The 72,089-nt window shown below is 32.4% G+C and overlaps 4 protein-coding genes and 1 pseudogene across 5 annotated transcripts; 2 read left to right on the top strand and 3 right to left on the bottom strand.

Annotated features, from left to right (window-relative positions):
- The first annotated feature begins 24,825 nt into the window (after nucleotides 1-24,825).
- Nucleotides 24,826-30,712, top strand: LOC100788223 (beta-1,4-xylosyltransferase IRX14). 2 transcript variants are annotated; one of them, XM_006600871.4, is made up of 4 exons: nucleotides 24,826-25,940; nucleotides 26,206-26,754; nucleotides 29,995-30,033; nucleotides 30,118-30,712. In XM_006600871.4, exons 1-4 carry the CDS (start codon nucleotides 25,216-25,218, stop codon nucleotides 30,347-30,349), a joined length of 1,545 nt encoding a protein of 514 aa, XP_006600934.1. In that variant the 5' UTR covers nucleotides 24,826-25,215; the 3' UTR covers nucleotides 30,350-30,712. The 2 variants fall into 2 exon arrangements, with proteins under 2 accessions (XP_006600934.1, XP_003550043.1); XM_003549995.5 differs by lacking the exon at nucleotides 29,995-30,033.
- Nucleotides 30,713-36,883: 6,171 nt separating this feature from the next.
- LOC100787154 (cysteine proteinase COT44) lies at nucleotides 36,884-39,400 on the top strand. The gene is made up of 4 exons (XM_003549993.5): nucleotides 36,884-37,528; nucleotides 38,190-38,425; nucleotides 38,547-38,687; nucleotides 38,947-39,400. The coding sequence occupies exons 1-4, from the start codon at nucleotides 37,075-37,077 to the stop codon at nucleotides 39,214-39,216; spliced, it is 1,101 nt and encodes a 366-aa protein (XP_003550041.1). The 5' UTR covers nucleotides 36,884-37,074; the 3' UTR covers nucleotides 39,217-39,400.
- Nucleotides 39,401-39,755: 355 nt separating this feature from the next.
- On the bottom strand, nucleotides 39,756-40,795 carry LOC121173867 (chloroplast envelope membrane protein-like; annotated as a pseudogene).
- Nucleotides 40,796-41,350: 555 nt separating this feature from the next.
- Nucleotides 41,351-44,455, bottom strand: LOC100787683 (protein RER1A). The gene is made up of 4 exons (XM_003549994.5): nucleotides 43,943-44,455; nucleotides 41,871-42,051; nucleotides 41,671-41,739; nucleotides 41,351-41,592 (listed from the first exon to the last, which is right to left on the bottom strand). Exons 1-3 carry the CDS (start codon nucleotides 44,293-44,295, stop codon nucleotides 41,680-41,682), a joined length of 594 nt encoding a protein of 197 aa, XP_003550042.1. The 5' UTR covers nucleotides 44,296-44,455; the 3' UTR covers nucleotides 41,351-41,592; nucleotides 41,671-41,679.
- Nucleotides 44,456-63,700: 19,245 nt separating this feature from the next.
- Nucleotides 63,701-67,957, bottom strand: LOC100785565 (small RNA degrading nuclease 3). Its single transcript, XM_003549990.5, has 12 exons — nucleotides 67,801-67,957; nucleotides 67,146-67,328; nucleotides 66,982-67,065; nucleotides 66,554-66,622; nucleotides 66,323-66,463; nucleotides 66,072-66,188; nucleotides 65,928-65,997; nucleotides 65,693-65,793; nucleotides 65,264-65,404; nucleotides 65,061-65,168; nucleotides 64,770-64,874; nucleotides 63,701-64,436 (listed from the first exon to the last, which is right to left on the bottom strand). Exons 1-12 carry the CDS (start codon nucleotides 67,831-67,833, stop codon nucleotides 64,059-64,061), a joined length of 1,530 nt encoding a protein of 509 aa, XP_003550038.1. The 5' UTR covers nucleotides 67,834-67,957; the 3' UTR covers nucleotides 63,701-64,058.
- Nucleotides 67,958-72,089: the final 4,132 nt, after the last annotated feature.

Here is a 72,089-nt window from a genome sequence, read left to right as displayed (position 1 = left end):
GCAGTTGTGTGTTGAATGAGTTTGCTAGATAAACATAAGAACAAATTACAATAATCTGCCTTAAGATTTACTCTAATTACACATGCATCCCCTCCTCTTTTTTGCCTTACACAAAACCCCTTAACTTTTTCATTTTCATTACAATGACACCCCCTCTTTCATAAACAGCGTTAGCTTTATTTGTATTTATGATCATGTGATAGGCACATGTTTTTTTTAAGAAAATTATCCTAAAAATGCCCCATGCCTTTTGTTAACTTTTTTCCAGCAAACATGAAACTCCCAAATCCTAATCATGCCATTTCCATTGATTGAGCTTCTTGTGATTTAGGATCCAACACAAGTGCATAAGTGTTGCTTAAAGCAAAATAATTTGAATTGGAAATTTCTTACAATACAATCTGGCCTAAAAAAATTCAAAACCAAAAGCAAGAAAATTCCAAGAACCAATGAAAGAAAAACAAAATATATCTCAGGATTTCAAGTGCCCCTGAACGATAATGAGGGGAAAAGAAGTAATTGAAGATCTTAAAATGAGGAAAATTAAAGGAGAATATATAATATAAAAATTGATGTAGTAATTGGAGTTAAGTTTACAATGAATATGTGAAATGGAAATGCTTCCCAAGGAAAACAAATGAACCACAGTTGGTAACTTATTTGGAATCAAAATATATCTTTTGAACATGACTAGGTGGGAATGAATTAACTAGGTGGGAATGAATAAACATGACTCAAGAACAATATGACCCCTCCATGAGACAAAACATTACCCCTTCAAATGTTGCATGAACAGTTGGGTTACAAGTGCGAGGTGAAGTCCTACATCGGGTAGAAGTGGAAAGGTTGAGCACCATATAAGTGAGGAGAAGACCTATAAACCTGAGCCTTAAGGTTTTGGGTTAGAGTGTGGAGTCAGGTCTCCTTATGTGGTGGCTCGTGGTCCATAAGTGTACCCCTTGAATCTCCTTAACAATTGGTATCAGAGCCGATGGTTCAAGTTGGTGACCGGCTCAGACGAGTATGCAAGTACTGCAGGTGAAGCGGGGTGGCCAAAATGGCTAGCGGGCCGGGCAAGTACCGCAGGTGGCCATGACTATACTCGTGGAGGGGGAGACTACCATGTGGAAGAGACTCCCACTTGAGGGGGAGATGTGTTGGGTTACAAGTGTGAGGTGAAGTCCCACATCGACTAGAAGTGGAAAGGTTGAGCACCATATAAGTGGGAAGAAGACCCATAAACCTGAGCCTTAAGGTTTTGGGTTATAGTGTGGTGTCAGGTCTCCTTATGTGGTGGCTCGTGGTCCACAAGTGTACCCCTCGAATCTCCCCAACAATTGGTATAAGAGCCGATGGTTCAAGTTAGTGACCGACTCAGACGAGTATGCAAGTACCGCAGGTGGCCAGAATGGCTAGCGACACAGCGTGCCCTGCAGGTGAACGGGGTGGCCAAAATGGCTAGCGGGCAGGGCAAGTACCGCAGGTGGCCATGGCTATACTCGTGGATGATAAAGACTTCCGCTCGAGGGGGAGACTACCATGTGGAAGAGACTCACACTTGAGGGGGAGATGTGTTGGGTTACAAGTGTGAGGTGAAGTCCCACATCGGGTAGAAGTGGAAAGGTTGAGCACCATATAAGTGAGGAAAAGACCCATAAACCTGAGTCTTAAGGTTTTGGGTTAGAGTGTGGAGTCAGGTCTCCTTATGTGGTGGCTCGTGGTCCACAAGTGTACCCCTCGAATCTCCCCAACATGAACTATCAACCCAAAATCGAACCTGTGTCAGAGGTACTGCAAACTAGTCAACAAACCCAAACTTGGGGGGAAAAACCCAGATCTAAAAAATCAGTTTGTAGTTATGGTGCATGGCAACTTTGAAGTCAAAGCCACAAGCAAAGATGATGAATGTGTGGTCTCGACAGTCCTCTTGTTGTGTGTGGCCTCCATGCACTCTATGAACTAGGGCACGCTAGAGAAGTCAAGGTAGTCACAACCCACAGTGGCGCATGCAACCATGATGGGCTTGCTGTGGAGGCGGAATAGGCCCACACAATTAACTGAGGGAGGAAGGAAGAGATGAATCATGCGAGAAGGGTGAGGGAACGAGGTTAGGCTAAAGGATAATTTTGTCATTTATTGAAATAGTCACTTAACACCATCAATTGAGGGGTATCAAAGAAAGGATTTCAAAAAGAGGAAATGTAGAGTAAACCTCGGGAGAAATTGTTGTAATTTACTTTATATATTAATTATGAACTTTTTTTTGTGAATATGGACTTATGGTGCAATGTAGTGATCAACTTGGCACATCACATTATGGTCATAACTCATAAGCATGACGTAACATCAAGCTTTATGCCCTAAGTTGGGCAAAAATTCCTTTCTTTGCAAGTATATGTTGCTCTAATGGTTGTTCATGATATTTTTTTTGAGTCAGCATTGATTGCTCATGATATTGACATATTAATTGATATTATTTGAATTCTTATTTTTTAAAGACTTTTTTTTATTGAAAGTAAGATATATAATGAATATGCTTTCAGAATCAATTAGTATATCAAAGATTCATAATCCAAATAATCATGTTGGTAAAGATTAATAGAATCATGTATGATATGACTCATTCAAAACATCATTATAAACTTAGACTACGACTTTGGTAAAGATGAACATAATCATGATATGATGTATAACATGGATAAGGCAAGTAAAAATTAAGAAATTGTTGATAGTAATCATATATATATATATATATATATATATATATATATATATATATATATATATATATATATATATATATATATATATATATATATATATATATATATATATCATACAAAGAACCGAAACTATTATAAATTTAGCAAGTTGGCTGAGAAATATGCACAGACAATAGCTTCCGAATGAGATAGAGTGGGATTAATCAAAATATGAGTGATCAGACATTAGAGAGTAGCAGTATGAGAGTGTTGTTAAAGTACACCTTACTTCTAATTATAATTAATAAGTAATTATAGTGGGTTGCGGTAATGGAACAATTTAAAGGCCACTTAACATTTAACATATCATGTGCATAATAAGATTGACCTGTGATAGCTCAGAAAAATAAATTTGAGGTGTGATAACTTCATCATGAAAGTAATAGAAAAGATATTGATTCATTAGCCTTGATTTAACTTAATTGTAGCTGGCAGCTAGAAAAAAATTGATATGGTTTAGGCATATCTTGCTCCATTAGCTATATGTTGTTGCAAAATGTGATACGATCTACACTATAAAAAAATTGATTTATAAATATTCATAGATTCAAAATAATACAATCAGAAGTATCTAGAATAAGTACAAAAATATTGTGATTATTCACCTTTCTTTTAACCAAAAAATTGCTTCATGCCTCAATCTATTTTAGACAATTATTTCAATGTCAGTAATAATAATAATAATAGATAGCATAATATATAAAAAAGTCTCACCAAGAATTATGTTTAGGTTTTTACCAAAGATTTTGAAACACTTCCTTGAAAACCATATTAGTAGTTTTGCATTGTGGTTTTTCATCAATTTCATGTATCAAAATCTTCAATCCTTTTTTACTTTGCACTCTTGAAAATGCAACATAAAGTTGGTCATGACTAAATACTGGTTTAGGTAGATATAATCCAATTGATTGAACAGATTGCCCTTGTGATTTATTGATTGTCATTGCAAAAGAGACAACTAATGGAAATTGCCTTCTGACAAGTTTAAAGGGCCATGGTGATTAGGAAGGTGATAAAGACATTCGTGGAATGTACATTGGATTTCCCATGTTCTTCCCAAATATGATCCTAGCTTCAATCACATAATTAGCTAGTTGTGTGACTAACAATCATGTCCCATTGCACAACCCTTTTGCTTGATATAAATTCCTTAACAACATAATAGGAGTCCTAAGCTTCAACTTGATCTTATGATTAGGCAATCCAAATGTTTTCAGTCCATGCAAAAATTCTGGAGTTATTGCTTGAAGAGCTATTGTGTCACATGAATCTGTCAAGTCTATAGTATCTTAACTCAAATATTCTTTTTCAGTGCCATGAATCATTTTCAGGACATACTCATTGATATGATCAACAATCTCAATTGTTGATGCTAAAATAGCTCTAGATTGCAAAAAAAAAAAAAAACCTTCATTTTTGTATTCTTGCATCAGATTTGGGTAAGTGTTGTTGACAATTGCATCAATAGGATCATCAAATTCTATTATGAGAAATCCATAAGGGATTTCAATTTCAACATAGTCGTCATTTGCTCCACCAACTTGTCCATTTCCAACAGCTAGCAACCATTCCGAAAATTGTTGAAGCTCCTCAACACTTGTGTTAGATTGATTGCTTTGTAAGCGCATGTTTTTTGTTAATGTCAAAACTTGGAAATTTTCCCAAAGGTAGGAAGAATTAATTGTAGCATGTATGATGTTTGATTTACTACCTCTTGGGATCAATGGTAGGATCTGTCAAAAATCACCCCCAAAAATGATTACCTTGCCTCCAAAAAGAGCATCACTTTGACCTAAAAAAACTCATGATATCTCTTAAAGTTTTGTCTAAAGTTTCAAAACAGAATTTATGTGCCATTGGAGTCTCATCCCAAATGATTATTTTTGTCATTTTCAATAATTCAGCTAGCTCTGACCCTTGTTGGATGTTACATGTTGAGTTTTGTAACATAGGAACACGAATGACAAATTTAGAATGTGCAGTCCTTCCACCTAGTAATAGCAAAGAAGTTATTCCACTTGAAGCTACTATAAGAACTATTTTCCCTTTGGAATGTAAGCAAGAGGCCAATGTCTTCCACATGAATTTTTTTCGGTGCCATCATAGCCATAAAGAAAATATGAACCGCCACATTGATTATTAACAGCATCCATATTTTTTCATAAATTTCCCTTTGTTCACCTATGTTGAAGAAACTTTAAGCTAAGAGTGTAGAAGCAAGTTTCATGATGAATCAAGATTGATTCAAAGAAGTTTTGATGATAACAAAGGTGATGACAAAAAGCTCAAAGATCAAGAACACTTTATGATAACAAAGATGATGATCTCAAGAATCAAAGAATGAGTTCAAGATTGAATCAAGAACACTTCAAGGTTCAAGAGGAAATTTGATTTCAAGTTCCAAGAATCAAGTTTCAAGATTCAAGTTCCAAGAATCAAGATCAAGATTCAAGACTCAAGATTCAAAAATCAAGAGAAGACTTAATCAAGATAAGTATTAAAAAGTTTTTTCAAAAACTGAGTAGGACATGAATTTTTCTCAAAACCTTTTACCAAAGAGTTTTTACTCTCTGGTAATCGATTACCAGATTGTTGTAATCGATTACCAGTAGCAAAATGGTTTTCAAAAAAGCTTTCAAGTGAATTTACAACGTTCCAATTGATTTCAAAATGTTGTAATCGATTACCAGTGAGTTTGAACGTTGAAATTCAAATTCAAATGTAAAGAGTCACATCCTTTCACAAAAATGCTTTGTGTAATCGATTACACTGATTTGGTAATCGATTACCAATGATAGTTTCTGAACAAATCAAAAGATGTAACTCTTCAAATAGTTTTTGACTTTTTCAAATTGGTTTTAAGTTTTTCTAAAAGACATAACTCTTCTAATGATTCTCTTGACCAGACATGAAGAGTCTATAAAAGCAACGCTTTGTTTTGCATTTCAATATCAATCTATCTTTTCCAATTCATTCTTTACACAAGCAATTTTTCCACATTGATTTCTGAGTCTCTTTGAACTTCTTCTTCTTCTTTCTTTGTAAAAAGCTTTCTAAAGTTTTCTGGTTTTCTAAACCTTGAAAACTTGTGTTATTCATTCTTTTCATCTCTTCTCCCTTTGCCAAAAAGAATTTGCCAAGGACTAACTGCCTAAATTCTTTTTGTATCTCTCTTCTCCCTTTTCCAAAAGAATAAAGGACTAACCGCCTGAATTCTTTTGTGTCTCCCTTCTCCCTTGTCAAAGAATTCAAAACGACATAGTCTGAGAATTCTTTTGATTCTTCCCTTTCCCATATACAGAAGATTTCAAAGGACTAACCGCCTGAGAAATCTTTTGTATCCTCATTCACAAAGTTTCAAAGGTTTAATCGCCTGAGAACTTTGTCTTAACACATTGGAGGGTACATCCTTTGTGGTACAAGTAGAGGGTACATCTACTTGGGTTTGACTGAGAACAAGAGAGGGTACATCTCTTGTGGATCAGTTCTAGTGGAGGGTACATCCACTAGGTTGTTCAAAGAGAAAAAGGGAGGGTACATCCCTTGTGGATCTTTGCTTGTAAAAGGATTTTTACAAGGTTGAAAAGAAATCTCAAGGACCGCAGGTCGCTTGGGGACTGGATGTAGGCATGGGTTGTTGTCGAACCAATATAAAAACTCTTGTGTGTTTGTCTCCTTCTTCCCTACTCTTTTAATTTCCGCTGTGCATTTTAATTCTCGCTTTTACTTTTGGTTAAGTTTCTTTTCTACTCTTTATTTACTTAACAACATAGTAAAAGCCTTAGAGGAGTAAATTTTTAATTAGTAAAGGTTTAGGAATAATTAATTCAACCCCCCTTCTTAATTATTCTGAGGTCACTTCATCCAACAAAGAGGATAATTAAGTTTAAATTAATGGTATGCATTCAGCAGAAGATATAAATATTTTGGTTCTACTAACCTGTTAGAGACTTAAAACAAGTCAGAAATTCTTGCTTCAATTGTTCCATATCATAAGATAGCTCTGTATATATGAATCTATTTCCTAATTATGGTATGATAACACCTTTTGGAAATGACATACATGGAAAATCTTTCAAACTTTTTTTGTTCTTTTGTAATAATTCCTCAATTTGTAAGAAAGAAAAGTTTTGCAGTTGTTGATTATGCATTTGCAAATCTACATCAAAAAGATAGGTTTCATTAAGTGCAACCATATACACAATGTAGATTGTACTTATACATATAAGAATAATATTATTAATAAGCACCTGGGCTATTTAACTTTCTTCTATGATCATGTAAGATGCCATCAATTAAGTAGTGCCATGTTTCACTTCATACATGTTCAGGTCGACTAACACTGTTAGATAAAAGCGTTGTAACAAACAACCTTCTCAAGTAATGATCGAAACCCCAACTATTTGCTTCTCTTATAGCCTGAATGTGCTCACTATCATCTTGAAGAAATCCCATTGCAAATCAAGCTTCACGAAATGAAGGATATTGTATGCCATTTATTATACAAATTTCTTCATAGGTTATTGGTCCTTTGGAAATAGACAACATCATTCTTAAAAAATATAGCTCTCCAGTGCTTGGAGGAACCCAATTTAATCTTCCAATTGTGTATCCTTGCTTCCTTGGTTTCCAACATCTTTTCTTAGCAATATATGTAAACTTGGATACAAATTGTGTGTAACTTAGATCTTTAGCATTAGTGTAGATTTGATTAACTTGCATCCAGGAAGTAAACATAGATTCTTTGACAGATGGCTTTGACAATACTTTATCTATATCTTCATTGTCTTAAAAAAAATTGATTGTTCTCCAGGCAAATGGAAGTATAATCTCTCTACTATAGGTGTTCTTTTGTGAATTGGAAAAGCAAAGGAGAGATGTATCGACAATCAATAAATTGTTTGCACTTGCCATTTTCCTGACTACATGATCCATGTTCATTTTCTATTGGAACAATGGCAGCTGTTATCCTATCATAACACTTATTTATATACTTGAATAAATATTTAATTGAAGTGGATTGATTGCACCATTCAATGTTTAGGTGTAATTGATACTTCAATAACAACTTTGGAATGTAGGGGACAACATGTCTATTGTCCAGACCACAAGGACCATGTATCATATGATTTTTAACACACTCATATAGTTCTGGATCAATCAATTGGTCAAGAATTTCTATTGAAATAATTCTATCAATATCTTGAGGAGATGGGTATTTGCTAGATGGATGTAAAAAAAGAAGTATATGAGCATGTGGTAACCCTCCCTTTTGCCATTTAATTGTGTATACATCTATTTTTCACAGGAAATAAAAAAGTTCACAACATCGTATATGAAAACATAAGTAGTAGACTTCATACCTATGATATTTATATAACTCAATTAATCTAATGGATTATATATAATATCATGAATTGGAATAACATAATTTTAAAAGTAATAACATACTTACATGCAACCACATTGCCTAAAACTTTTCCACTCTTCAAGCCAGTCATTAGTTGCTCAAGCTTTAGTTTAAAAACCCTTGAGACAATATTTGGTCGATCTTGTGGCATTAAATTTATGGATTTCACATCTCTTAAAATTTCTGGCCAACATGGATTACATGTAAACGTTAGAAAGAGATCTTGAAACCCAGCATAACTACAGATAGACATTCCTTCAAAATAAAGTTGGTCCATATATCTTCGACCACCACTGAAAAAAGAGAGCAAGATAATACATTTCCCACAATTTGATGGTTGGGTCTGTTTCTGATATTGAGAGTTTTGTAGTGAACTGTATTTATCAGAACGTAATTGCTTTTGATGAGTTCTTATATAGAATAAGCATTCAGATTCCATCATTATGTAGCCATCAACAATAAAATGTTGGAACAATCTATGTGATATGCACAAAGTTTGTGCTTCAAGGACTCTAGCCTGTAATCTAAATGAATGGAACTCTTTGATTGTGACTTTAGTTCTTTTCCTTTCGTTAGAATCTTTTTGTTCTCTATGTTTCACATCATTTCTATAGCCATCTTCGCCATATGAAAATAATATAGGATATTGCAAACCAAGATAGCTAACATGTAGTTCATTGATTCTTTGTAACTTCCCACTTTGCAGTTGTAGAATAATATCCATGTTCAATGGTTCATTCCCATCACCAGATATCAATGCAGCTATCTCATAAACCTTAGGTAAATTATAGATTTTGCCATCAGTTTTCCTATGAGATATCAATTGCAATTTCAGATCATGTGATTTTTTCTTCTCAAATATTTCCTTTGCCATTCCGAAAGATTTAGCAAAGACATTATGATGGTAAAACATATCTTTTAACTTGGCAACAATCTTTGGATCAAGTTGGTTCCCAAATCTGCATTATTAAACTTGTAAGTTAATATAACCTAAGAAAAAACAATTTATTATTATGACTTTAGTATCTGTTATAAGAATTATAGTTTACCTTAAGCCTCCAATTCTATTTTGGATTTTATTCTCTGTACCATAGATATACAAGTGAGAAAATTTAGGAGGTTTTCCTGGCATTGGTAATAAACTCCCTATTAGATGGCAAGATTGACCTTGAATTCTGTAAGTTGGTGGTCCCTTGTCTTTGTTGAATGATCTGTCAATTTTTGCTCCAGGGGATGTGAAACAAAAAATCATGTTATAAGCTTGTATATTTTCTTGGTAATTTTTGCTTTGCACTCAATCTTTCTCATGTAAGAGTTGATGGAGTATAAGTGGAAGATTCTGAAGATTTGGTAGTTGTATCCTTCCATTTCCAAAACACAAGGTAAATTGTGGTTTTCTTGTATTCTTGTTCTTTCTAATCCTTTCTTCATACCACATTTTGGCATGGCAATGCTGACAAATATGTATGGGATCACCAAGATCAATATATCCTACAATTAGTTACTTGATCAAATTCAATATATGACTCATGAAGTATCAACAATTTTTTTAGTGATGATATATTAAAATTCGCATGTACTATACTAGTATTAAAATGAATTGCCTCAACTTGTTCAAATACTAATAATTGATCCTTGTCAGAATCATCTTCATGGTTTAATTCTATAATATAATTGCATCATATTTTTTATATAAATATCAGCTTTAAAGTTCCTAATATTAATTGTGTCTTATGATCATGTTACCTTCAGATTGTGTACTGAGTCACAAGTAATATAAAACGGTAAGAACCGAGTATTGAATCACATGGAGTTTGTTTCATTTGGAAAAGTGTTCATTCAATAAGTAGACATTTGTATAAAATCGTGAAATGGAAATAAGCATAGGATATAGTAGTAATTCTAAAAATAACTACAAAATTAACTATGTAAATGCGAGAGAGAAACATATGATTAAAATGTTGGGTCCTTCTACTTAGTAACTTGATGCAATTAAGGGTTTTTCTCTATTTAAGGTTGTTTATGTGTTCTATGTTGAGGGAAAATACACCAAACACCAATTCCTCATGTGAATGGACTAATTCTATTTAAACCTCGTTCTCGGATGTTTCGTCAAACTTAGCCTAAACAAATTACATTACGATTACAACATATTAAAAACTAAATCTCTGCACTCCATGTCCATATATACAGTTATCTAGCCCTACTTTATCCAGTTCTAGGGATTCAAAACATTTTCCAATGCTAAAAATCCTAACTTTACACGCAAATGGGTAATCAATCCACAAGCATGCAATAATTAAATGCAGATAGAAGCAATGAACACATCAAAACAACATTAAATAGATAGTAAAGAGTTTTTACATCAAGGCTAAGCAGAAATTTCCAACAAAAGCTTTAGCCTTCCATGGCAAGTTATCACCTTTCAGCTACAATAGGGGTTTTTGGAAGCAAAATTTAGACTACACAATGGTGGGGATGTCTCCCCCACCTCTAGGAACCTAAAAATCACTCTAAAACCTAGAATCTTCTTGAAAGCTGAGGTTTTTGGTGCTCCCTTGTCCTGCTGCGTCTCTCACGTATATCTCTCTTCTTCCAAAAGCTAAAAAAACTCAAAAGACTCCAAACTCTAAAGACTCCCTTTTTTTACGCCAACTTTAGCTTTTAAGGGCTTTCTATCCTCGAAGGCTCGCTTAGTGTCATTTTCGCGCTAAGCACGAGTTAATGATTTTTAGTTGAGTGAGTCAGGCGCGCTAGGCGCCAGAAGAGACAAACGACTCGCTGAGCAAGCTGATGGCGCGTTGAGCGCGTGCATGCATGGTTGATTCTCCTCATTCGCTGAGCGAGCTGATGTCTCGCTTAGCGGATGTTGCTCGCTAAGCGCATATGTCTCACTTAACGAGACACCAACTGCTGCAACCTTCTTATTCTTCATCTTTTCACCTGAAATTGAAGTTAAAAACACATTAATTCACAATGAAGGGAATGTCTATTGCATAAAAATTAAACTAAACAAAAATATGTACAAACCTACAAAAAGAACTATAAATTGGGAAAAAGACAAATTTCATAATACTTTTCAATACAAAAGTTAATCATAAATAACAACTAACATTGAGTTGTTGGTTTAGTTGGACTGATACATGGTTGAAGAGGTTGCAGCAACAAATTGTTCATATATGCACTGAGCTAATATTTTTTAGTAGCCTGCTTTTGTTAACTTGGATGTGCCTTTTTTAGTAGCCTGCTTTTGTTAACTTGGATGTGCCTTTTACTGGGATGAGAATGGATGCCACTTGTATTATGGATAACATTATCATTAGTAGAAGTGATATTATTTAATAGAGTTCTAACCTATGAGCACCTACTCGTTCCTGCTCATTCAAGTAAAATGAACATATTGTCAACTGCATTTAACTTTATTATATGCAAAAGATCAATGTAAGTAATTAAAGTCATAATTATTTTAAACTATAATAACCATTTTTGGTGTTAATAGGCATACGGAGATTTTCCATTGAATGCTTTTTCCTTGTTGCACGCTTGGCATTTAAGATTGCCTTACGTTTTCTCCGTGCTACATCATTTTTTTTTCTTGCTAGTTTTGCTCAACCTCCATAACCTGCAATATTTGAACCCAATGAACTTATAACCTAGACTGCATAGAAAGAATTAGTAATATACTAAGTATAAATATAAAGTTTCTATACTCACGTAGATGGAAGTGGATATAGTATATGTGGTTTTGAGGTTCTTTACTTGTTGAAATCCATGTTGAATGCTCTAAATGGTCAAAAGGAAAAGTTATCAAAAGTAAAGTTGTGTGAAAAGAGATTATTATAATAATATAATTATTTCTTGCTTTCTATTATGATTAACTGGCGTGAGTCTAATATCTTGTTTTCTCAAAACTAATAAAAAAATTATAGTTTCAGTTAAAAATTAAAATGTTTTCTATTTCTAATTTTTTACTATAAATATATAACATCTTAATCAAATTTGATCTATTAATTTATATTTCTTTTCTATAGTTTTAAAAAATTATTTTATAATTATGTATTTTTAATAATTTAAGGTGATAAGCTATAAATTCAAGATACAAACTAAAAAAAGGAACTTTTTAACAATAGAAGGTCTAGGTATTTTGCAAATATTATCATTCTACCAAAAAATTAAAGGATAAATAATGAAGAAGGTTAGAAACTGAAGTACACAAAGGATATCCATAAAGAGAGAGCATGTCATTTCTGTGACTACACAATGAAAGGAGAGCAAGTTATTACAACAACAACAACAACAACAACGCCTTATCCCACTAGGTGGGGTCGGCTACATGGATCAACTTCCGCCATAATGTTCTATCAAGTACCATACTTCTATCCAAACCATTAATTTCGAGATCCTTTTTTATAACCTCTCTTATAGTCTTTTTGGGTCTTCCTCTGCCTCGAATTGTTTGTCTTCTCTCCATCTGGTCTACTCTCCTCACTACAGAGTCTACCGGTCTTCTCTCTACATGCCCAAACTACCTAAGTCTATTTTCCACCATCTTCTCTACAATAGGCGCTACTCCAACCCTCTCTCTAATAGCTTCGTTTCTAATTTTATCCTGTCGAGTCTTACCACACATCCACCGCAACATCCTCATCTCCGCTACACCTACTTTATTCTCATGTTGGCTCTTGACCGCCCAACATTCTGTTCCGTACAAAATCGCCGGTCTTACCGCAGTCCGATAAAACTTTCCCTTTAGCTTGATCGGTACCTTTGCATCACATAACACCCCCGATGCTTTTCTCCATTTCATCCATCCTACTTGAATGCGATGATTCACATCCCCTTCAATTTCCCCATCATCCTGTATTACAGACCCAAGATATTTAAACCGTATGACTTGAGGGATAATATGGTCTCCTATTTTCACCTCTGAGTTAGAAACCCTAAAGGAGAGCAAGTTATTAATGACAAAAAAAAATGCTAAACCCAGGTTACACACACTATGGAAGATAATAGGTTTAACATAAATAAAGAGGTAACTAAAGAGTAAGGGAGGAAGACAACAAAATGAGGTTTCAGCATTCACGTTAACCTTGAAATTGAAATGGACTTGTAAGAGTAAGAGAGTGAAGAGTAATTGGAAATGGAGAGAGGAAGACGAAGAGTAAGACAGTAGAAAGCTATAAAAGGAATTGAAAGAGTAGATGAAGAGGTTAAAAGGAAAACAAAATGCAACGATCCCCTACTCCACTTTTGGCGAGGTCAGAATGTGACAAGAGTTAGGAATTTTTTTTTCTTTTATTTGAAGCTAACCGGTGTGAGTCTAATATCGGATGGTCTTGGGTTCCCATAGTATTTCATAATTAATATTAGTTTCTATAATATTTATTATATCTAATACTAACAATTTAATCAAATTCAATCGATTAATTACAAATTAATATAATCATTAATATGTAATAACTAATTAAACATAATTTCAAATTCTCAGCTTCTCAAAACTAATAAAAAAAATTATAGTTTCAGTCAAAAATTAAAATATTTTCTATTTCTAATTTATTACTATCAATAAATAACATCTTAATCAAAATTGATCTATTAATTTATATTTCTTTACTACAATTTTAACATTATTTTATAATTATGTATTTTTAATAATTTAAGGTAATATTTATGTTTAAAATTATATTTTTAATATCACAAAATTTTACTATACAAAAAAATTAATTTAATATTGATTTGTGTATTTGGCATAATTAATACAAAAAATTTGAAAACATATTTATTTTATATATAATTTCAACTAATATTTATAATTATTTAATTTAATATTCTAATCTATTTTTAAAAAAAATATTGCTATTTTTAAATTATATCTTTTACATTCATTTATAAACCCGCACAAGTGTAGGTAAATATCTAGTGCAGATTAAATCATACTGACATTGTCTAATGTTAATAACATTTTTTTGCTAACTTTAATTTAAGCTGCTTATCAACTTAGCCAATGCTTATCAAAACAATAACATAAGATAGAGTTGATTTGTTACGAACACTCACAAAAGTTCAAATTTAAAAACATATGGTTAAAGTACTACATACCAACATATGGTCCGAATAAAGTACATCTAATAGGCAAAATATTCATAATGTTCAATACAAAAGGTAGGATTAAGTTCAGCAGTCTAAACATCTTCATTAGGTGGACTTTGTTCACTATCATTACTCCGATGATAGCTTGATTGTGGTAAATTTGTTGCACCACAGTTAGCCAAAAAATCTTCCGTTTGCTTTCTAACCCATTCAACCAATGTAGCTCAGAGGCTGGTTGCTTTAGAATCATATAAGAATTCTCTAAGAAAGATTTTTCCCCTATTTTTTGAGCTTTCACCTCATGTTGAATTGTTCCATATTCCTGTGTATGGAACATTCGTAAGACTTGTTTATCATGACAAATTTGATCCACAACATACCCATTGTGAATACATAGATGTCACACACACTCTCTAGCTCCTCCATGACCTTTTTTTACCAAGAACAATAATTCCTTTCCAATAAGTGACTTAAGAATCATTGGAGGTTCTTTTTGAGCTTGGATCCTAGAACATTAAATAAATTTCATTAGAACATTGAGTTGGTTAATTACTCAATTGTTACAAATTATGCATGATTTATAATTAAAAATATACCTCTAGAGATAAGATCGGGTCATGGCATGAAACATTAATTTAACAAACGACTAACATCAGAAGGTGGAAGTTTGAACCATACAGTACCAATCTCATCATATACCCGGACTTTGATAGAGTACCTTTTTTTTTTAAAAAAAAGTACTTACTCTTTTATGTAATAAATTATCATGAAATACATTTATTGCATGTTAACTTAGAATAATGTACCTCAAAATAATTGGGATCCTGTAGTCACCTCTTGCATGGTCAATATCATTATATTGCCTCATCCTTTCTCCATCTAGGTACTTCCACCAAGGTTCATTATCTATGAAGGCATCATTTTTGTCCAAAATACACAAAGGCCCCCCTTTGTAACAATGAGAGAATAAGATTAATTATTTATAAGGTCAGGCTTCACATTAAATTCTAATTTTAAACTATTGAAACTATTAATAAACTATGCTTACCCAACCAATCAAATGCAAATCTCCAATTTTCTTGTGATAATTGTTGAACAGATATTTTTCATACAAATTAGCTCTTACTGTTCCCACAGTTAATTGTTGGACCTTGACCTCCATGTTAAAGTCATTCTCCATTATACTGATAGATTTAAACTAAATTTTAGAATTTTAAAGAGGTAATACAACTAAATTGTAATTACCATATACAATACAAATTATAATTTAGAAAATGTATTGGATCTATGTACCACTTATAAATTTCTATCTGCTCTGGGATATCAGAATTATATCTTACTTGTGTGACTTCAGCTACAGATTCAATATATGATTCTCTTGTAAAATATAAATAGCATTCTTAACATTGTATCCATCTATAGATGCATATATCTACTATGTCAAAAATATTACCACAAAATAAAGCTCCATGCACTCTAATTTTTGCATTTTTGATTGCAAAAGAAGGGATTGAACCATCATTATCCTTAAAGTAATCATTAACTTTGGTGACATAATCATCACATAAAACGCATTCAATAGTAGTCCTACAACAAATGATAATAAAATCTCACTTACCATTCCTGGAAAAAAGATTGTGAATTAACATGGTTAGTTCTGAGAATGATATACATAAAGGGATTATATACATACTTTCCATTCAATACTTGCAAGAAGATAAGACGAATTAGTTTACCATATAAAAATGTTTTTCACAGGATGTTCCCGTAATGAAGCCAACAACATCTGTACAATTAAAATAAAATAATTAAATCTGTGAGTAATCTTACTCATAAAATGCAGCAGAATAGAAAAAAGTCATAATTTCGGAAACACTACCTATCAAGTGATTTGGAATATGTGTAACATTCACCGGATCTTCAAGTGGTACTGGATTAAAACAGTTTGCAGTAATTTTTTCATGTTCCATGTAGGTAACCATGGAATACCTAGTGATTTCAATCTTATAATCATGATTTACTACTCTGTCGGGCCCTAAGTTGGCCATGACACTTACATTAGCAAAAAGATAGACTTTCCCTTGGATATCCAGATGGAGAAGATTATATATATCTTCTCATGATGATGCTTGTATCTTTTGACCCTGGTTAATATTGTTTAAATGACCACAACATATAAGTTATTATGTTGAATAGTAAGTAAATAGTTAATAAGACCACATTAGACATAAATTTAGGATTAAGGTTACCTCACTATCAAACAGTATCATGTGAAATTTTCCAATCTGATGGTCTCTAATATTTTCAACAACATACCAGAATTTACTAACTTTAGCCTTCACGGCCCATGAATATAAGGAATAAGTGATCTCTTTGAGTTTGATTTGTGAAGTCCCCATTAAAAGCTTACCTTCAACGCGCATTTAAGTCAACCTATTTTAGTGTAACATCTAAAGTATAATAACTTCAAATGGATATATTAGTTAGGAAAAAAAAATTACACACATGGTGATGTGATCCTTACTAGGAGCGGATCGCTTGATACAAGTTACAAAGTTTTGGATGACACCACTTCCAGAGAGGGAAGATAAGTCATGGTAGACGCCACAAGGATTACCTTGATAAGTCTGAGATTGATTCAACAAGAAACTCAGAGAGAAGCTCTCACCAAATTTTATCAAATGCCAAAAGTCATTCAATTGAAAACAAAATCCATACATATAGTGTATCTGAACGAAAAGATAGAAATAAACATAGGCCTTCAAAACAGTTTGGGCCAAAATTACAACGAAAAAATTATAAATAAAAGAAAACATATTTGGCATGGGCCTTCATATTAGTATGGGCCTTCAGCAACAATTAATATTCTTAGTAGTGTCTCTGCCTCTAGGCCTTCATCCTTCTCCACTTTGACCTTGTTAAGTATGTCTGTTACCATTTGTTAGAAGGTATCCACTAACTGTTTGGTCCTACTCCTGGTCATAGGTCCCTGTATTTGGGCAGTTTTAGGATTTTTATCATTCCCTCCTTCTTGGAAAGCATTTGCCCTCAAATGTTCAGAATCATCACCTGGAATATCGATCTTGTAAGCATTGTCATTGATCCTCTCTAGTGCTTGGAAAGGTCTGTCTCCTCTAGGTTGAAGTTTGGACTTCCTTTGTTTAGGGAACCTCTCCTTCCTCATGTGTACCCAAACCCAATCACCTAATTCAAGTACCACTTCCTTCCTATTCTTGTTGGCTAGCTTGGCATAGCTTTCATTCTTCTTTGCAATTTGAACCTTCACCTGCTCATGCAATCTTTTCACACGCTTAACTTTAGCATATGCATCCTTATGCTGAGTCTCTTGGGGATTGCTTTTGTAAGCTGGCCTGTTAGGCAATGAAGCTCTTGGAAGGAGGTCAATTTGATGTTTTATGCCTCTTGAAGGTGGCAGTCCATGAGGAGTCTCCTTGGGAAAGACATCTTTAAATTCCTACAATAAGAGTTCAACACTAGGAGATGCAAAAATCGTTAACTCATTAGAATTATCAACAGAAACTCTATTATCTTTGCAGTACAATAGATAGAGCGGCTCACAAGCAAGTAACACTTTCCTCACTTCACTCGCCTTTGCTACACAATTAAATTTTCTCTCATGTGTATCACTTTTTCTATCATGTGTATCACTCTTTCTCTCAAGTGAATCACTCTTCTTTTTCCTATTCCTCTTTGGTACTTCACTTTTTTCTCTCTCTTGTTCTCTTTTTTCTCTCATTCTGATTTGGTCATCACACACTTCTCTAGGGGATAGAGGTTTAAGAATAATCTTCCAGTCATGGTGCTGGAAAGAAATCTTGTTGGTGAAGTCATCATGCACTGCTTTGGTGTCATACTGTCATGGTCTTCCTAACAGTATATGAGTTGCCTCCATTGAAACCACATCACACAGCACCCTATCATTGTATCTTCCAATGGTGAGACACACCTCAACCTGCTGAGTCACTTTTACCTCTTCATCTTCACTAAGCCACTAAAGTTTGTATGGCCTAGGATGGGGCTTAATATCCAAATTAAGTTTGGACAATAACCTGGAACTTGCAACATTGGTACAACTTCCTCCATCAACAATTAAAGAGCAAAGCTTACCATTAATCGTACATCTGGTGTGTAAAATATTTTCTCTTTGGGTGTTATCTTGTGGCTGCATCTGACTTCCCAAGAGCCTTCTCACCATTAGCATATCACCCTGCATAGCTTCCTCCTCAAGCTCTTCTTTCGCTTCTTCTTCTTCTTCTTCACTGATTTCAGATTCACTGGTGATTGCTCCATCTGCCTTCATGATCATGGTCCTCCTAGTTGGACAGTCAGAAGCACTATGTCCTCTGCCTAAGCATTTTATGTTTCTGGTACCAGTGTTAGATGATGAAGCAGAATTATGCTTGGTTTCAGCACTGGACACTACTGACTTTCCATGTGGATTGGACGAGTTGTCTCCCTCCTTCTTGGATCTGTTGGTCCAATTCTGGTTGAAATTGTTGGATGAGTTCCTTGTTGCTGCAATTTTCCTCTTCAACTGCTGCTCAACCAGGATTGCCTTATGCAGCAAGTCATCTAACTCCACGTACTCCTGTAATTCAACAACATCTCTGATGTTAGGATTTAGGCCACTCAGAAAATGAGTCATTGTGTCCTTAGTGTCCTCTTCAATGTTGGCCCTCACTAGCGCCATCTTTATCTCCTTGTAGTCCTCTTCAAGGATTACCTCGATAAGTCTGACGTTGGTTCGACAAGGAACCCAGACTGAAGCTTTCACCAAATTTTATCAAATGCCAAAAGTCATTCTATTGAAAACGAAATCCATACATATAATGTATCTGAACGAAAAGATAGAAATAGACATGGGCCTTCAAAATAGTTTGGGCCAAAATTACAACGAAAAAATTATAAATAAAAAAGAACATATTTGGCACAAGCCTTCAAATTAGTTTGGGAATTCAGCAACAATTAATATTCTTAGTAGTGCCTCTGCCTCTGGGCCTTCATCCTTCTCCAATTATATCTTGTTAAGTATGTTTGTTATCATTTGTTGGAGGATATCCATTGACTGTTTGGTCTTACTCCTGGTCATAGGTCCCTATATTTAGGCAATTTTTGGATTCTTATCACCTGGTTTCAGAATCACTTCAAAGAAGGATCTGGAGTTTAAGTTTCACAAGGTCCTATAGAGGCACATCCAAAATGTATTGCATACAAGGTTTATACAGAAAAAACTTTATTTTTCTCCCTTAACCTATATTGGATATTTAATAGGCATAACAAATATAAGGTGTAAGTGAATGGACCATGGTCTTCTAAACATAGGGAATAGTATTTGTTTAGTATAGATTATGATTACACTACTGCGTAACTATAGCAATTGTCCTTTCATCTACTCAATTTGATTTGAGTAGGCACTGCATTTTTTGGGGAAAGGTGTTTCCACATGAGATACATATCACATTTCTTACTTAAACTATTAAACTATTTGAAGCCCTTATATATATAATACATTTAAAGCTTAAAATAAAGATGAATGCCTCCTACAAGTTTCTAAACTTAATATAGTATTATCGTAAAAACTATTCTAACTATTTAGAACTATCAATCGTATCAGTGTTACTTTAGCTAAACATTTATTTCAGTATATGGTATTGCACTATCAGATAGTCAAATAAAGTAGTTTGACATAACAACTGTTAATATCTAGGTATAAGCCTTAATGATATTGAGTCTAATGATATACAAAGAGAGTTGCCTCCATCATGGATTAAGACTAAATAGATAGTATTCATAGCCATTTATGAAGCATAGTAAAAGTAGATATTAAAATCCATTTATTAGAAACATTTTATAACATATGCTCTGATGCAATATGAAACATTTCATAGTCAATAAAGCATATTTTATATCTTAGTTTAAGCATGTTAGATAGTTGCTTATATAACACCAGAAAAGGTTGATTTGGTGAACCATCACCATAAGTATTAACATATTACACCACCCAAAATAGAGCAATTTTGTTGAACCATCACCATAAGTATTCACATATTACAAAACCCAAAATAAATAGTTTTTGTGAACCATAACCATAATTAAGTACACACATATTTAACAACCACAAAAGGTAACATTAAACAACCCAAAAAATAAGCAGGCTTCAAAATCCTTCTAATTTCCCTCCAACCATGTTTTACTCAGACTTTATATACTTGGATAATTTGGAAGAGGATAATTGAATTGTTGGCAGGTCTTCAAATGGTACTGGTTCCAGCTAAGATTTAGAGACCACTAATTCTCTCTTTGCAGGAGTCACTGAAATTCAGGATCAAACTCTCCACTAGCTAATAAGGATTGTTGTTGTGGCAGTATATAAATACAACAAATGTTACCTTATGTGTAAGTTCAGTATTAATAAACATAGGTTAAACCAAAACTTACAGTATAAACTAAATCATCACTCTTCTTCATAGACAAATCTAACATTTCAGGTTCAATTTCAGGAACCTATAATTAAAAAACAATAAAAACTCATTATTTTCAACATGGTCTCATTATAAACCATCAAGATTTTCAATTCTATTGACCTCATTTGCGGGAAGTCTCCTCAATATTGAGATAATTAAATCTTCATCATCTGATATCTGTGGCATAGAATACTGGGTATTGTTCGGCATAGCCTTAAATCTAAAAGCTATCTTTTCCCAGTATTTTATCAATAGCCTCTAGAATGTCCCTTGGATCAAATTCACGTTCCTGCCAACTCAAACATCAAATTTAAATATATAAAAAATGTAAGTTGACTATGATTATTTAAAGTAGGAATTATTAAAAGAAGCACTATTAGATTTTTCAGTTGGACCTAATCAATCATGTGTTGTTTATTCTCACTTGCACTTTCTTTATCCCATAAAGTAAAGTTGGTAGTTTCATTGGGTTGGGCAACTCTCACTTCCAATTGAAACCTATATAATATAAGATAACTTAACTTGAGTTATAAATGATTTAATCACACATCAATTGGAAACATATACATAACCTATGTAACATAAGAAACAAAAGGTTTAAACAAAGAACCTAGACACAGTTGTTGCACTTTCATTTCCACAACCTTGACAAGTTTATGAAAATTTCTCAGTCAACTTTCTTGTTACATTTTGGACAACCCTCGTATATCCAACCATTGGCAATTGAGAACTTGGTTATTGTGGCAACAATTACACAAACATATTCCCAGCAAAAAAATATTTAAAACTTTTAACATCACAGTGTTTATACATCATTTTAATAGTGAAATCTAATAAGTATTCAAAATCAATCCTAGCAAATAAATAGTTAAATATAGAACAAATACATTTACCTTTTTCAACTCCCAATGTTCACTCAATGGTTTCACTTGAGCATTATAAAGAAATCTATCCTCTGAAGTAATTTGTGAAGAATAAGAGATTTCACTCATCCTTTGACTGAAAGTCACAAGGTTTAGTTGACTCGGATCCAATCTACAATAGAGATATCTTTATTTTAAACTATTCTATAAAAAAAAAAAAAGTATTTGTCACAAACTCAATGTATTGGTCCCAAAAATTAATATTTTATTGAAGAAAGAAGTTTGATTCATAATTAGTACCCATTTTTATAATCTTCAATGTCCTTCAAATCTTCATTGATAAACACTCTAAAACCATACATTGAGTTTTGAATGGAAATTGCATAAGCCCCTACATATATATTATGATTATTAAGGCAAGCACAATATAATCTATAATTTGGGTACATAAATTAGAAGTGAAATTGAGGCTATTATTCAAGAAATAATGACCTCGTGCTTCCTTAATTTTTGCCCGATGAAGTAGAAATATAGCTGGCCCATTTTCGTGTTTGTCCAAATAATCTTTCAGCAGGAATGCAAAATCCTCACATAGAGTAAAAGTGACAATGGTGCCACTATTAAAAAACAAAACATAATAACTATAGTCAATTATATGGAAAATTAGAAATATTTCAATTGAAGACTAAAATTAGAATGATAGAAAATATCTCACCACTTATCCTTCATGGTGAACACCACCTTTTTGGGTTTCCCATCTAGGCTCCATTACAATACATCAATTAACTCTCCGATAACATCTGCTCATGATATCAATTTTTATTAACTTTTGAATACAATGGGTGGACTTAATAAGGAATAAGTAATAAACATACCTATTAAGTAGTCAGGATTGACACTGCCAGTAAGAACATCATCAAATAGTGTAAAATCATACACCATTTTTCGATATCATTGGAAAATCCTACTCTTTAATTTTTGTGGCTTTGACAAAGTTTAATTTAAAAGCATGCTTTGTTGCCCTAAACTGTCTAGTATTGTTTTCAACTTCAAAATTTTGTATCATATATTTCTTGTCCATTTTAACAATATCATTCCACTTTTCAGGATCAACATTTTTAATTTGAGTAACAATCTTATCAGCCTATGCAAAATATTAAAAAAAAAGTGATATAAGATGGTAATTATTTGACAATAAACCTTAATAATCTATATTATACCTTCTCATCCATCAAGATCATTTCAATGTTAAACCTTGGAGCTCTTGGAACATTCCACATATTAATCACACGTACACGAATTCTACAAGTCTCCTTTTCATTAGTAATGTCCATAATGGAGTTGGGCTTACGTGCCATGATGAACTATTACATAGATAAGCATTAAAACATGACTAAATAAATAATCTATAAACTCAAGATACAAAGTAAAAAAAAAAAAGAACTTTTTAATCTACCAAAAAAGGATAAACAATGAAGTTAGAAACAAAAGTACACAAAGGATATCCATAAAGAGAGAGAATGTCATTTTCGTAACTATACAATGAAAGGAAAGCAAGTTATTAATGACCCAAAAAAATGATAAACCCAGATTACACATATTATGGAAGATAATAGGTTTAACATAAATAAAGAGGTAACTAAAGAGTAAGAGAGGAAGATGGCAAAATGAGGTTTCAACATTCACACTAACCTTGAAAATGAAATGGACTTGTAAGAGTAAGAGTGTGAAGAGTGAATCGAAACGGAGAGAGGAAGACGAAGAGTAAGCGAGTGGAGAGGTATAAAAGGAATTGAAAGAGTAGATGAAAAGGTTTAAAGGAAAACAAAATACAATGATGTCCTACTCCACTTTCGGTGAAATTAGAAAATAAACAAAAGAGAAGATATGCTACTCTATACTCTTTGAACACAAATGTTAAGACTTTTAAATGGACTAATGGTCAAATTGGTACTTTGGACATTTTAAGAGTTTACAATATTTGTTTGGTTTTATTTGATGCTAACTTTGAATTAGAATGTGACAAGAATTTGGATTATTTTTTTCTTTTATTTGAAGCTAACTTTGAAGGAGAAGGTGACACATATGTATGTAGGTACATTCTTTTACTACAAAGAGTAGATACTTACCCATTTTAATTATTTTAGTTATTACATATAAATTTTTTACTTCATTTTAGTTCTTATAATTTTGAACAATGGAGACTAAAATAAATTTAAAAATATTCCTATAGGGATTAAAACAATTAATTTCCGATTAAAGGAACTAAAAACTTAAAAATTATATAAGTATTGTGAGCATGAGGTTTTGTTTCGAGATTTCCTTCTATTTATTAAAGGAAAAAAATATGATATTGAAATTTTCTTATAAAATTAAAATAATAAATTCATTCACTATTTATTTTTATTCCAATAAAATAAATTTAGAAACTAATTAAATCAACTATAAATTAATTGAAATAATTAGTCAAATATAACCTCATGAAAGAAAACACTTGTTAACATTATTCATATTTTATTCAAGATATTCAAAGAATATTAATTATATAATTAAGAAGAAATAAAAATAAAAAATACTATTTTTCATTGAATAAAAATGGCAACAATTATTACGTTTAAGACCTTACTAGTTTCGAAATCAAAATAATTTTCTTAAAAAAATTCAAAAAATATTTTTATTAAAATATATTCATGCATAGCTAAATATAATAATTTTTTTTGTTTTATTTATCTATTTTTATAAGAATTTTTTCAAATTATCTTTTGCATTAATTAATTTTTATCAAAATAATCCTTATTGTTTTGTAATAGATATTATATATTTAAAAATAAATATATTATCTCTATTAAATAAAAAGACTAATGCTTAAACTAATTAAGTGTGAAAAATAATTAAGTGAAAAAAGAAAAATTATGAATCTCAATACACTTAAAAATAATTTTTGTAAAATAATATAAATTTTTAATAAATTTAATACTACTAATCATAACTAATTTTCTTAAAGAAATATGTGAATTAGTTTAATGACTCTTGGATTTAAGAGGGAGTAATTAATAAACTCCTACCTTTATTTTTTAACGTATTTTAACACATTTTTTAATTTTTTTTTATTAATTACTACTCCCACCATTTATTAGGAAGCACTATATAGAAATTGGTAAGACTTGCTAGTTGCTAGTTGCTACTAGGCGGTTAGAAGTTTAAGCCTCGTTGACCTTAATTAGTGACTTCACCCTTTTCATTGATTAGGTAATAAATGAGTCTACACACTTTAATTTCTCAGTAAACAGGGATTAGGGAAATCAAATCTCTCTACCCAATAGCCTTTGCACGTGTACCCCCTCTAGTTTCGCTGCTACTATAATCCCAATTATCACCTTCTTAATCCCAATTTACTCATAAACTCAATAATAATAAATAAATAAACTGAACGATTCAATTCAACGTTGAGCATTGCCATCACCATCATCACCCTTCACTACCCTCTTCATTCTTTCTTTCTAATTCTAGCTTCCAAGCAACTCAACATTATTAGATTCAAAGTTTCGTCACAATCTTCCACTTTCTCTCTCTTTGACTTAGAGAGAGAGAGAGAGAGAGAGAGAATGAAGCTCTCGTCGTTGCAGCAGAGCTACCTCAACCGCCGGAGCAACAGCTTCAGAGGATCGCTGCCGTTGGACTCCTCCGCCGAAGTCTCCGGCAAGTCGCCGGCGGCGAGCACCTCCTGGCTCCTCCTCCACGCCGCGTGCTGCCTCGTCAGCGTCGTCATCGGCTTCCGCTTCTCCCGCCTCGTCTTCCTGTTCCTCTTCTCCGCTGCCTCCCGCGGCGGCGGCGAAATCTCCGCTCCATTCGTCGTGCATTCCGCCCTCGCCACCGCCAGCCCGATCGCGAAGAGCATCGCGGCGACTCCGGCGAACCATACCGCCGCCGCCAGGCGTGTGGTGGTCGGGCGGCACGGGATCCGAGTCCGGCCGTGGCCGCATCCGAATCCGGAGGAGGTGATGAAGGCGCACCGCATAATCGAGAGAGTCCAGAGGGAGCAGAGGACGCTGTTCGGAGTGAAAATGCCGAAAACGGTTATTGCAGTCACGCCGACGCACGTGCGCACGTTCCAGAAGCTTCACTTGAGCGGCGTCATGCACTCGCTCATGCTCGCGCCGTACGAAGTCGTTTGGATCGTCGTGGAGGCCGGACACGTCACCAATGAGACCGCTTCCATTATAGCCAAGTCAGGACTCAGAACCATCCACGTTGGCTTCAATCACCGAATGCCGATTTCGTGGAACGATAGACACAAATTGGAGGCTCGAATGCGCCTTCATGCTTTAAGGTCAACATTTCTGCCTTTTTTTTTTAATTCCAATGCTTATATTTTCAATTTGAGATATACTGATTTTCCCGCTAATTGGCGCATAAGACACAATTGCTCCACATAATGAATAGTTTGTTACCTATAATAGTCTTACCTGGCTCAAATAGGATTGCATCCGTTTGAAGATTAAAATTAAAAGCATTTGTAATTGCATGGTTTTGAAGATTTAGTTTGTTGTTATTTAAAATATTTGATTTGATTGATTTGTCGTCGGGTGGAACAGGATTGTGAGAAAAGAGAGGCTGGATGGAATTGTGATGTTTGCGGATGATAGCAATATGCATAGCATGGAGCTGTTTGATGAGATTCAAAGTGTGAAGTGGATAGGTGCAGTTTCGGTTGGGATTCTTGTCCATTCAGGTGGTGCAGATGAATCTTCGACCCTACAGGGTGAGGAGGAGGCCCCGCCAATGCCAGTGCAAGGTCCTGCTTGTAATGCGACCAATAATTTGGTTGGGTGGCATACCTTTAATAAGTTGCGATATGCTGGCAAAAGTGCAGTTTACATAGATGATCTGGCACCTGTGTTGCCCAGAAAACTTGAGTGGGCTGGGTTTGTGTTGAATTCCAGGTTGCTTTGGAAGGATCTTGATGATAAGCCGGACTGGATTAAGGATCTTGAAGAGTTAGATGGGATTGATGAGGATATAGAGAGTCCACTGTCTCTGCTCAGGGAGACTCATGTGGTTGAACCACTTGGGAGTTGTGGACGCCAGGTTTTGCTTTGGTGGCTGCGGGTTGAAGCTCGCACAGACAGCAAATTCCCTGCTCAGTGAGTCATCTTCTCTCAATTACCTATGATTTACTGTTATAAAGTTTCCCCTTGAAACAGCTTACTTGACTGGTATAAAGAAATAGTACTTAAGTTAAGTCTATATTGTTCTTTTTAGTCATATATGTGATTTTGTGTGGGATTAGTTTTGTGATGCTGCTGGTGCAACAGATGAAAGCTAGAAGTCGACATTAACAGAAAATTAGAGTGTTCAACACTTTAGATTGAGATATTTAATTTTCTTGGTAGTATGCTAAAATAAAAGGATATACAATGCAATTGGTGTTTCTATGGTTAATATGAACCTGACTGCATTACTTCAATTGGCTACTGATCAGTAGAAGATTCAGATTCATTGCTGGCATGCGAGTGTCCAGCCTTGATTTTGAGTCAATTCGTGAACACTATGTAAGAGTTCAACCTTCACTACTAACATGTGACTATGTAGTGCCTAGCCTTAATTGTGGACTTATTTGTTACTGCTGTCTGCCTTCATTGTTGACACATGAGTTCACAGCCTTTGTTGTAGACCTTTCTATTGATTCTCCTGCCTTTGTTGTAGACCTTTCTATTGATTATCCTGCCTTCATTGTGGACATATAACTGGTCAAGTATGAGACCTGGTTCACTCAACCAAATCTCACTGAAACTTGACTACTAGATCACCTCAAACATATACTAGTATTTTGAAAGGGTTTGTTTATAGCAAACTTAAAGCTTAGTAAGCTCTAGTTCGATGGGCAATGTCAGAATGTCTCATAAATATCAATTTTGTATTTAAGAATTATTTGGAGTATTTAATAATATTTAGATTGTATCCTAAAACATTTTAGGGTTTCTTAAAGATTATCTCTTAGGACTAGTTTCCCCATTTTCTAAGTTTCAATAGTACCTAATATTTCATTATTTGTTTTTCTATTTAGTTAGGGTTATTAGTATGAGAAAAAAAGGTTATGCACTGACAGTGTAAAAAGTTTTACATAGTCATCTAATCGCAATCCACCATATATGGTAAGTTTGTTGACTTTTAAAATAATGATCTTAAAATAATTCAAATGGTGATTTGTGATTGAATGATGGTATAAAGCTGTTTTACACCATCAATGCATAGACATTAAACTCTATTAGTATTAAAAAAAGTGAGTACTTTAGGTTTTAACATAACATTACATCTTATTGTAGACTACACAATTTCAACATTGCATGATCATAATGATATATTCTACCTCCATTCCATATGTATCGATGTTTAAGGATAAAGCACACAGATTAAAGAGCATTTACTATATGTGAAATATTGTTGTATTTGGACTGAAGTATTCTTATTTAATATCCCATTACTTGTGATAAATTACTATTGTAGCAATTATTAAATAGGGATATTGGGGGGGAAAAATTTAGCAAGACTTTATATTTATAAAATACCAATAGTTTTGAAAAAAAAGAAGGCTAAAACATCAATAGATATGAAATAGAGGTAGTAGTAGACACGTATATACTACTTAATAAGGAAATATAATGTGGTTGAGGGAGATTACAGGCTTTTCGGTGTAGATTGCAGGCTTTCCATGTGTCTGAACTCAAAATATCAAAATTATAACAAGGAATTTGTGATATAGTGATTTATTTGGTGCTAGGTACTCCATTAGCTCCAAATTGCAGAGAAATAGGTTCAGTTAAGTCCTTTTATATCACATGTTAAATCAATATCAATAACTTGAACCATTTTTTGTGATAGCTGATAGCTCCTTTAAATAGAATTGTAGATGGGTTCTGTTACTTGTACCCATTTCTCCAACAACTCTCATTGCCACTATTCAATTAATTTTCTTTTTTCATTCTCTTCATTTTTCTCCTACCTTTGGCTCATAAAGCTTGTGTTAGCTTGTGAGATAATTTTTCTTGTGCAACAATCATTTCTCATTGTAGATTTCCTTTTCCCATCAAATGCTAGAAACTACAGGACACAAAAGTCATGTTTGTTTTCACACTTAGCTGAACTCTTTAGAAGAAAACCAAATAGCATCTAACTGTACAACCCAATGTTGTTAGATGGAAATTTTTAGTTGATATCTTAGAGAATATGCCACTGGATTTTTGTCCATGACTTCCTGAATGTTTGATGGTGAATGTTGGGCTTAGGATCTCTGTGTCTTTGTCCAGTGAATTATCAGAATATGCTACTGTACAACTTGTCCATGACTTCCTGGATATTTGATTGTGAATGTTGAGCTTAGGATCTGTGTCATAGTCCAGCGAATTTTCAGAATATTTTCCTACATTTGTATGTGTAGTCACTTGTCATAAAAGCAAGTATTCTGGCATCATCTTTTCTAAAGTTCTTCACTCAGTGAATGCAAATAAAAAAGTGAACAGTGATTAAAATGCTAACTATAAATTAAGTTATACTCCCTCTGGTCTCAGATTATAAGTAAAAAAAAAATTATTTCACATTATTAAGAAAATTAGTTGACTTAATTAAATTGTGTCAATCCCAATTAAAAAATAAACTTTTTTCCTAAATTATTCTTCATTGGAATTTGATATCAAGCATAAAAAATAGTCTTCGGAAATAAAACCCCTATTATATGAAAAGTATTTTGAAAATAGTATCATTAAATAAGGCGAAATTAGTTAAGATTTTTTTATATTTGAGACCAAGATACAACGAATTTGTTTGCTTACATTCGAGACTGGAGAGAGTAACTTGTAAGGTCCTTTAACAGTGAAAAACTGTTGATGTTATTTATCATTTCTGTTTTACTCATTTCAGGTTTTTTCAACAAGTGATAATTTTGAAGAACACATGGTTGTGTGCTCATAAAGTTAAACTATTCTTATATGATCTTACCCATGATTATTCTTATAGTTGATTATAATCATATATTCATGACCTTCCGTTGTTTTTTCTTGGTTTTCATTCTTCATTGAGTTGTTTGTTGTTTGACTTCTGAAATATCAACCTGCCAGCTACTTAGTTCCCTCAAAATCTGATGTCATTTTTCAAATGTGTGGAGTATGATATCTCTTTTTGTTTCATCCCTATAATTTCTCTGAAAATTTTTTATATATACGCATGCCCTATGTTTTTCTTGGTTTCTGTTTTCATTTACTTGTTTCTTCTGTTAATAGTTTGTTTCTGCCAGCTAATACCCTCAGAAAAGTCATTTCTCAAATTTCATGGCATCATTTTTTTTCATCCCTTCAATCTTCTCTGAAAATCATGAAGTTTATTTTCAGGGCACATCTCAATCAGATTCATCCAACAAATATAACCCGGTTCATATCTTCTTAGAACTTTAAATTACCATGTTTTCGGTGCATATGAGCATATCCCTGACCATTTGATGCAATTTCATGCAGATGGATAATCGACCCTCCTCTGGACATCACAGTCCCATCAAAACGCACTCCATGGCCAGATGCTCCTCCTCAGCTCCCAATCAATGAAAAAGAGCTACTTGGCACACAAGATCAGACGACCAAGCATTCTACAAAGACTAGAACATCTAGATCGAGGCGCACTCGAAGTAAGAGAAAGCATGATGCCAAAGTGATAGGTGTGCAAGTCTCTACACATTCTGAACAAAACTGAAATGTTAATATGTGCATTTTAGAAATACACTGTGCCTTGTGGTTACGAAACTGCTGCTCCTCGTTGACAAGAATCTGGATTGAACAGATGAAGAAGCTCATGTTCTTACTGGATAGGAATAGGAATAGGAATAGGATTCATATACTGCGTGTAGTTACTACGGTGGACCAGCATATGTGCATTCGAGTCTGATTTCAACAATTTTTTTCTATATTGTTTTTTCCCTCATTTTTTTGTTGGGGTGATATATATATTTGTTCGCCTGAAAGGTAATGTCAACTTTGTTCTGCAGCATTTGCTTCATCAGAGGAAGCTTGTATAATTTTTCTTCAATCTTTTCAATGAAATAGAAATTCTTCTTCACAGGAATATATCCACAGTTGCCTTTTCTTTTCATTTTTTTTTTTAAATTTGTTTGTTGATTCCTCTTCTTGTTTTCCTCAACTGGTAGATTTCATTAGTCATAGTAGAGTTACAGAGTTATCCACGAAGCTCCTCACAATCTCACATAGGCCATAACCCTTACACGGCGAATCCATGAAAACTAAGTCAAGTTTTGTAAATGGAATTGTTATTCTGTACCTTGTGTTGGATTATCAATTATCATCTAAGCACATATACATTTTTAATGTAAAGACACAACATTTTCAAAGGTACATTTTATACACGAGTTAAGTAATCTTGCCAAATAAGAATTTTAGTACTTACGAAAAATCATGCCTAACTTCTCATGTAAAAACATAGTAAAAGAAAAGCGTAGAATGATTTTGTTTTATACCTCATTTCATAAAATTGGAAATCACTGCCCGATTGATGACTCTATATTCAATATAATGACATTGATTTATTTTTAACAAATTCTTATTTGTTTAATATAATAACAATTATTATCCTTTTTAATTCCAATTCATTTTTAACTTATCCTTGTCTTGCAATCATTTTAAGTCCATGTCTTAAACTTTATAGAATAATAATTGTGTAAATACATGAAACAATTTTAAAAAATATTTCGAAACATAATTATCATTTAGAGCAGCATAAAAAAATGTTATAGTAAATTTGTTGATTAGTTATTCTAAAACACTTTTTTATGAGCTTTTTTCTAAATCACTTTAAACATGTTTGTTTCCTTGTGAATAAATGGTGTTTGCTCCTTTTCACACAAGTTATTAAAAAAAAAGAGTTCTAACACTATAAATGAAAAGAGTTTTTCTCATTAAGAATATTTATATTATTAAATCAAATATTTCATTCCACAATAATATCATCAACTAAAGTGTGATTTATAAATCATGATTTCTAATGATAAAAAAACCATTATAAGTCCATGCATATTTTATAAAATCATCATCCGATAAATAAAACTGTCATAAATTATACTTATTTTTTTTATAACATAGATCGGGCAATATTCTAACACCATAGCACATGACATGAAGATTCAAACCAATCTAGAATCTATCTTCCTCGGGACTAGTTTGTTTAGCATTGGCAGCATACCCCTGAAATGTCATCTTATGTTGGCCTGACCACAATTTTGCATTTTCATGCCATTTGAAGAATTGAGTATTCATGGATTCATTGAATTAATCCCTGGGTTTCATATTATACGTAGCATGCCTCTTCAAGGTGTTTTAGTTTGAATATATTTATTATTTTAAAAAATAAGAAAGTAATAATTATTTTTTAATAATACCCTCATTTCTTGGTATCACATCTCGAGTCTTGAATTATTCAAACATGATTTTTGCATTGATCAAGATGTTTGGATGTGTGTGGAAACATGATTTTGAATTTTGGACTCAAGTCTCTTTTAAGCAATTAAAAATAGCTTCTTCATCACCTTAAACTTGAGTTAAGAGGAAAAGGAGGAGAAGATTGAATATAGGGTTTTGATGATGCCAAAGTAGAATCAAACAACAAGGTTGTTTCAACAAACATTCAAAGGTTAAGCATTGTTTTAAGATTAATACAAGATTGTTTCAACAAACATTCAGAGGTTAAGCATTTCTTCAAGAATAATTCAAGGTCAAAGCAAACAAAATCAAGAAAAAGATAAGACCTCAAATAATCTCATTGGTTGATCAAGCTTTTGCCTCAAAACACATTGTTTCCAACATCCAAGGCTTTAGTAATCGATTATCAGGCAGTGTAATCGACTACTAGAAGATAATTTTGAAGCAAAGGGTTTAAAAAGGTTTTTGAATTTGAATTTTGAATCATGTAACCGATTACCAGATGTTTGTAATTGATTACCTGCAACGGCACTTCAGAAAACACTTTAAAAACACATGACCCTTCAAAATATAACTGTGTAATCGATTACCAGAAACTTGTAATCGATTACCAGTGAAGAATTTCATAAAAAAAAATTTAAAAAGACACATCTCTTCAAACCATTTTGAAAAGGCATTATATGTGTCTAACTTCGAAAAGCAAGAGAGAGATATTCTAAGAGAACTTAATTGTGAAATGCTCTCTCAACAATTCTTGGACAAACAGTTGCAAATCTATTGAGAATTCATCTAGGAACTTCAAATTGTATTATCATCTCTAAAAGAGAGAAATTCCTCTACGAACTTCAATTTGTATCATTCACTCTAAAGGAGAGAAATCTTTTTGTTCATTTCAGAAAGTCAGTTGTAATCAAGAGACGGGTTGTCTCTTGGATTGTGAGAATTGTAATCAAGAGACGGGTTGTCTCTTGGAGAATCTTTGAACACGAGGGTGATCTCAATGTGTGTTCAAAGTCTATAAAGGATTTACAGAGATAGTGAAAAATCCCAAGTGGATTGCTTGAGGACTGGACGTAAGCACGGAAAGTGGTCGAACTAGTATAAATCGAGTTTGCATTTTTCTCTTCCCTTATCGTATTTATGTTATTGCAATCAATTTTGTCATATTTAAAGAACATTATTTTGATTGTTGTTTTTTTCTTCTACATTTTGAGTCTATCATTTAAAAGGGGGTTAAAAATTTATTAGTGAAAATTTTAGAAACTTAATTCACCCCCTTAAGTTATTAAGGTCACTTGTCCAACAATGTTTATTTAAAATCAATTTGTAAAATCATGTTGGTTCAAAACAAACTTTACAAACACACACTAAGTAAGTTTATAATTATGTTCTAAATTTTTAATAAGGATAGTTTTGTATAAAAAAAGCTATTTTATCATAATAATTTGTAAAATTAATTTTTCTAAAATAAAGTTACATTATCTTAAAAGATAAACAAAAATAAGAGACATATTTTAAAGGTTGGGATGAAACCATTCCTAATTCGGTGTTTAGGATTCTTGTAGTTATAAATTAAACTGCATGCGATACAATTATAATGAGAAGGTAGGTATTTAAAATATAAATATATTTTACTTTAATATTAAAGAAAAGAAACAGTTTAAATGATCAAGATTCTTACCGTTCATTAACTAGTGTAGCATAATTGATTAAAAAATTAAGATAGGAGTGAAGCAACAAATAATTGTTTCAGCTTTTCCATAATGCCATCATAATTATATATACTAAAATCAATTCACATTTATTATCCAAACGCACAATATATTAAAGAGTCTAGAATCGCTTAAAATTTCATCTAAAGACGTATTTATGATGCTTCTGAGATTTGATGGATTACAAAATCAAGAGATTTACATCTTTTAAAGAATTGAATAAAATGACAAAATAAATCAGAAAATATTCTTAAAAAATACATACATTCCAACCAGATCCATCCAGAAAACCATATATAGAACTAACTTGGCCAGTTCTGTGAATGAGATGCAGCTGAAGAGCTATATGGACCAATAATGTTTCAAAAAAATTATCACTATCTATCTACATACAATTTGTGACACCTTGCAAATATTTAAATGGTATGATATAGTTCCAAATAAGATATTACTATTATTTAATTCTTATGATGATAAGGGTGAATTTCTTATTTCCAAAGTCAGGGGAGCCATGCCCATGAATCATGAGTTCCCAAGTGCTAGAAAGTTGGACAGTTATATGATCTGATTCTGATCCATTCCACCCTTGTGATCAGTTGCGGCTGTGTCAGATGCCAATCAATCAGACTCCACCACCGACCCCTTTGCAAGTTGTGGATATGTGCCCATTGCGCAGGAATCACAAGCTTTTTTCAAGTCACACACAACTTCTTTTTCGGCCAATTTTAATTTTTAATTTATTAATTTTTATCAATTAGAGGGATTGAATTTGTGGTTTTTCTTTTTAGCTTTTTTTTTCTTCTTAATCGCTTCTTCAATTTTGTATCTCCAAGTCACACGACTTATCTTATCTGCTCTTATCAGAGCTTAATTCACTTGACCATAAGCTAACCAATTATATATATATATATATATATATATATATATATATATATAGCTAACCAGCAATCTTTATCTTCCCATGTATGTTTGGATTATATTCATAATGAAAAATAATTAATTATTTTTATGGTAAAGATAAAACAATAATAATATCTTTTACTTTTAAGAAATAGAATTGATTGCTGGTGTTATCAAAACATACTACTGGTCTAGCCATAAGCAACTAAAGAGCACTTAGTCTCCCAAACCGAAAGTAAAAGGTAAAAAGGCTTTTCGTTAAGGTTTGGAAGATGAAAGGAAAGGTAGGGATTCGTTCCCTTCATTGCAAGGCCATGCTATTAGCCTATCACACATACCAATATTCATGAAGCATTATTTCATTATGAGTAATATTATATCTTTTTTATTATATTCTCTAACAAATTCTCCTAATATTTTATAGAAAGTAAGCATTAAATAAAAAACAAATATATTTAATAATTTGAAAAGATAAAATATATTTAATTTTTTCAAATTTAGTTTTGGAAAGTTTATTTCACGGCTAGTTAATTATTCTCGGAAATATAAGACCAAAAAATTATTTCACATTTGTTAAGAGATAATAAAAAAATTAATCATTAATATATTTTAGAAATAAAAACATTTTAATAATTATAATATATATTCTAAAAAAATTTAACAAAACACAAAGTACTCATCGATCGTCCAACAAAAAAGCCGCCGAGAAGCTCGGAGATGGATTAACCACAAAGTAAACGGTATTCTTCTTCTCGAAGAAATCTGTTAGTGACAGCCATACTATTTTTTTTTTCGTTAACATATTTATTAGTATAGATACCTACTTTGTGGATTACGAATTTCCCTCCAAACAATTTAATTTATTGTTTTTTTAGGGAAATTTCCTCTTTTAATTATATTTTTTCATAAATAAAACTTGATATGAAGACTTTGTTTGACATCAAACCAATATCACGGACTATCAACTTGTTAGTAACCAATAGTCACTACCATACTATTAGTACATCATCATAATGTGTAAATTGCAACAGAAAAACATAAATAATAGAAAAATGATAAATTCTTTACTGGCAATAAGAAGAATATATTTTTGTGACTTTTATAATATATATTTTATAAGTTTAATGGTAATAATATACCGATAGTATAAAATAATTTTAGTATAATCTATCTTTTTTTTTGTTTTTTTATTAGGCTACTTCATAATATTAATCACGTAGCTTTCAACAATAATATCAAACAAGCTAGTATATATATATATTAAAAGATCATGTTAATTTTAATAATTAAAGTAATTAATGTATGACATAACAATCATGACATTGATGATTGTTATGTAAGTGATAAGTTTATGATATCTTATGATGAAATAAATTAAATAAGATATTTTATTTTTGGTGACGAGACAATAACGATTATATAACAAAAATGATCATGATGGTAATGGTAGTTACGTGGGTGATAAGTTTGGGATATATATATATATATATATATATATTGAATGATTTAACTTAATTTCTTATCTTTTTCAATCTATCATTTTCAACATAACTAGTTCTAACTTAAATTTAAATGTTTTAAAAATAAAATTATCAATAATTAAAAATAAAAACATATCACAACATAAATTATTTATCATAAATTTAAAATTTAATTATTGATGATTTTCCTTTAAAATATATTTAAATTCAAGATAGAATTAAATATGTTAAAAAATAATATATTAAAAGAGATAACATTAAGTTAAACTGTTTAATTGATATTAAAATATCATTATTTTATTAATATATTTTGTTATTTTTTCTCGTAGAAATACTAAAAGGAGTATTGTATAGTGGTAGTACTTTCAAATAATTAAATTATTTTATTGAAAGCAATCAAGCACAACAAATGCAATAACATGATAATACATGTAGTTATATTATTATTATTTTTAATTTTTGTAAGAATAGTAAAAAAAAAATGGAAGAATAGTAAACTGCTAGTATCAAATAGTAACTGCCTTTGTATATTCACGAATTAATTAATACGCCAATATAATGAAATGAATAGATACTGATTTCCATAATCCTAGATTTCAATTATTCAGCATATCAACTGATCAGAGGCCACGTGGTGTGGCAATTCTCTTTAATTGCGTTACATTTCCAATTTCCATCACCAATGTATTCAATTCAAACTATTCATATTCATTTACCACTTGCCTAAGTTTCATCAACCCCCCTTCAAATATTAAACACTTTTTCTCCCTCTATATAACCTTACACTCCCCATTCTTCCCACCACCACCACCAACAACAACCTTTCAAACCCTCCAACCTTAGTTTCAATTCAAAACTTGTTCACCCTTTATTCTCTCCTCTTCCAAACATCAACCATGGCTTCAATAATGACCTTGATGATATCCACCTTGCTCTTTCTTTCTTTCACTTTGTCATGTGCTATTGACACCTCCACCATCACCAACTACACTGACAATGAGGTCATGACCATGTACGAGGAGTGGTTGGTGAAGCACCAAAAGGTGTACAATGGGTTGGGAGAGAAGGACAAGAGGTTCCAAGTTTTCAAAGACAACTTGGGGTTCATACAAGAGCACAACAACAACCAGAACAACACTTACAAACTTGGGTTGAACAAGTTTGCTGACATGACAAATGAGGAATACCGTGTCATGTATTTTGGCACCAAGAGTGATGCCAAACGCAGGCTCATGAAAACCAAGAGCACCGGTCACCGCTACGCGTACAGTGCCGGTGACCAGTTGCCGGTGCACGTGGATTGGAGGGTGAAGGGTGCAGTTGCTCCCATCAAAGATCAGGGAAGTTGTGGTGAGTTTTTTTTCCTATCATTTTGCCTTTTCTTATGGTAAAGAACTAAAGATAATGTTTGTTATCTAAGGATTTTAGATTTAGTAATCAGTTAGGGACTTGTTTTAAATTCAAGTGTAACAGCTTTTTTGCTAGCTAAGGTTACTTATCAGATAAGGCTTTGTTTTATAATTCAACTATAACAGCTTTCTCTAACTTTGATAAAAGATACCCCTTTTTCTTTTTAAATGTTTGTTTAGATATTTTAAACTGTTTTGAGATTTTTGTTAACAATATAAATAATTAACTTGATTGCATAGATTGTGAAGTAGCAATATCTTAAATTTAAAAAAGTGAGTATGATTAAATGTATTATTTTTAACCCAAAAAAAAAACTACGATCAAAGAAAAATATTGAATTAAATGTGGACAAATAGATTTTTATGTGTTTATAAGTTGATTGACATACTACCAAACACATATAGATCAACCTATGGAGTTATTTCAATTTAATTGCCTTTAGTGAAGAATACATGTGATCTAAAAAAAATACTCACTGCCGTATTATTTAAGTGGTGTTGAGTTTTTTTTTCTGAAAATTCAAAAGCATTTTAAGTATTACTTTTTGAATTCTGATGTTGAGTTGTTCTTGATTTAAATTTTTTTTTTTTACTTGATGCAGGAAGTTGTTGGGCGTTCTCAACGGTGGCCACAGTGGAAGCAATAAACAAGATAGTGACAGGGAAGTTTGTGTCCTTATCTGAACAAGAACTTGTGGACTGTGACAGAGCCTACAATCAAGGATGCAATGGTGGCCTTATGGACTATGCATTCGAATTCATCATTCAAAATGGTGGCATTGACACAGACAAAGATTACCCATACCGTGGCTTTGATGGCATCTGTGATCCAACTAAGGTCACTATACCAATCTTTGAAACAAGAAAGAAAAAAAAATCAACCTTGCCTGACACTAGTATGTTATTAAACTTAACATTTGATTTGTTTCTAATGATTTGAGTGGTTAATACTTCTGCAGAAAAATGCAAAGGCGGTGAACATTGATGGGTACGAGGATGTTCCACCGTATGATGAGAATGCCTTGAAGAAAGCTGTCGCTCGTCAACCCGTAAGCATTGCTATTGAAGCCTCTGGCAGAGCTTTGCAACTTTATCAATCGGTAAGCGTCTCACAGTGATTACTACATTGTTCCTAAGTGGTAATGTAAACACTATGCAAAGTGCAAACTCCAAAATTTATGAGAAGCTACTTGTCTAGCTCAATTGATTGAACAATGTGCATCAGTTGTTGGAAATCTCCCAGTACCTGTGTTCGATTCCTATGAAAAAAAAAATTGTTAAGAAGCTTGAGACTACAACATTCAACAATGTATAGATGTCATATGTGTGCTAACAATTTCTGGTTCTTTATTTTTTCAGGGTGTATTTACTGGTGAATGTGGGACAAGTTTAGACCATGGTGTGGTTGTTGTTGGATATGGCTCTGAAAATGGTGTGGATTACTGGCTAGTGAGGAATTCATGGGGCACTGGATGGGGTGAGGATGGCTATTTCAAGATGCAACGCAATGTGAGAACCCCCACGGGCAAGTGTGGAATTACAATGGAGGCCTCCTACCCAGTGAAGAATGGTTTAAACTCTGCTAATTCAGTTTATGAAAGCACTGAGGTGTATGTTAGCAGTGCTTGATATAACAACCTTCATCGTTATTTATGATCTTTGGAATTGGGAAGAGGAACAAGTGCTCAAGTTGCAAATGTTTCTGTTATCTTTGATGCTTCTATTGAATATGTCTGTTGGGCTATTCTTGTACATATATTTCTTCAGGTTAAAAAACTGAACCTGATTATCAATTTGTACTGGTTTTCACTCATTGTTATTCCATTTGAATGTTTTATCTGAAATCCTTAATGATATGGATGCGCTAGTTATATTTCTGAATTCTGATATGGATATTGAATGTTTGCCAAGACCCTATGCTTCTGTTCTTCAATATGAAAAACTCGGCAGTGTTAGAAATTCTCTAAATCAGCACCTCATTGTTCAAGGTTGATTCTAAAAGTTGGAAAATATTCTGGTACTACTCTCTAATTGCTTATCATTGTGCTATGTAAAAATTCAATTGAAGAACACCGGTCTACTATTAATTTAGCAGCAGTCTATATAGTTTATATTGCAGTTGTATTAACTGCAATAAAGATTCTTGATGCACTATATAAACTCTAGTACATGAAGAATTTATATTTCAGTTGCTACCAATGAAAAATTTCCTGCAGATTTTCTCTTTCCGGGATAACACTAACATACAAAACCAAAGACTATTGATATGCATGGAAGATGTCATACTGCTAGGCTGATAAATTAACACTAAAATCTGTGGCAGTAAGTATGAAAGAGTATGATTCAAAATTACCTTTTCATCATATGCTAATGACAAAGATTAGTGTTTTTCTGTTAAACGTATATGTAGCTGTTTCGAAAATGTGATCATGAATGAGAAAAGTCTGTACAAAGTTCATGTTGCTTGCTACAGTGGTGGATCAAGGGGACCAAGGAAAGTGACCCCAAGCACAATGCAAAATGGTGTCATTACAGTATGACTCAACCCAGCACATTGCATACCTACAGTTACCAACAATTTACAATTAAAGACTGGAACTAGATTCAAGAATCATGTCAATTGCAGGAATGACATTTTTGTCTTGTATCTTCTTGGGCAACTTTCATTAATAACTCTCCAATGGTTATGGCCTTGTGGATACGCGATTTAAATAATCAAAAATCAAATATTTTAAAGTTGTATCTAAAATGATTGGAAAAGTGGAAACAACACCATATATAATTTGATTATTTTGAGCAAATCCAAAATCTTTATAGACAAAACTAATCACTAGTTCTCAACCATGGGTTGAATGAAATCCTATACATAAATCAATTAATAGAAGAATAAAAAAAGATTTTATTATGTCACTTAAATTATATATAAATTCTCAAACTAAAGAATTAATAAAAACAAGTTCTTGATTACCAAGAATAGAATAATCGCTTAGAATAAAAAAATATTATATTTGTCGAGAAGTGCAAAATCGTATTCATACGATCTTCGTTGTCCGTTTTGATTAATTGAATTGTTTCTTTATAGATTTCAATACGCAGACTTTGTAGATGTATTTCCGGATATTCATTTAACATGTCATCTAAGAAAAACGATTCTTATGAATTTTTTTAAAATACTCTTTTCTTTAATGTCATTCAAGAAAATTTCAGATCACCGGGTGCCTTCAATACTCATTGGTGCTTTGTAGTTTACATTAGGAAAAGTTAAGGAATGTTTAGTTAACGAATAAAAAAAGTTCTTTTAGGTGTTAAACATATTTTTGGAGAGTAAATTCGGTTTCATCGCATGTTTTATTACCGTCAAAAATACTTTTGCACATTAAAATTTTGCTTGAAAGTTGAGTTTTATAGTAAAACTTAAATTATTTTTGCAAACACTTTGTAAGTTACATCCATAAATGAAATGCTTAACGGGCAAGTCCACCATGAAAACATAGGTGTTCAATTTCTAACTTAGGAAAACCCTTGAAAATTTTTAGGTACTTGTGAAAAAAGTTCAACAAGGGAACTTGGAAAAAAAATTGAAATATATAAGTTAATTTTAACTTACATGGAGAATTTAATTCAGTTTTATTTTATTTTATTCTCCTATAATCATTTGTTGAAAAATTTATCCAAAATGACTCTTGCATGAGCAAAACAAAAAGATAGATCAGTATAACTTCACTGCAAGAAATGAAAAAGATTTCATTCTACACAAGCTATCTATCTAAAATTCTCGTTATTTGATTACTAGTACTAATTCAAGAACGAGAGCCATTAGCCCACTTATATAGAAAGAAATAGAAAATAAAGGAGTAAAAGAAAACCCTCAGAAACTCCAATTATATCTCCCTAAACTGAATCTTTTACTAGGGCCTAAAAACATCCAAGACATCCCGTTGGTGTCCACACAAGACCTCAAAAGCAACTTTCTTCAGCTTCCATCAAATCCTCAGATTGCTCCAGCTGTCAAAATATACAGCAAATAATATCAAGCCACATGTTTGTTTGTGACCTAAATCAAGCAAATAAAATTCAATTAACCTGAAAATTTCAGTCCTCTGAAACTGAAAGGCTTGTGGTTTCTGGTGGTGCTCTCTTTACATCATAGCGCTGCAAGTAAAACAAACAAAACCAAATCTTTACCATTAGCAACAAAGATATGTTAAGAACACCAAATAATGGACCAAGCCATACAACACAACCTATGACAATAATTTTGCAGAATGAAAATGTTAGTTTACCTGTTTTCCAGATGAAAACGGTAAATATTTGTATTTAATCATATGAGATATCTGTCTCCTCATTGTAAGTGAGAATAGGACCACCCAGTAGAAGAGGAGTATAGGCCAGAACACAGGAACATCAAACACACTAAAGAAAGTCATCACAAATGCAATGCAAAATGCCTTCGTGATTGAGTACCTGTTCACACAGGAAACTTAAGCAGCTTCAGTAGAAGCAACATCTGCATGACAAAATCCTGAAGGCAAAAGCATGAAGTGACAAGTGAATGAAGAATTTGTACAACTTAGAAGCACAAATGCACAATACCCATCGAAAAAACATAAAAATGGCACCTTCTTATACTGAAAAATGTCTTTAGCTTAATGCAACAAAGTGAATACAAGTATACAACATTGTCAAATCCTCTTAAGTTGATACAACATTGTCAAATCCTCTTAAGTTGATACAACATTGTCAAATCCTCTTAAGTTGATACAACATTGTCAAACCCTCTCAAGTTCAAACTAGCAGAGCAAGCAATATGGGAGAAATGCTGGCAATGAACATAAGAAACCCATAGTTGTCACACATAATGCGGTGCTGATTCGTAACGTGAGCATTTTGGAGCAATTTCATTATTTTTGGGAATGAAAATCTAATTTTTTTGTGGGAAGAACTGACAGATCAAATCCATGTGCTACTTTCACATGTCTATTCTTTCAATTCCACATACAACAAGGTTTTAGAGAACAGTCCACAACCATGACTGCAATGTCAAGGTTTTGTTGTCCACGACTACAATTGTGGCTGCATCAACCACATTTATCAACAATTTCCTGTAATATAAAGGAACACGACAAAACTGGAACCATGGCTGCAATTTTAACCCCACCATATAATAACCATATCTTCCAGATAATCTGCTTTAACTTCCACGTGGCACTGGCTGAGTCTGGAGCAATAAAATGTTGTTAAATAGCCGCTATAGTGGTGCTATAGTGCTATTGCATTGTAGAGTTTCTTGAATTAGCGATTTCAACTTCTGTCACTATAGTGGCCACTATGAGTGTCATCATTGCGGCATGTGTCCTCTTATAATTTTTGGCATATCTTGCCAAACGAACTTTTGAGTTAATACCTAGCACCAGTCTCTCATCCCTACTCTGCACATTCAGTGCCATGTGTGAACTGTGAAGCTAGAGCAGAACACCAACTTTTGAGTTAATATTATGCCTATATTTCAATTTGCAAGAGACTTCCAGTATTTGCCCACAACGCTATCCATTACATGATATATCATATTATCATATTATTACCTTTCCATCATTTTTCACAATTGATAACACTGGTCTAGAGTAGAGGTGAGTGACTGGCTCTGCTCCCTCTTAACTAGTCGTTACTCTATTGTTACACTGACTTGAGTGCCGGAACTTCTGCAAGTGGTCATCAGCCCTTCACCCAACCTAGCACCAGTCTCACATCCCTACTCTGCACATTCAGTGCCATGTGTGAACTGTGAAGCTAGAGCAGAACACCAACAATTATCATACAAAACACCAAGGTTTTAAAATTGCTGCGGTTGCAGACAGAATTGCCATTTCTTCACAATCCTTAATACCGCAAAAAATTGTAGCCAAATCCGGGCACAATCGCAGTGCAGATAACCCACAAATTTCAACATTTTGGCTTCAATTGCAATTACCAACTGTTGTTTTTTCTTTTCTTAAAAAAAAAAAAAAAAAACTTGCAGAACTCAACCATGTAAATAACACTAAAACAGTAACCTCACAAAAAAAAGCTATAAAACCCCAAACAAAGCACAATAAGAAGCTTCGTTGTACCGTGGAATTAGGGTCCTGTGGTGATTACGAATCAAAATCGATTGGGAGATAAAAGGTGGGTTGAGGGGTTAAGGAAGAAGGAAAGAGAGGAAAGATTGTGGGTTCGATTTCCTATGCTAACAAAAAATTAACAATTAACATTTGCCGATAAAAAATAAATTAATCAAAATGGATTCTGAATTGGAGCAACTCTAATAAAATCCGAGAAGAAAAAAAACTAGGTATAAGAAGGTAGCAAAATAGCATACCAGAACTTGAACTCGGGGAGGCGGCGAACGAAGGGGCGAAACTCGTCGGAGGCGGCGATGGGGAGTATAGGGTCGTCGGCGTTGAGAATCGCGGTCTCGGGGTCCACCTGAGGGGAGAGGAACCCTATCAGAAGGTTGAGGATGTATATGCCTAAGCCGTACGAAACGACGTAGAAGCCTTCCACAAAGTACACGCGCAGCAAGTACAAAAGCGCCACCGCCGCGAACCCCAGCCACCGGCGTCCGACGTGCGGCGTCGATTTGTCCAGCAGGTGCTGGTACTGCCGCCACGCCGCGAACTTCCACCGCGACATGGCGGCTGTAGGTGATGCTCCGCCTCCGCCAGTATCCATCGTCGGTGGTACCCGCTCTGAATCTCTGGCTCCGATGTTCAACGATTTGTCGGTTTTATTCCCCTCGGGGCTGCGATTAAACTATGCTATACCCTCTTCTCTTGGTCTCAGTCCAAACTAAAATGACCAATACAACATTTTTTTTATATATTTGTACGCTAAATCCTTTTATATATACATATACATATATATATATATATATATATATATATAAGCTAAATTTTAATTTTAATTTTTTTATAATTTTGAATTGACAATTTTTGTCTACTACTTGTTCGGAATCAGTCATTTGGTTTTCTTATATTAAATAAATTTGTTTAATTTTTAAATGTTTATAATTAGAAAAAAAAACTAATAACTCTTGACATGTATCTATAATTTATCTATTTATAATAATAGATACGAAAATATCTTTAAAAAGAAAATGCACACAAGGCTTTCTCAGAAGTTCCATAAAATAAATTGCTTTGAAATAAAAAAAAATTATATGTAATATTTTACAAATAAATTGATTTGATTGAAATGTTTATTTATTATGCAATTAAATATTTAATATTTAATAACTATAAAGTTTTAGAATAAAATATTTAATATATTTATTAAATCAATTATCACTTTAAAAATATATTTTTCAATTCTTATTTAGTAATTTAATATGCACGTTTTCTTAAATTTTCAAATGTAATAAATATTACTGTGAAGTAATTTTGAAATGGTGATTTTTGTGTTCATTTCCTTTTTAATGAAATTTCAATTTTTAACAATAATAATTGTAAATTGTCAATTCCAGCATATTACTTAATACACAATTTCTTAATTTACTTAACATTTTTTCTTTTTTTTTTTTACAATCCGCACTCATTAATAGAAAAAGAAGCACCGTGAAAAAAAAATTTCTTTCGGCCTTCTGCATTATACATTTTTTTTTCTTTTCTCGAGTAAAGAGAAAAATAGTGAAAAATCAAAAGATGGAGCAAAGATTCTTCCTTGTAAGTAAATAAAGGCATTATTTTTCTTTTCTAATGAAGAACATTATTTACACACCATTTTTTTTTCTAAAAATTGATACAATTTTTTTCCAGCCATAACTTGAATATCCAAAGCAAGTTATTTGAGGAGGAAGGTTAGTATTTTATGATTTACTCGTGTTTATATTTTGTATTTTTATGATTTTTAATTTCTAAATTTCTCCTATTTTGCAGGCATCGTTTCACATAATAATAAGCTGAGAAATTTCAGTAGTTGTTTATTAGAAAAAAAATTATTAGTGAAATGATATGAGTTTTTCCTTTTGACTTTTTAATTAATTTATTATATCTATTTTGTTCGTATATCATATGTTATTCTATTGTAGCCGAAGAAATTGTTTTTATTCACCTTTTATTTATTGCAAATTTCAGATGAATTACTAGTGAATTGAACATTACTTAAGAATTGTATTGGAACAAAGCAACCATTGTTAAGGAAGATATAATTCAAAATATTACGAAATTATGAGATGAACTTAGAGTTTCACCCAAGAGTTTTATGAAATGGAAGTGAAGCAAATAATAATAATAAAGTCAAACATAGATGAATTTTATAGATACATCTATCATGATAAAACAATTGATATATGTTTTCTATAAATTCCTCTTCAGTAAATTGAAAATATGGTCTATAGAAAGATCTATTATAGAAATTATAATTTTTTTAATCTTTCTCTACTTCATTTTTTAGAAGTGTTTTTAATAGTTTTTAATTAATTTTTATTTTTCTCTAAAAATTATATTATTATTATTTAATTTTTATAATAACTAAATATCAACTTTTAATTTACATTTTCATTATAAATCTATCAATAATTTGATTTAAATATTAGTTACATTGTGATTAACTTTTAAATAATATATATATATATATATATATATATATATATATATACACACACACACTTCTTTAGTACTTGAAAAACATAAAAGTCAAATTTGTTTACCTGCTATAGTATTTTAAAATAGATATTATTATATTGTATATATTTAATAAATTTAACATCTGATAATAACAATTATTCATGCCAAATAAGCTATAAAATTAAATCATATTTAAATAGTTAAGATTAAAAAGTTAATTTTATAAGTATTTTTTTTACCGTTCAAGTTTAGACTTAATGATTAAAGTTCGCACATCTAATTAAAAACAAAATCTTAAAGATTTTGAAAAGTATAAATTTTGAACTTTAAATAGTCAAGTGTTAATTCCAACTTTAAAAATTTCTATCATCAGCAAGCAATTAAATGCTAATCAAAGACATTGATGTTTTATTAAAAAAATTAATACATAATTGATCTACAATATTTTCTTTAATGAAAATAAAGTAAAATTTAGCATGAGAGACAATTCTTTATAAATCTATTAACTGTGTTTCCATACAAATAAAATAAATGTCAATTTCAATTTTCATAATTTTCCTTACCCATTAATTATGATTCTTTAGAAATATTAATTTTTTCATTATTTTTTAACAGACATTTATTTAATTAAGTTATTCACAAATTTATAAAAGTCACTAATTATAACTTTTGTGTCAATTAACATACTTAAAAAAGGTTATTGCCCAGAGCTATTCGTATCATAGACTAATACAATCACTTATTGGTTTTAAATTGGGCATCGCTTTTGTTAAGTCGGTTATCTAACATATTAAATAGATTTGTGTAATATAAAATAAATGCAATTATATTATAAACAACCAATAAATATCAATCAAATAATATTCAATCAATCAAGCATTTTAACAAAATACATGCATAAATCAATAATCAAATAATGATTGTCATTTAGATTGGATAAATTCTCATCTATTAGGTTTTTTCTACAATATTTATCCCAATATTTAAATGTCATGTAGGTGCAACAAATTTTTATGCTCTTTCAGTCTTCAATTCATCATTTTAAGAGAAAATTATAATAACACCCCCTGAGCCTGAGGTTTATCGAATTACACATATACTTCATCTGTTTTTTCTCCCTACTCTATGCTAATTCCGTTTAAAATATAATGCAAGTGATTTTTAAATAAAATTTTAACCAGAAAATGCCCCTACTCCATTTTCATATGAATCCGCAAGACATGCTGATAAAACATTCATAACCCAAAGACTTGGCCCAAAATAACAAAACACATTGTTGCCTAAATTATGTTTTTAACGCGTTTACTTTTATGGGGTAACATCATAATAAACTACACCTTTTCGACATCATTAAAAACTTTATCTGCCAACCATGTGTTTGAGTATGTGCTTCAGATAAACTCGCTATAAATGCAACTTTCATCCCTATCGCTAGCCTTCATTTTGTGGCAAGATGGACATTGTTTCATACTTATGTGAAGGTTAATTTTGAAAGTTGTTGAGGACCATTTTAGTAATTGTACTTTAAACGTTAAGGTTGATTTAACAGTGTCACAACAGGGGTACCAAAGAAATGTCTTCAGATGGAAGGGATGTATGTGTAATTAAAACAAACTACAGAGTGTATTCTTCTAATTTGCTCTTTTTTTGTCATTATAGTCTACTCAAATGATTTTTAAGTTGCGACTCAATTATAATCAATATTTTGAAACATTTATAATCCATTGGTTAAAATAAATAGAATGATAATAATTAAAATTAATTACTGATATAAATTTTAATATAAAATTTATATTCTTATTTTTTAATAATTATTTAGTAATAATATTTAGCCGTACATGATACAAATCAATACATTCTAGTAATGATACACAGAATATATTATTTATAAAGTAAACAAAATAAAGCAAATGACATAATCTTTTATTACCTTATTATTCTATTATTGTAAAAAAGGTTATTGGTTAAATTCATATTAAGATATTTTTTATTTTTCACTTTTTTTAATATTATAAAAAAAATAAGGAAATTAAATATATTGATTTAAATATAAAGAATCAAAATTATAGTTTTAACTTTTTTTTTCTTACTTTAAATTGATCTTGTCTTGGACCAAACACAAAGGACTTTCAACTTTATAAAGTTATGTAAATAAAGTTTTGTGCTAATTTTTTTGGTAAAGGTGAATCATATCGCAGTTGTGATTGAGCTTGCAGTTAAAAAATTTCTTCTGAAATTTCAATATAGTTATATATTTGAAGTTTGTTTGAAATTATTAATTAGTTAAAATAATTTTAAGGCAATTTGATTCACATGTTCATTAATGTTTAGTTATAATTTTAGTATGTATAAAATATTTAAAATAAAAAATAAGAAATAAAAATCTATCAAATATAGACATAATTTTGCTTTTCTCAATTTTATTTAAATATTTTATTTTTATTATAAATTAAAAAATATATGTCATATCAAACTCTTATTATATTTTGGTTATTTACAAGACGAAATTTACCAAAAAAAGTCGAACATAATAAGTAGATAATTGAATTTGTTTTAAGTATATTCTCAAAGGTTTAATTTATGATCATATTATAAAAAAATACTTTATTGAAAAAAAATAGTACTCATTTCAATGAACTTTACACCTTAGAAATTAATCTTCGAGTTGTTGGTTAGAAGATATTCTCAGTATAAACCAAAGAAATTTTATTTGATTAATTTTGAAAGGAAGGATTAAATTTTAACAATTAAAAAATTATGCAGACAAAATTAAAACAATTAAAATTATAGGAATTAAAATCACAGCCCATAAATTCCAGACACTAGAAATATAAAGCTATGATCAAGTTAATAAATATATTTTAGAGCAACTTTCAAACAACATTTTTTTTTTACAAGAATGACTTTAGAAGGTGTAAAAGAGTGACGAGATTCATAAAATAAAATAAAAAATCATAAATATCTTGTCATATCACTTTTTTTTTCTTTCTTTCAGGAGGTAAAATATAAGGAAATAGTGAAGTCCATAAATACTTTGTCGTTCCATTTTTTTTTTCCTTTTTCTTTGCTAAAGCCTAAAGGGATATACTTAATCCTCCCTGTCCTTTTCTTTTGCTTCCCATCCTAAACAAAATAAAGAACAAAGCTCAAGTGATTTAAACCACATGATTATATCCCTTTCATCACAGATTATCCTCTATGTATGGATTGTTTGTTTATTTATTTAGGTCTTTTGGTTTCTAATTTATGAGAGAGTGAATCTATTTATTAGTACATTTTTTGAAATTCGCAAGAGAGAAGAGTGTTAATAACGTTTAGAGACAGCTGGTGCATGCATATGGTTAATAGATAATGTTTTACATGAACTACGAGTTAATGAGTTTGCACCAAGTGACCCTACTTTTTGCAATGTCCCTTTAGGATATATCATTGTACAAGAAAAATATCTGGGCCTAATGGCATTAGGTAAATTCAGCTATTTGTAAAGTCCTTACACACACATATATAAAACAGAGTACCCATCCCAGCAACAAAAACACGTTGCCAACAAGTGAACGTATACCCTCTGCCTAATTACCCGAGATATGCCTGTACTAGAAATTTTCCCCAAAATTACATTTAATCACACTATGCAATCCTTCTATACCTTCATTTTGAATAAATTTGACAATGTTATTATGATAGGAATCGTGAAGATGCATCAATTAGGCCCAAGAGGAAGAGCAGTGCTCCTTCATACCTGAAGGACTACATATGAGCCCTGTTGACGTGGCATTAGTCCCAAGGGCTTGTCTGTCAATTCACACTGCTTTTCACAATTCTGTAATGCCCTGTATGCACAGAATTACAAATTATGTTAGCAATATCACTATAAATAGTATCTCATTGTAATAAGGCAGATATGGATTCAATACAATAGTTTCCTTTCCTTCTTTCTTATTCTTGGGAGGAGCTGGACCCTCGAAACCAGCATTCATCGTGTTCTTAGCATTCTGGTGCTCTCGTTGAGAGACACGAGCCATGGCAGATTCCACGAGATCTAAGGCCAACACGGACCGATTGGAGGACGCAATTGCAAAACTCACCATCTCCCTCAATGACACTCTTCACGGGCTTACCCACAAAATTGATGAGCTAATTATCCACCTGCAGAAACCAAACCCAAACAGCAACTCACCCTCATCATCACCTTCGTCATCTGCTCCTCCTGTGATGACCACCTCTCCACACCGAATCAAGTTGGTCCCGATATTTGATGGCTCAGACTCGCTCGGTTGGATCTTCAAGATCAACCAGTTCTTCGAGTATCACTTGACTCCGGAGCACGAGCGACTGACAATAGCTTCATTCTACATGGATGGTCGTGCTCTGTCATGGTTCCAGTGGATGACGAGCAACGGCCAGTTCACCTCGTGGCCATCCTTCCTCCAAGCTCTGCAATCTCAGTTCGCACCTTCACAATATGAAGATCCAACAAGCACATTGTTCAAATTAATGCAGAGAGGGACAGTTAATTCTTACCTCTCAGAATTTGAGGACCTGGCGAACCGCATCGTTGGTTTACTGGCTCCTTTTCTCTTGAGCTGCTTTATTTCAGGCCTATCTCCTGAGATACGAAGAGAAGTTCAAGCACTTCAGTCGTTGACAATGGCGCAAGCGGCGGGGCTGGCACAGCTACAGGAAGAGAAACTCCGGGATGCGCGACGACAAACGCGTAACAGATATGGTCCTCCTCAACTACCTCACTCTTCCCATTCATCACCCTTGGTAACCCAAGCCCCACCTTCCCCAATTTCTTCAAACCCTATCTTCACCCCACCTTCCCCTAATTCGTTAATACTCCCCACACCCTTGAAACTACCACCACCTAACCCTAATCCAATTCCTCTCAGACGTCTCTCTCCGGCTAAGTTAGCCTCTCGACGGGACAAGGGCCTGTGTTTCACTTGCGATGAAAAGTATCATCGCGGCCACAAATGTCCGTCTAGAGCATTTTTGCTAATTGGGGACGAAGACGAAGCCCCTTTTGAAGACAATGTGACCCGAGACCAATTACCCGACCCACCCGATGAAGCTAACCCTACCCCGGCCCAAATTAGCTTCCATTCCATATCGGACCAATATTGGGTTATATCGACGCACACCCCGTGGTGATTTTAGTTGATGGGGGCAGCACCCACAACTTTATACAAGCACCCCTTGCTAAGTCATTGGGCCTGCCCTCTCGTGCAACAACTCTGTTGAATGTAATGGTGGGTAACGGCCAGCAGTTGCATTGTGACCAGCTTTGTGAGGGAGTTAAACTCCTGATTCAGAACACATCCTTCATGGTAGACCTGCATCTCCTTCCCTTGAGTGGTGCGAATGTGGTGCTAGGGGTCCAGTGGCTTAAGGCCTTAGGACCCATCCTCACAGATTACAACACTCTCTCTATGAAATTCTTTCAGGATGGTCAATTAGTGGAATTAAAGGGGGAAGATGCATCAACCTTGCACCTCATCTCGCAACCCCAGCTCCATCGTCTTCTACGAAAGGATGGAGCGAGTGCTTACTTTCACATAGACATTACCTCAGAGCTCCCTTCGAACCCAAACACTTCACCTTCAAACACTTCACCCATCCCCTCCGAAATTCAACCTCTCCTCACCAAATTCACCTCTCTCTTCCAACCACCCCAGTCCATTCCACCCTTTCGAACCACAAATCTCCACATTCACCTTCAACCCCACTCAGAACCTGTCAATGTGAGGCCCTACAGGTACCCTCATTTCCAAAAGCAGGAAATTGAGAATCAAATCGAAGATATGTTGCAGAAGGGACTCATTCGCCCAAGTACAAGCCCTTTCTCCTCCCCTGTTCTACTTGTTAAGAAACATGATGGGTCCTGGCGTCTGTGTATAGATTACAGAGGACTAAATGCAATCACCATTAAGGACCGATATCCAATTCCAACGATTGACGAGTTATTGGATGAACTCGGGGGTGCAAGCTGGTTTTCCAAACTTGATTTATTGCAGGGCTATTACCAAATTCGAATGCATGAACCTGATGTTGCAAAGACTGCGTTTCGAACACATCACGGCCATTATGAATTTAAGGTGATGCCGTTTGGGCTGTGTAATGCCCCTTCTTCCTTCCAGGCTACTATGAATGATATTTTCTGGCCATACTTCCGGCGTTTCCTCATCGTCTTCTTTGACGATATTTTAATATACAGTCGCACCCTTCCTGAACATCTAGTCCACTTAGAACAAATTTTCGAGGTACTCCTTCGCAATCAATTTGTACTTAAGCTCTCTAAATGTTTTTTTGCACAAAGACAGGTTGAGTACTTGGGGCATGTAGTTTCAGAGCACAGGGTTACACCGGTAGCATCTAAAGTTCATGATATTCAACAATGGCCGATCCTGAGAACCACGAGAGCCTTGCGAAGCTTCCTGGGACTCGCAGGTTTCTATCGAAAGTTCATCAGAGGCTATGCCTCCATTGCAGCTCCATTGGTTAAGCTCACCACCAAGGATTCTTTTGAGTGGACTTCGGAAGCTGACCAAGCATTTAAAGCTCTGAAGGGGGCTTTAACATCTGCCCATGTTCTTATGTTGCCGGACTTCTCTCTCCCCTTTACACTTGAGACAGATGCATCAAGGGTGGGCATAGGTGTTGTGCTTTCGCAGAAAGGCCACCCAATCGCGTTTTTCAGCAAACCGTTCAGCCCCAAATTGTTACAAGCTTCGACCTATGTGCGTGAATTGTGCGCCATCACGACTGCCGTTAAAAAAGTGGAGACAGTACCTTCTTGGTCATCCATTCATGATCTTGACTGATCACAAAAGCCTTAAGGAGCTCATGACTCAGATTGTTCAAACACCAGAGCAGCAAATGTATTTGGCCAGGCTTATGGGGTATGACTACTCCATTCAATATCGGTCCGGAAACACTAATTTGGTAGTTGATGCCTTATCGCGCTTGAAGGAGGAATCAGAAGGAACCATGCTATTACTATCTGTACCATGCCTGACATTTTTAGATGAATTCAAGAAGCAATTAAAACAGGAACCAACCTTTATCGAATTCAGGAAGAATATTTTGGCCCAACCCACAGCCTTCCCGGAATATTCTGTTACTTGTGGATTGATTTTGCAGGGGAATCGTATTTGGTTACCAGAAGGTATTCCCTTCATTCAGACTTTGTTAATGGAGTATCATTCTACTTCGACAGGGGGTCACATGGGGGTCACGAAGACATTAGCGAGGCTCACCGAGAATTTCTATTGGCCTGGTATAAGAAAATATGTGAAACAATTCGTTGCAGCTTGTGTGGATTGTCAACACACCAAGTACGAAACTAAGAAGACTGTCGGACTTCTATGTCCACTTCCGATACCCTCAAGGCCATGGGAGGACCTCTCGTTAGATTTCATCACGGGGTTACCACCCTTTCGCAGGAACACCACTATCCTAGTGGTCGTAGATCGTTTCTCCAAGGGGATCCATTTGGGGATGTTACCCACGCAGCATTCTGCTCATTCAGTCGCCGTCTTGTTCATGGAGATTGTCGAAAAACTCCATGGCATGCCACGGAGCTTGGTTTCCGATCGAGACCCGCTATTCATCAGTAGCTTTTGGTAGGATTTATTCCGCATGAGTAGCATGAAGCTTCGAATGAGCTCCGCTTACCACCCCCAAACAGATGGGCAAACGGAGGTTCTAAACCGTGTTATCGAGCAATATCTACGCGCCTTCGTTCATCAGAATCCTTCATCGTGGGGCAAGCTGTTAATTTAGGCCGAGTGGTCCTATAATACATCCCAACACTCAGGTTCCGGTGTCTCACCGTTTGAGGTCACTTATGGGCGGAAGCCCCCCAATTGGCCGCAGTACCTCACAGGTTCTTCGAAGGTAGAAGCCGTGGATACATTACTCTCCGATTGAGAGTCTGTTTTCATTGCCCTGAGGAAGAAATTGCAGAAGGCTCAAGAAACTATGAAGCTGACAGCAGACAAGAAGCGTAGAGAGGTGCAGTTCCATGTCGGCGATATGGTTATGGTTCGTCTCTGGCCACGCCGTCAAGTCACCATTACCGGCCAACACCAGAGATCCCCCAAGCTAAATAAATGATACTATGGACCATTTCCAGTACTTGAGAAGATTGGGCCCGATGCATATAAGCTGAAACTCCCTAAAGATGCGCGTATCCACCCCGTATTCCACTGCTCCATGCTCAAGCCATTTCACTCACCTGTCTCTGCTAATACTTCTCCCACTCTTGCATTACCTTTGCTGATTGTTGACAATGAGCCTGTAATCTCTCCGAAATCCATTGTTGGCACTCGTTATACCTCTGATTCCAAAACACCTAAGTTACAGGTGCTGGTGCAATGGGAAGGTTTGCTTCCCAAAGATACCACTTGGGAAGATTGGGAGCAACTGCAAGCTAACTACCACCTTGAGGGCAAGGTGATTCTTGAAGGCCCAGGGGATGATAGGAACCGTGAAGATGCATCAATTAGGCCCAAGAGGAAAAGCAGTGCTCCTTCATACCTGAAGGACTACATATGAGCCTTGCTGACGTGGCATTAGTGCCAAGGGCTTGTCTGCCAATTCACACTACTTTTCACAATTCTGTTATGCCCTGTATGCACAGAATTACAAATTCTGTTAGCAATATCACTATAAATAGTATCTCATTGTAATAAGGCAGATATGAATTCAATACAATAGTTTCCTTTCCTTCTTTCTTATTCTTGGGAGGAGCTGGACCCTCGAAACCAGCATTCATCGTGTTCTTAGCATATTACATACAAATTTTATGGATTTAACTATTTCAAGATGAGTGATTCATTTCTAAAAATATAAAAGCTAAAAATCCCACCTAATAATAATAATAAAATCAGTTTTTGTCATTACATGCATGTACGTATTTATCAAATTTTACTGAATTTCTCATCAACGATGAGATTTTTATCTTTAAACACGTCGCATACATCTTTTACAATAATGTGAAACTAGAGAGACGCCCGTGTCGATGCACGGGCTCATACTAATATTTGAAATTTCATACATATAAATTATTACATGTATATACTTATATAATTTTGTTTATTTGGATAATAATAATATTTAAGTATTGGCAGAAAAAAAAATACATTAAATAAAATATGAATTTGAAACATGGGTCAAGATCTGTACCGTAGACTTGTTAATGATATTGTAAATGAAGCCGTTCGAATTAGTTTGAGTGGCCATGGAGACTCAGAATGAGACATACTAATTTTTGTTATAAACATTAACTTTTTTTATCAATAGTGTTAAAATTCATAATGAAATGATGGAAAATTTAGTTTATTTGTATAATAATAATGTTTAAGTATTGGTAGAAAAAATACATTAAATAAAATATGAATTTGAAACATGTGTCAAGGTCTGTACCGTAGACTTGTTAATGCTATTGCAAATGAAGTCGTTCCAATTAGTTTGAGTGACCATGGAGAATCAAAAGGAGACATATTCATTTTTGGTATAAACATTAACTTTTTTTATCAATAGTGTTAAAATTCATTATGAAATGACTGAAAATTTAGTTTATTTGGATAATAATAATGTTTAAGTATTGATAGAAAAAATACATTAAATAAAATATGAATTTGAAACATGTGTCAAGGTCTGTATCGTAGACTTGTTAATAGTCCAAGAAACATTCATTGAAGGGAAACTGAAACAAATTAAATGCAAAAGATAAAAAAAATAATAAATGTTGATTGACATTGACAAAATTGATTTATTTTGATGATGATTAGCATTAAATTATATTTATTAATTATTTATTTATTTTTCGTTTGAAACATTAATCTTATGTTAACATTAATCTTATTTTTTTTAACTAACATAATTAAAATATCTAACTCTTCAATAAAAATTTGAAATATCTCCTCTTAGTTTGAGTCATCGTTCCTATTAATTTGAATGACCATAGAGAAATAGAAGAAGATATTTCATAAATATAAATTATTACTACATGTACAAACTTATATAATTTTATTTATTTGGATAATAATAATGTTTAAGTATTTATAGAAAAAAATACATTAAATAAAATATGAATTTGAAACTAATATTAAGCTACATGTAGGTAATAAAACATAATTTTAAGGTAATGTGTAAATATTATATATTGTTTGGAATAAAAGAAAGGATGTATAGTAAAAATATGTGAATCAAACGATTACATGATTGAATAATATGTACTTCATTAAGTTATGAAACATGAAGAACACTAAGTCATGAAACATCAAGGGACAGGAAAAAGAAATGATAAAAATATAAGCCAATGAAATAAATTCAGAATTAATTAAAGCAAACCATAAACTGTTCAGTTAAAATTAAAATGGAATTGAAAAAATGTTGGATACCCAAAGGTATTGAACTTACAACATTAATAAAAGTATGAGAAAAAGGCACATGAAAGAACCTTTGGGATGCACATAACTAAAATTAGACATTAGTAGTGTTAGCCCGTACCTTCAAATTGTTGGGTGTATTTCTTTTTTTTTTTTATTGAAGAACCTTTGGAATGCATATAATTAAAATAAGATATTAGTAGTGTTAGCCTATGTCTTAAAATTGTTGACTGTATTTTTTTGTTTTTTTTGTTGAAGAATCTTTGGGATGAACATGACCAAAAATAGATATTAGTAGTGTTAGTCCGTGCCTTAAAATTGTTGGCTGTATTTTTTCCCTCTTTTTGATTAGAAGACTTTTGGGATGCACATGACTAAAATCAGGTATTAGTAGTGTTAGTCCGTGCCTTTAAATTGTTGACTGTATTTTTTTTTTCTTTTTTTTAATTGAATCACCTCCGCCATAAATTAAAGAAAGTAATACACACACAAAAATTACAGAGCATAAATCTTTCGTCCATGTTTAATCTACAATTAAAATTCATAGAACATAACAGAGGGTCACCGAAATAAGACCACACAAAGAAAAGAATGGAGATCTCACCTGGAAATACGTTTGGTTGAACAGTATGGGTTATTATAAGTTATCATATATTGTTTTTAATTACTAAAGATAAAACAAAATAAAAAAGGAATAAGTCAACATGCAAATTATGTTTATTTCGATATCCTAATAAAATTGTTAAGTAGTTCGGAATGAAATGAAAAATAACCAAAATAAAAATAAAATATGGTTATTAATTAAATGTTAATAAATTGAAAATGACTTTGGCAAAAATAAATACAAAATTGAAGCTGATTTGAATAAAATATTAAAATTGATAGTGTAATATTTAAAATTGATTGTTTAGTTCAAACTAATTAGGAATAAGTCAATGTCTAAATTATCATTATTTTGATATCCTAACAGAACATGCTTATTAAAATGGATCAAACTTTTATAAAGTGACAATGATTACGACAGAAATAAATACAAAAGTGAACCTGGTTTTAATAATTGGTTAAAATTGATATGGTAATATTTAAAATTTATTGTTAAGAACCCACTAATATGAATAACTTAACTGCTAAATTATTATGTTTATTAATTAGAAAATCATGAATATTTTAATATACTAACTGAATATTTAAAATTGATTGTTAAGGACCCATTAATGGAAAGATTTAAATTATGATTATTTACATATCTAAACAGAATATGTTTAGTAGTTTGAAAATCATGATTATTTTCATATACTAACAGAAGATTTAAAATTGATTGTTAAGTACCTATTAATGGAAATGTATTTTAAATTTGCCTAACTTTTTGTTTAATTTTTAAATCCATAAAACATACTTTTAAATATAATCGATTGCTAAATTCCTATTAATTAGGAATAACTGAACGCCAAAATTATTTTTTAAGATTAATAGTGTAATATTTAAGATTGATTGTTAAGTAAAATGATATTATGATTAAATTTTTATAAATTGACGATGATTAAGACAAAAATAAATACAAAAGGGAACCTGGTTTTAATAATATGTTAAAATTTATATGGTAATATTCTAAATTGATTGTTAAGAATCTATTAATTAGGAATAACTCAACGTCTAAATTATGATTATTTACCTATCCAAACAGAATATGTTTAGTAATTTGAAAATCATAATTATTTTAATATACTAACAAAATGTTTAAAATTGATTGTTAAGTACCTATTAATGGAAAGATCTTTTAAATTTGTCTAACATTTTGTTTAATTTTTAAATTCACAAAACATACTTTTAAATATAATTGATTGTTAAGTTTCTACTAATTAGGAATAATATGTTAAGTTCCTACAAAAGTGAGCCTGGTTTTAATAATATGTTAAAATTAATATGATAATATTTAAAATTAATTGTTAAGAACCTATTAATTAGTAATAACTCAATGTCTAAATTAATTTTCATAACTAGTCTAAGATTATGTGACCCGGATATACCAATTAAATGATAAAAGTATAAGAAAATATAAAAAAAATAAAAATTAAAAACTAACATTCCAATGAAAGTTAGAAATTACTAAAAAAAACTTGTTTACTGAATAACCAATTAAATGAGTTCTTCAGTTAATAAAAAAAATTAAAACCTACTTAAAATGTCTTGTCGAATATATCATAAGTTGACTAAAAAATTAGTCAATACTTTTGAATTTGTTTCATTTAAAGTCAATACTTTGATTCAAGTATGAAACTTATTTTTGATAGAAAAAATTAACTACACTTAAAGATTTTTTTTATTTTTTTAAAATATATAAATTATTTTACACTATTAGTGTGAGTTATTCTACACGTAAAGATTTTTAATATTATAACTTATAAAAGAAATTACATGTAATTTTCTATTAAATATTTTGACGATGCCATATGCTATTAAACTGTTAAAGTGATTGTGACACAATCAATTCACTTGTTACTCCATATTAAAGACTAAAGTTATTAGCAAAAAGGAAAAGTATAAGAACCAAAGATGCTAAAAAAATTGTTTATGATATAAAAATGAAATTTGCAAAGCATAATTTTATAAAAATTTAAACGTAAACAAATAATAAGTAAATATTAAAAGCAATATACTTTCTATTAATTATACTAAAATTAAATCATATTAAAATTTTATAAACTCAAACTTATTGAAAAAATATTCAATATAATAGTTAGTAAATAAAAGTTAACACATATAAAAGTTATTCAAAGCATAAATTTATCAATTATAATTATACACAATTACACACGTAGTATATTTTATAGAAAAATTTAATATGATATATTTAAATTGATAAAAAATAATTCCAACTCATAATGATGAAATTTAATTTATATAATAATTAATAAGGGCTAAATTATGTATCAAAAGGGTCTTATCTTGTCATCTCCTTATCCCAAACCGAAGTATCCAATCTCCTTTTTATGCTTTAATTATTATTATTACTTTCAATAGGAAACTATCGACATGAATAAAACATTATGGGAAAAAATTGGCAATCAGTTGTCGGAAAATAGCCTAAAATATGCTTAAGTAATTTCGGAGATAAGATTCGTTAATTAAATAAATACAAATCTTTTGAGGATGATTGGCGAGGATTCCAAGCTAAACCATCTCAATGGCGATAGGAGAAATGGATGAAAACATTTCATTCAAAACATAGAAAATGGAAGAAAACACCCAAAAGTAGAAATGACTAAAAATATTTCACTCAAAACATGGAAAATTGTAGAAAACACTTAAAACAATAACTAATTCTAAAAAATTATACTGATATGAGGTACACTGTTTTACCAAGCTAGACCTTACTCGTGTGTGGGTTTTTTTTTTCATTTTAATTATTTGTTTTATTTGAATAAATTAAATTTTAAGTTTAATTTTAATCTTTTATATTTTTAAATTATATTTGTTATTTATTTATTTATTATTCGTTTGAAATATTAATCATATGTTAACATTTAAATTTTAAAATAATTAATTTATTATAATGATGACTAAAAGCATCATGATAGAAAAGCATATTGAAAAGACAAAGAAAAGTGCATTGAAAAGTCAAGTCTTGGAAACAGAAAAATGCATTGGAAAGACAAGTGTCTTGGGACCAAAAAAGTGCATTGGAAAGATAAACGTCTTAGAAATAGAATACAAATAATTAAATTTTCTTGGAAACATTAATTCATTGAAAACGAAAGCAAAATAAACATAAAATTCAAAAAACGTAGCCATAACACTTAAAACAATAACTAATTCTAAAAAATTATACTGATATGAGGTACACTGTTTTACCAAGCTAGACCTTACTCGTGTATGGTTTTTTTTCATTTTAATTATTTGTTTTATTTGAATAAATTAAATTTTAAGTTTAATTTTAATCTTTTATATTTTTAAATTATATTTATTATTTATTTATTTATTATTCGTTTGAAATATTAATCTTATGTTAACATTTAAATTTTAAAATAATTAATTTATTATAATGATGACTAAAAACATCATGATAGAAAAGCATATTGGAAAGGCAAAGAAAAGTGCATTGGAAAGCCAAGTCTTGAGAACAGAAAAATGCATTGGAAAGACAAACGTCTTGGAACCAAAAAAGCGCATTGGAAAGACAAACGTCTTGGGAATAGAATACAAATAATTAATTTTTCTTGGAAACATTAATTCATTGGAAACGAAAGCAAAATAAACATAAAATTCAAAAAACATAGCCATAATAAGATCGTAGAAGGCATAAAATAGTGCAAAATTGAAGGAAACAAAACGCAAAAACATTAAAAGTAACTTTTATTTTATTTTTAACCGGTATAAGTACAAATGCCAAGAATATCTACATAGGGATTTTGTACAATACGTTGCCATAATAAGAACGGGAACATTAGAGAAGACTGAAGATCACTCGTGAACCTCAAAATTAATCATAGTAATAAACGTCATTTTTTTTCAAGTAATACAAAAATGAACATGATAAAGAAAGGAACTCAAACATGCAACACAAAAAAAGATAAAAATAGGTAGCGATTGCAACACAAAGATCCATATTTTTCAATATTGTGCTATTAAGGTAGAACATCGGCAATCAAACTATGTTCATCTGAGTAAAGAAAAAAATGAAGCTTTCCCCTGCAAAGAAAAAGAAAATGAAGCACTACTCAATATTTGTACCGACAAAACCTAAAAATCAAAGTTTTTTGGAGAAAAAAATCGTAGCTTTAAAAGAAACAATGACCATGCAGTGAAAAAATAAAAAATAAAAATAAAAAAATGCATACAAATACAAAAAAAGGTAAAAAGAAAACGCAGAAGATGGGGAGGGAAAACGAACCTGTAATCTATCCAACATACTATGATCTATGACTTTTGTCTTGCAAAGGAAGAAGAGTGGGTTAACCACGGTCAAATAAGACTCAATAAGACTGAGGAACACAAAAAGAAAAATTCAATCTTTTATACTGAAAGAACCCATAAATCAAAAGGAGAAATGAAATACATCACAAACCTGTCCTTCAAATGCCGAACACTATTTGCTCTCGGTGACAAATTTATGTCAAAGAAGGCTCAAGAACACAAAAAAATTTAACCTTTTGTCCTGCGAAAAGTCATTATAACACAAAACAAAGATAGAAGACGCAAAAAATTGAAGCTTTTGTGTTGCAAAGGAAGAACAATAGTCAGCCACGGTCAAATAAATCAAATGAAAAAAGAAAACGTAGAAAGATAGGAGAGAAAAGAACCCATAAATCATTTTTCGGCCAAATCAAGCAAAAAACTGCCAAACCCAACAAAAAAGCTTCAGCCTTTGGGTACGTCGGAGAAGGCTCAGGAACACCAAAAAATTTAACCTTTTGTCCTGCGAAAAATCATTATAACACAAAACAAAAACAGAAAACACAAAAAAATTGAAGCTTTTGTGTTGCAAAGAAAGAACAATAGTCAGTCACGGTCAAATAAATCAAATGAAAAAAGAAAACGTAGAAAGATAGGAGAGAAAGGAACCCATAAATCATTTTTCGGATAAAAATGGTAACTTTAGAAGAAACAACGAACATACAGTGAAAAAAATAATAAAAAAAAAAGCACATGGAGAGGGAAAACGAAACACATTCATGGAGTTTGGAGATAAAAATCGAAGCTTTTTGCGATAAAAATGGTAGCTTTAGAAGAAATAACGAACATGCAGTGGAAAAAAAAGCACATGGAGAGGGAAAACGAAGCACATTCATGGAGTTTGGAGATAAAAATCGAAGCTTTTTGCGATAAAAATGGTAGCTTTAGAAGAAATAACGAACATGCAGTGAAAAAAAAAAAGCACATGGAGAGGGAAAACGAAGCACATTCATGGAGTTTGGAGATAAAAATGATAGCTTTAAAAGAAACAATGAACATGCTGTGAAAAAAATCGACAAAAAAGCACATAGAGAGGAAAAACGAAGCATAACCTTTGAGTTTTTCGTTCGGCATCTCCGTCATTTTCGTCCGGCATTTGGAGAACAACAGCACCAAGGCATCGTCTTCGAACGATGGTAGGAAAAAAAAATGGAAGAGAGAATGAGAATGAGAAAGGGTGGAGAGAGTGGAGTAGAGAGAACGGTGGTAGGAAATAACAAAAGAGAGAATGAGAGAGAGAATGGAATGGAAAACGATGGAGAGAGAATTGGTATTAATTACGGGTTTGACACTGTAGCATTAGGTGACATTTTTGGGCGGAAATTGAATCAACCATAGCTTGACACGTGGCCCTGAAAGCCAATATTAGGACCTTGTTTGTATCATGATATATAGATGATAGATGATAGATGATTTGATAAGCATTCCCAACACCTTCAAAGCATAGCTTTTGAAGGTTCTAGCTGGACTGAACTATCTTGTGGGTGATTTATGATAAACAACTTAAAATGACCTATAATAGTAGATAAATTTGTCATGTTTGCAACAGTTTTGTATTTATTTTTAAGTCCCTAAATTTTTTTATTTTTGATAATTGATATGTAATGGTTGGTCAATTGTGAACCCTAAAGAGTGTTTTGACCACCGCGACGCTGCCAATCTTGCGGACGGGAAAGAGACAGCAAAAGACGATTTAATCAGGTTTGTGACAGCAGGATTGCTCTGTTTGCTTCTGGTGCCAGCCAGCATCGGAGACCGAATCAAAATCGACAGGACATCAACAATCAAGCAGACATTGACACAACTACAAAAGAAATTGAAATAGGAATGTTGGAAACGCTGTTACCTTGTTTGCAAGGGAAAGAGAACCACTGAACCATAAATTTCCAGATTCATGAAACACAATTTTAAAAAATCTGAGGATCAATTGTTAAATTTTTAAACTGATTATTTGCAAATAAATTCTTTTGCTCCAGCAGATTGCCAGTCAAAGATCTCAGCCGTTGATTAAAAAAACATTAAATTTAATGGTATACGAAAATTGTTTAAGCATAATCTAGACACAAGATAATTCACCATAAAATTAACTGCTTTTGAAATGAAAGACTTTAACATCAACCAAAAAAATACAAACCAATTTATAACTTTCACGGCTAAATTGGGTGCAAAACAAAAGATAGAATTTAATATTAAAAGAAATGTTTGAAACAATGACATAGTTTCACACGAGCGAATGTCAATAGAACATATAATTTAAGTAATGACTAAAACGCTAGTTGTGGACAAAAAAATTCATCAGTCCACTTACTCAAATTTGGGGGCAAAATTTTAATTCCAGATTTGGAATTTCAGATTTTAAGTTTTGGAACCTCGGCAGTTAACATGACAACTATATATGGATGTATCACAAGTCCGGGGTTCCCCCAACCGGTTTTTAAGAAATTACCATAACTTTATAAGAAATTACCACAACTATATTTGCCTTCGAATTCATTTGACCATCCACCATTCCATGCCACGGCTACACTGTTTGTTTCTTTTTCTTTTTAGAGGATATCATTTTATGCAGCATGGATATTTCAAAATCTTTTTGTGTCAACTGTTTCCTCAATGATTCAATCACCATTTCACTTTGCTTCAATTGTTGATTGAGTGCTTCAATTTCTTTCGAATGGGCATCAGTGTCACCCTTGCCAAAGCCTGCAGAGGCATCCTCTTCAATTTTTGGATCCATCTTTGCTTTCTTTGAAACATCAACTGCCTCATTAATTTGTAAAGCCCTCTTAGATGGAGTCTGGTCATTGGGTTCTTCAGTTACCATTTTCCGAACAAAGAGATTGACAGATAAGCCTGTACTTAGACGGAATGTTACAAGCTTCTGGGGATGTCCATATGTATCCTGACATAAAGTAATGTACATCACAAGTGTGAGATAGATCAGCAATCCCACAGTAACTAAATATGCTTCAGTGATATACAACTGCAATATCAGTTTATCAACATGAAAAAAAATATCCTCGTTTTGTTGAACAAGAGATAAAGGCAACGTCATTGAGTCCATCAGATTTTGGCAGGGGGATCAAATACATGTCTAGCTTCAAAACATTTTTATTAGAACAAATAGGTTCAAATATATGATCCACATTTATGTGTTTCATTAGCTCATCTAATCAACAAGCAGTTTTAGTGATATCAGGTAGAACCATTGGACATTGGTATACAATATATGTACCTTTAATTGGCTTCCTTGGACATTTTCATAGGCCCCATCTGCCTCTGGTGGACTTCTAAAAATTGCAAAGGCGGAATAATTTGCTCCTTGACCTTTCCTGGAAGGCTGCAGCAGATTTTACAATGCATTAGATTCAGAACTCAAACAAAAAATGTAACCCAAGGCAGACTGCCAAAAAGAGTGCCCATAAGACAAACCTAAATGTCCTCAAATTGAAGACATCTACTCTATTTCAATAATTACCAACAAACCTCTTCTCAAAAACATTGAGATACTCATAGAACACACTACCTTCAGTTCAATTTTGAAATTGCCAGGAAGAATTTTATGCAACGTTTCAATGTTTACAGTGTTTGGTATCTTGTGAAGAAGAAGCTTTGCCAGCTCACTTTCTGGAACCTAAAACGAGATAACAGTAATAGTATTCATCTTTAGTTACCAACCACCATGAGTACAACTAAAATCTAGAACTGAAGATGTATATATCAGCTTACATGCTCTTGAACTAATGCAATTGGAAATTCCTTATCAACTCCATGTTTGATCTTCGCAAGAACAAGGTCCATAGCTGCTTTTGCATCATCTAGACAATTATGTGGAGCACCCTTTTCCCTAACTTCATGGTGCAACACAGCCTGTCACAACAATTGGTGATGAACTATAAATATAATATCAATATTTTCCATTTCTATTTTTCTTCTATCTTGCCACAATTTGCTTGTGCAAGTTTGTATGATGAAATATCTTAAATTTAAATTTCAATAATAGACAAGCACAAGTTCACAAAAAAGAGACTTTGCATTCAAGACAACAAGATTCCTCCAAAGGAGTGGCTAAGTGGTAATTTTTCATAATAATGATTCATAAATTAGATGACATGCAATGGAGAACCTTAATTTTTGCATGTAAATAATGTTACTTGCCTGACATAAGCTATTCAAAGAAGGTCTCTTGTGAATAGATCCATCCAAGGATTGGAAGATATAAGAAGTGTCAATCACTCTAACATGATCAAGCTTCAGCACTGCAAAAAATCGAAATTAGTAAATAAAATAGAAACACAAAAAATAGTTCAACAGTAGTCCTCTCCATATACTCAAAAACTAACAGTAGATAAAAGGACAAAGCAAAATAGAGTAAAATGTATATCAAACTTACCACGTAGATCATTATGTAAACTGTGTCCCACTAATATGATTCCACTTGATAACAACTTCTTCATGTATTTCTATGGAAGTACAACACATCTTCATTATGCACTTGAAAGGATGATATAGGAAAACAAAGGAAACCACAAAATACCTGTATATCAGCCAAGGAGCAAGTCACTGCCTCTAGATCTTGAGAAGAGACACCAGTAATCTCTGTTCTGTAGTCTGCAATTTCTTTGTCTGGTTTTACAAGTTTATCTAGTTTGACCTGAAAAGTTCCGAAAATTATCTATCTACAATGTCGTAAAGGACAGCAGTTTAAACACAATTTATGTGCAACCTCTTTTTTTTTTGGGAGGGGGGTGGGGGGGTTATGCAAAAGAAAGAGTATGCATAAATTACCTCTAAATTATGGTCTACCACACAGACTTTAACTACTGCTTCAGTCCCATCTTCACAGAGAACCATTTCGCAGTCAACAGCAACCATTTCAGTAGACTTCATCACCTTGGGTTTGTTTTTGAAGTTTACAACTATCCACCCCTTCAAATCCACACCATAAAAACAACATAGATAATGAATCAGTATAACTATCCACCCATTTAAATTCAATTACGGATGGCGGCAACAAACCTCATCAATTGATGGAAATGAATAATCCAATGGATATAATGGATGCTGCAGAGTTGCTTGGACTAGCCTCTGTGCTGCCAACATCAGCAGGTTACAAAAATGACAGTAAAATTATTACAAATGCAGGTGTCAATGAAATCGACACCATTAAGATTTTTACTAATTAATTTGAAATTCAAATGCACTCCATTATCAATCACAAAACCAAGGAAGAAGAAAAACAACAATTAACAGCAAGTAGTCTTTGCTAAATCATAGAGATTATGTATTATGCCATTATCAGTTGCAGTCTCTTCAATTATTCAGCATGATGATTCAGATAATATATATCAGGAAAACAAGAATTCATAAAATTATAAGTGAGAACTATGTAAATAGTAATTTAAAAAACAAGACAAAATAGCAGAACAATCACCATTAAAACATACCTGCTCAGGGGAATCATGAGATTTATCTTTCAGTCGCTCCAACATATATTGATTTGAATGATGTCGCATGATGTTATCAAAAAACTGAGCACAGGGGAGAAATGTATGAAACTCGCATCTTTAAGTGTATGAGTGTGTATATAGGGCACAGAAAAGTTATTTACCTTTAAATCTTCCTCCTTTGAAAATGTCTTTAGAAATGCAGCCAATACCTCATGGGATCTCTTTGATGGATCACTCAAACCTGCCCCAAACTTTTTATCATGACTGTTCAAGAATTCTTTCCAGCCTCCCAGATTACCCTTTAAGCCTCTTTTTTGTGCTAATTTTACAATATCAACCAGCACCTACCCACATGGAAAGCACTAGTTATCTTGCTGGGACAGAGGAGAAAGAAGAAGGAAACGGAAAACAAAATACTACCAAACCCTCATGAGACCACTAGAAGTCACTCTGTTGAAAACCTAGTATCTAGAAGTCACTATGGGCCTCAACTCATCCAAATCAAGTTAGGAATCAGGTGAACCCACTCCCACTGGCATAACTCTAACAAGTGCCTATTTGTTCCATTTACAACATCCAAAACGAAGAGCTTAATTAAGGGAAACAATACTGCTTGCCACTTAAACCAGAAGATAATGTTGGTAAAAAGAACAAAACAAACACGACTAATATGTATTTGTGTTAATCTAAAACTCACCACCTAAAATATTCAAACGATTCATGGCAATACGGTAACCAAATAAATACTGTGTTTGGTAAGAGAGAAAAAAAAAAGGGTTCGGAGAGTTTAGCAATGTAGTGGACGAAGGAAGTTACCTTTTTGTCTGCAGTCTCTATCTTGTCCTCCATGTTGCACAACAGAGACGCCGCTAAAAAGGAAGAAGGGAAGCGGTTGCGAACTCCTTCTGCTCAGACACAGGAAGGGACGAAAGAATGTAACGTATGGAGAGGAAGAGATGATACCTAGGGTTTTGACTAATGCCTTAAGTGGGCCGGGTGGGAAAAACTAAACAAAAAATATGGATTTGTTATTTCCACTTCCTTTATTACTAATTCAAATTATATTTCACCATCAATAATCAATAATAATAAATAAAAAACAATTACAAAATGATGTAAATTAAAAAATATATATTAATGAGTTAAAAAAATTGAGGAAAAAAATGAAATTGAATTTTGTTACATTATATTCCAATTTAAATTACTTATCATAAATATAAAATACTATTATACTCTATATGGTTAAATATATTATTTATTATTAATTTTAATCATATAAAAAAATATTTATCATGTCCAATTGTAATATAAAATTTATATTTTAATTAAAAAAAATTCTCCCTCTAAATTGTGTACTTTAATTTTTATAATATAGAAATAAATTATAGGTTGAATTACCTGCTTAATCTTTTATCTTATTTTTTTTCAATTTGATTATTTATCTTTTAAAAAGTTTAGTTTGATCAAAGGACCAAATACTTCATTTGGCCTGATTTATATTATATCTATAAACATAATTTAGTTTGGATTAATTTTTAAAATTCAAACTAGTGTTGTTAAAATGGTTAGTTTTTTTTTACAATTTTTAATATTTTTTATTTACATCAATTCATAATTATTTTTTACCTATTGTTATTTGATGATGAAATATAATTTCAAAATTTATTATAGACTTTAGAGTTTTACTCAGTCTTAGTTTATTTTTTGTTTTAATATTCATAAAATCTGAATGCATGCCAAAAGCCCAAAAGAAACGCTAGCCTGCATTCAATTTCCTTGTTTGGCGTTTTATTGTTTTGAAATCGGAACCATTGAATTAATCCAACGGCTCAAACATATGCTGCAGAGGGCTGGAGAGGATCCGGATCCATGAAGGGGAATGTATATTTCATGGATGTTTTTGGAAAATAAAATCAAAAAGGGAGTGTAGCAGTAAAAAGGAAAAGTGGATATAGTCATTCACATAATATGGTTATGAGGGGGCAGGGTGGTGGTGTAAGTGTTGGGTTAGGTGAGGCTGCAAAGTGTGGTATGGGGCAATTCAATGCTAATAATTCACTTGTACACTTCTCCTTTTACTGGTACACTTCTCTTTCTCAATTTTTTCTGAAAGGCTATTTTTACTCTCTCTTTTTACTTGTACACTTCTCCTTCTCAATTTTTTCCTAAATTACCCTGTAAAACTCACTTCCTTGACTCTTTTTTAGACAGTGAAACCCTTGCAATTTTTTGATCCCATCATCAAAATCCCTAACTTCAATTTTTTTTTTGTTTTTGATATGAAGTTGGAATGGATAGAAAAAATGAATTTGGTGGCGATACAAGTCAAGGTGTTTGTTCAAAGCGAGTATATAGAATTCTAATGACACAAAGTGGATGCATTAGAATACTTGATGTCGAGAATGGTGTTGATTTCTTTGATCGTCATCAGCTTTGTCCTTTGTATGTAAAATGATTTTAAGAAAAGGTGGGTGTCTACATGTGAATATGCAAGGGTGACAACCTTTGGTCAAGCCTTCGCACTTGCACCTTTAGGGTTTGGCATGTAATATGCAATTAGCAATGCTAATTGTAGGAGCAATGAATTAGCAATGTACTTAACCACAAAATCTTCAAAGTGAAAATTCATGTGGATTCCAACCAAGGAGAAGAATTTGAAGGTCTTGCCGCAACCCAACACATATGGGTGGGAGGTTAAGTCCCGCTTGTGATGTGATAAGTCAAAACATGATCAATGTCGGTGTTGTTGGCATAATAGATGAGGTAAAAAAGCAATGAGGAAGCAAAAATGACACGAGTTAAGGTTTAAAAAATTAGGGTGAGTTTGATAATAAGAATGAAGAAAAATTACAGATTTTAGGTTAGAGAAGTTTTTCTCAAATTGTTGTTGCAATTTGCAAATTTTAATGTTGGTTAATTTGATTTTGTGGTGTATTGCTTAAATTTTGATTGTTAGCATGAATTTGTAAGTGTATATAAAAATTGTAACACCTTAAAAAAAATTCTGAAATATAACTTTAAATCATTCAAATAGTATATTTTACAAAATATGTATCATTAAATCTAGTTTCAATTTTAAATTGATAAAATATCTCAATATATATTTTATTTTTTCTTTTGGGAAAAAAGGAACACATATACATATATATTATGCTTGATTAAAACATGTACATATAATTAAAATGTTCATGAATAAAGAGTATTATCAAAAAGCATTTTCTATTTAAAAATCACTTCGAATGTTTGTCATTTTTCTTCTACCTTCACACAATGCTATAATAAAGTATAACTAAAGAATTATAGTCTTAAAAGAGTCTTTCTATGAAATCGGAGGAAAGTCTCGTTATAATCAATGTCTTCCTTTTAAGTAAAGTCTTTGGCAACAAGACGAACTTTATATATCTCAACATTATCCTTTGAATCCTTTTAAATTATAGATATCCGTTTACAACTTATGGGGTTTGCACCTTCAGGTAATTTGTCGATATTCCAAAATTCATTGTCAACCATTGATTTTATCACATAATTAATAACATTAATCCACTTTTTAAGGGTTAGAACATAATATGACTTGATTAAAGTTGATTAGAATTTTTTTTAGTCAACCTAATGTCATATTCATGTTCTTAAAAAGATGCACCATAACAATCCAAAGTTGCATTTCTCCTTTTTCCGGTGGATCTTCAAAATGACACATCTTGAGACGGTTGAATTGAGTTTGAACTATAGGTGGTACTTGAGGAGGAATCTTAGTGTTGTCTTGTCATTGAATGATTTCAATAATAACATCATTATTAATTACTTGATGTGTTTCTTGACCAATGGTAAGTACAAAGACTTATCCATTGTCAATAACAAGTTATTTTTTAAGGACAACACTTCTTATGTTTCCTTCTCCTCCAAACTCAACTTCTTCAAGGAATTTTATATTTTCGTCTCAAAAGAAAGATCTTATAGTGGGATTGTAAAACTTACACTCACGAAAGTGTTCATCCAACCAACATAGTAGTAACTATATCTTTAAGTCTAGCTTACCTTAATGCGGCCTATAAGGCATTGTTTTGGCTAGACATTCTTAAATGTGCATGTGTCTAATGATGGACTTATTCTCAATTCATAGCTCATGAGGGTTTCTAGCAACTACTTTAATTGGTACCTTGTTGAGGATATAATATGTGATCTTTAATGTCTTTCCTCAAAGTGACTTTGGTAGAGAAGAATCATACTTTTACCATACCCTTAATGATTCAATTTCGTCATTCTGCAACTTTGTTCATGCTAGGTTTGTCCAACATTGCATACTGCAGAACAATTTCATACTAATTGAAGAAAAAACATGAAAGGTTCTAGACGTTGCTCACCTTATTTTTCATATTTATCGTAATATTCATTGTCACAGTCAGATTTGACAATCTTAATTTTCTTTCCTAATTGAAGTTCAACTTCAACTTTGAAAGAATTGAAAACATCTAAAGACTAAGACTTCTCATCAATTAAAGAAAGAGCAATTGTCCATGAACATAATAAAACACCTTTGTCCATTCTATGAATCCATATGGAAGGGACCACAAATATTTGTATGAATTATTTATAAGATATCCTGAACTCTTTCGACACCTAAATTCCTTTCGTTTGTTTGTTTTCCTTAATACACTCAATACGAACTTAAAAGTTACAATAATTTCCTTTGACACAAGTTTTTGAATTCTCTGTATAGAGATGTAGCCTAAGCGTCTATGCCACAAAGTGACGAAATTCTTATTTAATTTATGTTTTGTACCGTGTGAATAACTCACAACATTTTATTATAAGAACACTCAATATTAATTAAAGACCTACTATAACCAACATTATTTGAATCACAACAAAAACTAACCTTATTATTTCCAAATGAACAAGAATAATTGAATTTGTCCAAAATAAAAATAGAAATTGAATTTCGTCTAACAGATGGTGCAACATATATCTCAACCAAATCTAAATAATTAGTCTTTAAAAGCAACCTAAAAGTTTCTATAACTTTAACTGCAACCTTATTGTCATTGCCTCATATAGATTATTCTTTCAACATCACTACGGAAAATGACTCCACAAGCAACCTTGTA

The sequence above is a fragment of the Glycine max genome, chromosome 17 (assembly GCF_000004515.6).
Source record: "Glycine max cultivar Williams 82 chromosome 17, Glycine_max_v4.0, whole genome shotgun sequence".
NCBI lineage: Eukaryota > Viridiplantae > Streptophyta > Magnoliopsida > Fabales > Fabaceae > Glycine > Glycine max.
This window is presented reverse-complemented; position numbering and strand designations above follow the sequence as displayed.

What these genes read in the sequence shown, in the direction of transcription:
- LOC100788223 (XM_006600871.4), top strand. Translation starts at nt 25,216, where the DNA reads ATGAAGCTCTCGTCGTTGCAGCAGAGCTACCTCAACCGCCGGAGCAAC. An exon ending in ATGCGCCTTCATGCTTTAAG is followed by an intron (nt 25,941 to 26,205) that starts GTCAACATTTCT and finishes CGGGTGGAACAG; the next exon opens with GATTGTGAGAAAAGAGAGGC. An exon ending in GACAGCAAATTCCCTGCTCA is followed by an intron (nt 26,755 to 29,994) that starts GTGAGTCATCTT and finishes GTTTATTTTCAG; the next exon opens with GGCACATCTCAATCAGATTC.
- LOC100785565 (XM_003549990.5), bottom strand. Translation starts at nt 67,833, where the DNA reads ATGGAGGACAAGATAGAGACTGCAGACAAAAAG. An exon ending in CTCATGATTCCCCTGAGCAG is followed by an intron (nt 66,623 to 66,981) that starts GTATGTTTTAAT and finishes TTGGCAGCACAG; the next exon opens with AGGCTAGTCCAAGCAACTCT. An exon ending in TTTACATAATGATCTACGTG is followed by an intron (nt 65,794 to 65,927) that starts GTAAGTTTGATA and finishes GATTTTTTGCAG; the next exon opens with TGCTGAAGCTTGATCATGTT.
- LOC100787683 (XM_003549994.5), bottom strand. Translation starts at nt 44,295, where the DNA reads ATGGATACTGGCGGAGGCGGAGCATCACCTACAGCCGCCATGTCGCGG. An exon ending in CTCCCCGAGTTCAAGTTCTG is followed by an intron (nt 42,052 to 43,942) that starts GTATGCTATTTT and finishes CTGTGTGAACAG; the next exon opens with GTACTCAATCACGAAGGCAT. An exon ending in CGTTTTCATCTGGAAAACAG is followed by an intron (nt 41,740 to 41,870) that starts GTAAACTAACAT and finishes TTTTACTTGCAG; the next exon opens with CGCTATGATGTAAAGAGAGC.
- LOC100787154 (XM_003549993.5), top strand. Translation starts at nt 37,075, where the DNA reads ATGGCTTCAATAATGACCTTGATGATATCCACCTTGCTCTTTCTTTCT. An exon ending in CAAAGATCAGGGAAGTTGTG is followed by an intron (nt 37,529 to 38,189) that starts GTGAGTTTTTTT and finishes TACTTGATGCAG; the next exon opens with GAAGTTGTTGGGCGTTCTCA. An exon ending in CTTTGCAACTTTATCAATCG is followed by an intron (nt 38,688 to 38,946) that starts GTAAGCGTCTCA and finishes TTATTTTTTCAG; the next exon opens with GGTGTATTTACTGGTGAATG.